General features: G+C 42.0%; 1 protein-coding gene and 1 pseudogene across 3 annotated transcripts; one reads left to right on the forward strand and one right to left on the reverse strand.

Annotated features, from left to right (window-relative positions):
• Positions 1–9,480: 9,480 nt before the first annotated feature.
• Positions 9,481–19,871, reverse strand: LOC119826100 (annotated as a pseudogene).
• Positions 19,872–30,254: 10,383 nt separating this feature from the next.
• Snx16 (sorting nexin 16) lies at positions 30,255–53,537 on the forward strand. Of its 3 annotated transcripts, none has more exons than XM_038347693.1 (9): positions 30,255–30,418; positions 31,321–31,437; positions 32,299–32,771; positions 35,649–35,735; positions 36,718–36,866; positions 45,032–45,101; positions 50,116–50,252; positions 50,738–50,857; positions 51,885–53,537. In XM_038347693.1, the coding sequence occupies exons 3-9, from the start codon at positions 32,397–32,399 to the stop codon at positions 51,979–51,981; spliced, it is 1,035 nt and encodes a 344-aa protein (XP_038203621.1). In that variant the 5' UTR covers positions 30,255–30,418; positions 31,321–31,437; positions 32,299–32,396; the 3' UTR covers positions 51,982–53,537. The 3 variants fall into 3 exon arrangements, with proteins under 3 accessions (XP_038203621.1, XP_038203622.1, XP_038203623.1); XM_038347694.1 differs by having other exon boundaries at positions 31,326–31,437; XM_038347695.1 differs by lacking the exon at positions 30,255–30,418 and adding an exon at positions 30,603–30,621 and having other exon boundaries at positions 31,326–31,437.
• The last annotated feature ends 18,552 nt before the right edge of the window (positions 53,538–72,089 follow it).

Below are 72,089 nucleotides of genomic sequence, written 5' to 3' on the forward strand. Positions count from 1 at the left end.
TTAAATAATATAGTTTGTGTGTAGTTATATCAGGACTGAGCAGCTGGGAACAAACAATCTCCTACAACAAATTGATATGCCAACATGGTTGACTAAAATCCACTTAAAACCTGAGAGAGTAGCCGGGCGGTGGTGGCGCACACCTTTAATCACAGCACTCGGGAGGCAGAGGCAGGCGGATCTCTGAGTTCGAGGCCAGCCTGGTCTACAAGAGCTAGTTCCAGGACAGGCTCTAGAAACTACAGGGAAACCCTGTCTTGAAAAAAAAAACCTGAGAGAGTTTGAGAAGAAATTATAGGCCAAAAAAGAAAAGAAACAGAGTAAAGCACACCTTAACACAGCAGCTCCTTTAAGAGAGGTTATCCTGATTCCGTAGTATCAGAAAAAAAGCTGCACAGTCTTGAAATGGTGACTTTGTGGGCTGCAAACTCTGGTTCTTTCAGGAGGCCAAGCATTTAAATGGGGTTTGTGCGCAGCATGCTGAAAGTTACTTGGTGGCAGTATTTGTCAACTGGTTATCAAAGTTAAGGTGGTGAGGATGGCTCCCACCTGGCAGTCTCAGAGGCAGTAAATGGACTTCTGCCATGTTGAACTGAGTGGAGAAAGCAGGCAGGGTTGTATTTGCTCTAGCAATGCTGCCACTTAGGTTTTTAAGATGTACTTAGCATTTTAAGAAGCCATCCTGGTCAAAAAAGAATTACAGATATACACTAGAGAAAAATTCAGATGGAAAAGACTTCTAAATTTATCACAGTGTTGGATAAATGTATGAGGCTTGAGAATGAGAACAGAATATAGACAGTTATAAAAAAGAAGTAAATGTTTTTAAAAAGGTAAAGTCTTTAAAAGGATAGAGTACAAACAGCCATAAATTAAAGGAATAAAGGAAAATAAGCCACATAAAGATGGAAAATACACAGAGAGTCTGGATTATGTATATTATTGTGTTTTCTTTGAATTTTTTGACTGTGAAGGACTAAGTACAGAGAGGCATTTCATTGTATGGGTTGCTAAGCCAAACTAACATATATACTTTAAAGGTATCTTGTCTTCAAAATATGGCTCTAAGAATATGTTGCTTTGGAAAAGAGGTTCTTCTTTTGTTTCCACAGAAGGTGAGAACCTGTAGATTCCTTCCAGACTAATGTGTTTTGATGGACCAAGACTCCCTGAAAGGTCACCATGAAAACACCCCCCCAAAATTACTTCACCCAACAAAAAGCAGGATGTTAAAGCTAAAGCCTTCCTTTTTATTTAAATAGAAAAGGGGAAGTGGTGTGGGAAGTACTTCTGTATATGTGTTGCTTTTATTGGTTAATGAATAAAGAAGCTTCTTTAGGGACTATGATAGGGTAGAGTAGAGCTAGGCAGGGAACACTGAACTGAATGCTGGGAGGAAGAAGGTGGAATCAGAAGAAGCCATAGAGCCACCAGAGGAGAAAGACTCAAGCCACCAGCCAGAAACTTTCTGGTAGGCCATGAGCCTCATGGTAAAATATAAAATAATAGAAATGGGTTAACCAAAGATAAAAGAGCTAGCTAAAAATATCCTTATGTGATTGGCCAAATAGTGATTTAAATAATATAGTTTCTGTGTGGTTATTTTGGGACTGAGCAGCAGGGAACAAACAAGTGACCTCCTACTACAAATGTATTCTTTAACATTCCTCCCATCAAGAGGCTAATTCTCAGTCCATCAATGGTGGTGCATGCATTTAATCCCAGAGTTCAAGACCAGCCTGTTATATATAGTGAGCTCTAGGCCAACCAGGGCTACAGAGAATATATAAAATAAAGTCTAATATATAAAGTCTAATATATAAAAATAAAGTCTAATTCTCTTTTCTTTGGATATTGGGCAGTCTTAGTGAGGTATGATGATGAATAGCACAGAGTGTCATCAAGGGTAGGACAGAACGTCAAGCCATCCTCCTTGTCCCTTACACATGGAGTCCATTTGTTGCTTTTATGGCAACACAAGGAAAAGTCCTGTGGTTGCTCTGCCAACAAGACTCAGCTAAGGTTCCAAGAATGCCTCATGAGCATCAAGGTATAGACATGCTCATGAAGGAGCCCATGGAGATACAAGGTCATAATCTCCAAGGCATACCAGCCATGCCTATGGAAAACAGAGCAGAGTTGAGTCTGCCAGGTAAGATATAAGACCAAAATGCTTCTTATTGCCAACTTTGTGTATGATTAGTCACATACAGATAAATAACCTGAATAAACACCACAAGCCCCATATAAAAGAACCACTTAAAGAACAGTGTAGCCTTCTACTAAGTAGAGTATTATCTACTGAGAAAGGACAGCCTTTGAATCTGGCGATCAAAGTACTAGTCCTCTATGCTGCTTTCAAACACACCTACTATTTTGTTTCTACATTCAGAATTTCTAGTGTATTGGTTTGAAAGATACCTAAATTTGAAGATGCTAGAGTCCCTAATATAAAACTACATAGTAAAATAAGCCTGGCTCAGTATTGGGGTGCTATATCCCAGGTTTAATCCCTAGTATCACACAGAAGATAATAATAGCAAACATGTTAAGTGCACATAATGTATGCAATTCTCTTGTGAACTTTAAATCGTCTCTAGATTACTTACATCTAATAAACAGTTGTTACACTAAAATGCTTAGGAAATAAATAACAAGGAAGAAAACCAGCTCAGAATGGCTTCAATGATTTTGGTTTTAGTATATTTTATCTAAGGTTGGTTGAATCTGTGGATAGAAAAGGCACATAGACCCTGAAGACTGGCTCTAACTCCCCTCACAAGCTACCTCTCTGCCTTCAGTCTCACCTCCTTTGATTTACTCTGGACATAGCCTGTTGCAATGATAGGCTCATATTGCTTTTTTTTCCTTGTTTTCCTTTTCTTGGTGGTGTTTTGGGCTTTCTTTTGGGTTTCTTCTGGGTCTCATGACAATGTGCCTGAACTCGTCACAGAGGATTTAATAATATTAACAAACACTTGACACACTGAGCTACAACTCCAATCTCCTCTCCCTGTCTTCTTATCACCCATAAGTAGTTCATGTCTAAACTCATCTACGGTCAGGTTAAGCCATTTGCCCTTGCTTTTAGAGCCTTGATGACCTAGTCCTTCTTTTACTGCATCCTCAGCCTCCATCTCCAGTAGATAATCTGTGGAGTTGGCTCTGTCAACTTTTTCTGCTGTGTCTTACATTTCCTTCTAAAATTCAAGCAATTGCCAGAACCCCTCAGAATCGAGTATCTTCTGGTATCCGAACCACAGTTCAGGAGCCTGTCTCTGATATTTGACTGGATAGAGTATGTCTGAAAAGCAGGATTTTGAAAGATAATAGTGGAGTGGTATAAAATTTTTGTGGAAGCTTCCTAAGCATCTCCATCTAATGCTCCTCTTCCCAAAGGTCTCCCACCCTAAGCATTTCACAAAAGATCTGAGTTTTGCTCTCTGTCCAGGGATTCTTGGGTACCAGGACTCCTATCAGACCTGAAGGTCAAGTTCATTTACTTTATAATGGTCTAGAGGAGATAAACAAGCAACACATTCAGACCTAGGACTTCCACATGTTATCAAAAGGAAAGCACACGGAGAACTTCCTCAGAAAGATGTTATCCACTCTATAACTGTTTCTGAGTGGGGAAAAGGGAGGGAGAAATGGAGTGAAGGAGATGAGAGAGAGAGAGAGAGAGAGAGAGAGAGAGAGAGAGAGAGAGAGAGAGAGAACCTACTGAATACTAGTTTATGCAAAAGTCCTACTCAACTAAATGAACCTTTGTTCTTAAAAGTTGAGCTGGAGAGGTGGCTCAGAGTTTAAGAGTACTGGGTGTTTTTCCAGGAGACCTGAGTTCAATTCCCAGCAACCACATAGTGGCTCACAGCCATCTATGATAAGATCTGATGTGCTCCTCTGGTGTATGTATACATAATAAATGAGAAACTCTTTTATTTTAAAAAAGAAGAAAGTCAAGTGTATATAAAAAATTATATGCATTTGTGTATTCATAATGTGTTGTAGGAAACTATATATTTATAGTGTGTGTGTGTGTGTGTGTGCATAGCATGTTGCCTCTAAAGTGCATGCTTCTACCATACTAGTTTTCATTTCATGACTGGGAAATACTACACACACACACACACACACACACACACAGGATCCCTTACCCTCATCCTTCGGGTTGACTGTAGATGCCATTTTCTTCTAGAATCTTCTGCTGCCTCTGCACTCCACAGCCTGAGCTGGCACTTCTCCTCTGTGTGAGGTAACCAGAGTTTGCCAGTTATGGTTGGTGCCTGCTTAGTCTGTCTCCTCCCATCCCTACTATGAGTAGCATGAAGGTAGCAATTAATCATATTTAGGTCTCCACTATTTCACTTATAGTATGGCAACAATTTGTAAGTAAGTACTGCTGATGGTGAAAAAAATGAGCAGGATAGCATAGGCAAAGGGACAAGCACTGAACCTGACACAATCCCCAACACCATGTAAAATAATTTCTCCCTCTTCTTTCCCCTGATCGTGCATTTTATGGCAGTATCCATACCAGTATCCAAAATGCTTTCTTATTCATTAATTTAAATGTCTATCTCTACCTAACTGCTGACTGAAGCCAACAAGTATAAAGTATTCATTTTAATGCAGCTAGAGCTGTGTGCACACATGCAAAGTATTCAAGAAGTGTAGGCTGATGAATGAATGGGGAGGCAAACGGAAACAATTTCAATAAGTATGATAAAGGCCAAAAACACACAAAGGACAAACAGAAGCATTAAAGAAGAAATGTCAGAGAAACTACAAAAAAAGTTATTAAAGAGAAAATGAGAGAGATTTTAATGTGAACATTACAAATATAATATAGATTCACTCATAAGTGGCTTTTAGTCATAAAGCAAAAAAAAAGCCTACAACCCATAACCTTAGAGAAGCTAGACAACAAGAAGTACATTAAGAGAGACATACATGGAACTACATAGGAAGTAAATTGGAAGTGTGGGGGCCACGGGAAAGGGTAGAAGGGAGAGGGGAAAGAGGGAAAGGAGCAGATGAAAATGTATAGCTCAATACAAACAATTTTAAAAATACAAAAAAATATGTGAGCATTAGGTCAGCAAGATGATTCAATGAGCAAAAACCCTTGCAATACAAGTCTGGAACTTGGGTTCTTAAAAAAATCACATAAAGGTAGAAGGAAATAATCAATTTCACAAAATTATTCAATGACCTCTACATGAACACTATCACACACACGCACACACACACACACACACACACACACAGAGTTAAAAATTTTCAAACCTTAAAAATACAAATAGAATAAAATATGAGCACCATGAATGGATTTTTTTCAAAGCAAAGAGAAGTAACAGCATGGATCCAGCAAAGAGTAATATTACATGTGTAGTAAATGATTCAACTCGATCCTGGAGTAAGGAAAGAATAAAAGAAATTAGAAATAGTGAGGCTGGAAAGGGAAGCAAGATCATATCATCAAGTTCAGGGTACAAAGGTCTTCTATCTTACCTTGTAACATAAATAATAATGAATTTTTGATAACATGAATTATAATATGGGTAGATGCTCACTCTATCAGCTCACTCTATCTTATCTATGCGCAGTGTCAACAACTGAGTGCTTCGTGCATTTAATCCCAAAACTCAGGCAGTAGAGGCAGGTGGCTGTCCATGAGTTTGAGAGCAGCCTGGGCTACAGAGCAGTTCCAGGCCAGTCAGCACTGTTACACAAAGAAACCCTGTCTTGTTCTTGTTGTTGTTTTGTTTTTCAAGACAGAGTTTCTCTGTGTTGTCCTGGAAATAGCACTTATAGACCAGGCTGACCTCGATCTCACAAGGATCCACGTACCTCTGCCTCCAAGTGCTAGGATTAAAGATGTGTGTCACCATCACCTGGAGAAACTCTGTCAAGAAGAAGAAGGAGGAGGAGGAGAAGGAGGAGGTGGAAGAGGAGGAGGAGGAGGAGGAGGAGGAGGAGGAGGAGGAGGAGGAGGAGGAGGAGGAGGAGGAGGAGGAGGAGGAGGAGGAGGAGGAGCAAGAGGGGGAGGAGGAAGAAGAAGAAAGAAGAAGAAGAAGAAGAAGAAGAAGAAGAAGAAGAAGAAGAAGAAGAAGAAGAAGAAGAAGAAGAAGAAGAAGAAGAAGAAGAAGAAGAAGAAGAAGAAGAAGAAAGAGGAGGAGGAGGAGGAGGAGGAGGAGGAGGAGGAGGAGGAAGAGTGTGAGTGACTAGGGACAATATTTATATTGAAATAGGAGAGAAGGCATCATGGAAGGTATTTTGTAAATAACTGAGAGATTGTTTCTGGCAAGAAGCAAGGAATGGAAGAAGGAATCCCAATTTTTGACTGTGAGTGACCAGTAGGTAGCAACATTATACCTGACGAGAGAGAGGGGGGGAGAAAGAAAGAAAGAAAGAAAGAAAGAAAGAAAGAAAGAAAGAAAGAAAGAAAGAAAGAAAGAAAGAAAGAAAACAGATACACACATAAGGAGAGAGAAAAGTGAGTGAAGAATTGGTGGCTTTAAAACAGGAATCGTCTCACAAGTTAAACCTTCAGCCAGCCTTTGGACATAAGCTTGGGCGTGCCTTTTCTTCTTCTCCACAGAGCACAGCATTCTCTGAGTAAGAGAAGACCATGGGTGAAGCCAGCTTCACCATTTCTCCAGCTGGACTACTTTCTGCAGGCAGGGGCTCTTCATCACTAAGGGCATGATGCTGTTGGCCCCTCTGCTAGTAGATGCAGGAGGGACACACCTGTCCTCAGCATGCTCTAGATACCACCTCACCTGACTTCCTATATACAAATGAGCACAGCCTTGATGAAAATAAAAAAGAATTTTTATTGAGGACAAATCTTCAAAGTTATCCAAGCTCTAGACACTCCATATCTCTACTATTGCCTGAAGTTCTTTACTGTCTTCTACCCCTTATCTAAAATCCAAATGGTTCCCCCATGATTGATCACCCTCATGATGTCACTTTCCCTCCTTGTAGTGATATTTTATTAATCATCTAACAAATGAAGCTTCCCTGAAGACCAGAGTGCAAAGCTAGCCACACTAGTCAGCCATAGAGGCTGGGCAGTGGTACCACACACTTTTAATCCTAGCACCAGAGAGGAATATAAGGCAGGATGAGACTGGAACTTGCTATCTTTTCAATCTGAAGATTTGATAGAGATAAGAGCTCTCTAGTGGTTGGCCGCTTTGCTTCTCTGATTTTTAAGCTTGAATCCCAATATCTGTCTCTGGGTTTTTATTAGTCATGCTACACCTCCTTGCAAAGGACATTACTTATTCTGTTTCATCATCTGTGGTCTGTGTCCCCTCTTAACAGCTTTCATATTTTAGCTTAGGCATCCTTCTACATGCCCATGAAAGTGGAAGTTTGAAAGAAAATGGACACCTAAGGGATTGGCACTGTTGGTAACTATGGCCTTATTGGAGTTGGTATCATCTTGTTAGAGGAAGTATGTCACTGTGGAGGCAGGCTTTGAGGTTTCATATATGCTCAAAACACATCTAGTGTTTCAGTTTACTTCCTGTTGCCTTTGAATCAAGACATAAGGACTCTAAGCTCCAGCACCATGCCTGCCTGTGTGCTGCCTTTCCTTGATGATAACGGACTGAACCTCTGAACTGTAAGCAAGTTGCCCCAATTAAATGTTTTCCTTTATAAAAGTTATCGTGGTCAGGTTGTTTCTTCACAGAAATAGAAACCCTATCTAAGATGCCATGCAATATGGGATAAAGTTGACTTAAAGTCTCCAAACTTGGGGATAGACCCTGAAGGACATAAGAAAGCAAACATATTCTATTCTGACACAGTCACAAGTGTATTATTGAATATATGACAAACGGTTAAACCAAGATAAACATGGGGATTCTAAGTTGGAACATTCTGATAGAATTTCATTCTGATACTAAACTATACAGGGAAATCAACACCAGCATAATCCCAGGAGCCATCATAGGATGGCTACATTTCCACACAGCCAATCAGACGAATGTCACAAGTGCAACAGAACTACTAAGGCTCATCAAACTCACCCATTCCTAAAACCTTTCCTATGTCTGTATTTTCAGGTAATTGATTTTCTTCTTATTTATGTTTAAGCAATAATTTAATATTTTCCCAATACTCTCTGTTTCAGAACCTGGGATTAGTTTATGAAATGACCTAAGAGCAGCACAGATAAGGCAATATCTCAGGCTAAGTAGGTGGCAATCTGCAGCATAAAAGTGGAATAATGTTGGTTAAACTATTGGCTACAGTGGGAAAGAACTAGCCTAAAGAATGAGCCCTCCTCTCTCTTCAGGCCTTTTCTAATAGAACCTGAGTGGGCTTGGTGATTAGGGCAGTCCTCTGAATTATCACTCCACAAATAAGGATTTTAGGGGACATTGGAGGCCAGGAAAGTGGCTCAGCAGATAAAGATACTTGCTGCCAAGCCTGGCAATCTAAGTTTCATTTTCTAGAGTCAAACAGTAGAAAGAAAAACAGTCAATTACCACAAGTTGTAGTTTGACATCCACATACTTATTAGGGAACACCAGCACACATGTGTACACACACACACAATAGGTAACTATATGAATAAATGAATGAATAAATAAATAAATAAATGTTTTAAAAAAATAAATGTTAAAAAATTATTTCAATGAGTATTACTGGATTGAACTGCTTACACACCATACCCAAAAGGCATACATGTAATAATTAGTGTTAACTGTCAACATGACCAAATCTAAAATATAGAATCACCTTTGGACATGCCTCTGGGGTTATCTTGATTGACTGACTGTGGAAGACTTGCCTGCTGTGGGTGGCACCTTTTATCTGGCTGGGACCCTGGACTGTGCATGGAAAAAGGAAACTGAGAAGAGGCATTCATCAGCTGGATGAATGTGACCAGTTGCTTCAGGTTCCTGCTGCTTTGACATCCCCACCATGAGAAATGTGTAGTTGTTGCAGGCTTGTGGCTGCTGCCTGTTGTGCAAATCCCCATTTCCCTAAGAAGCTGGGGATGAGGAGATGTGGAGGCAATAACACAGACTCTGAGAGATTCCAATGTAAAGGCTCTTTATTGTAAAAGGGTCAGGGGTTTTTATGGGGTTAGGAAAATTAAGTTGCCACAGGAAGGTTTTTGGTTGGTCCCTTTGAAAGTGGTGGTCACTGCTGGTGTGTTGTTTTTGGTTCACTGACAGGTTGTTTTGGCCAATTTTGCTTATTGTGATTCTGCATGTGCTTGCGCTATTCCCCTGCCTCATATCACCCTTTTTATTTTATTTTTATTGAGAGACCTACTAGGAGTTACAGAATTTTATAACCCCACCTCAAGGATCCTCCAGCGTTTTGGGCTGTGTCTGTCTTAGTTTGGCCTGCCAGACAGACTCTTACCTTTCTTTGACTGCTAGTACCAAGAGTTGGGTCCCCAGAAGGTCCCAAGAAGTCAGAAGCAAGGGGAGACTTTTAGGAGAACTAGGGTTTTAAATGGCCTCCTGTATTTGCATTAGCCAAGCATGGACCACCTCCCTTGGAGGTTTTGGTCCAGCAAACTCTATAGCCATTAACACCTGGAGTGTTGCCTTGTTCACCAGGTGTTGTTGGAATCTTAGCTATAGAAGACACACTTAAGCAGAAATATTAGAGGCACAAAAACCTTTTCCATAAGGCACCATACCACAAGTTTAGAAGTGTCTAGCAGAGATTTTATGTGATCACATACTTGGCCAAAGAATGTGGTGGACAATGGCTAGACTCATACCAAGATAAGTTGCATAGGTTCTGATTAAATGTTTACAGCTAAGCAAAGGTAAACCAGGTAAAAGCTTGTGCAACTTTTGAAAGGACAAATAAAATTGCTGATGGAGGAGCCTAGCCTGTTCCAGCAAAGGCAGAATACTGTCATAGTCATAATTAGGCGGTCTACTCTGTGATTGCCTGTTGCTAGAATTCCTGGCAGCTTAGTATGAGATCTGATATGGGATATGTGTCAGGGCTGTATTCTGGACTGCAATAAGTCTTGAATAGTTTGCATGGTTTTGGAGATGGAATCCTTTTTGGAACTTTAATTTTGCAAAAGATAGTATTTTGCATGCTTGTGTGGCATAGCGACTATCTGAGAAAATATTTGTGGGTTCTGATTGGGTCACTTCCAATACCTTAAGAACCACCAATAACTCCCCTAGTTGTAATGATCTCGGATTTGGTTGGTTATACATAAGTGGCCAGAATGCTCACATCCCCAGCAAGTCTGGTGGGCCAGAATTATCATCCTTGTCAAGTTTGGTATTAACCAAGGCACTGATGGGATCCGTAAGGGCAGACATGAGCCCATTCTCTATGTCAATATCACTGATGGCCAAGACCCACTTATGAATATTTTCATTTCTAAAAGGTGTGATGACATTACTGGTGATGGTGTTGAGCCCCTCCCAGGTTAGCTGTTTTATAAGGATATCCTTGGTAGGCAGATGGGATGCGCTTTTCAATAGCCTTGGTGAGACAGATCACAAATTTAGGGAATGGTTCTGCAGCCTGCTGGACAAGATTGTGGAAATAGCCTACACTGTCCTGGGGCATACAATGTTTGAAGGCCTTGAGGGCTAGGCCGGACACCTGTTGAAATAGGCATGTAGGCCAATCATGGATTGTGAGACAGGACCAGTGTATTGCCATGGCCAATAAGCATGGTTTGGGTAATATTAAGTCCAAATTGCAAATTTCTACAGGCTTGTGTCTCTGTTGCATCATCATAAGGAGAGCACCATTGGAGGAAAACTGGGGGGTTAAGAATGGCCTTTAACATTGAGTACCAAGCATAATGGGTTTGAAACTGCATGGCTCATTGTCTGTGTACCTGCTCAAAATAAGGAGAATCGGGGTAGCACTGGTCACCCTCACACACCCCTGCATGGTTCCCAGCCTGCTCCCAACCTTGCTGCCACTGGTAGAGCACATAGTTAACAAGGACAATATCACTGGAGCCTCCAGATACCACAGGGATGGGATGCACTCAGAAGTGCTCAAGCATATCGAAAATGGATTGGAACCACAGATGTTGAACCCAGTACTGACCCTCCTTATTCAGTGATAAACACAGGTGCTAGGCCTTGCCCTGGAAGTTGAAAGTGAGGACATATTCATTATGTCTTGTCTCACTGTGACATAGAAGCCAGTGCCTTCTTCCAGCACTAACTGGGCAGCCTTGAGTCGAGAGAGCATACCATGGAACCAAGGATATCTGAAAGGAGTTGATCCTGCTCAGTGCCATCTGACTCCCCCTCCAACCCACCCCCAGAACTGCTTCTGGAGTATCCAGAGGAAGGTAGGGGGTTGAGAGGGAATAAACTGTCCTTGCTGGGAGCCCCTCATCAATGGGAATATGAGGGGCAATTCCAGGGGAAGCAGTTCCTTTGAGTCAATGGAGGCAGAACTAAGGGAGAAGAATGCTGACTGCCAGTCAGAAAGTTCCCCATTAGCCCCCGTGACAGGTGGTCATTATTTTCGCTGGGTCCCAGCAGCAGATTCTGGCTAGGCAGACTCTCTGAGTGATTCTGGCAGGGCAACTCCAGGCTGTCTGTGTTATCCTTTGTGATGAAGGAGGTCCCAGGGGCCCGGGGAAGGATCATGGGATGGGGGCTGATAGCAGGGCAGAGTCCTGGGCTTAGGCACTCCTGGATGTCAAACACCCAGGCCTTCACATGAAGTGCATCAGTTGTCTCCAGAATGTACTCTGAAGGGCATTCTACCTCTACCACAAACGTGTTCTCCCTGTCAGGCATCTCTAGGGCCATGGCTGTGTGGACATCAGTGATAGCAGAACAGGGAATGCTGAGTAGAGACCGGGATGCCTTGGTTGGTACAAAGAACTCCAAGCGACTTCCTCCTCCTCCTCTTTCTCCAACACTTCTGCCTCTGAGTCTGCCCTCCTCCCACTAAGGTCAGCACAGCCAACCCTCCTCCATGATCCACTCCTGCTGGGTCAGGGGCAGCTTCTTCAGCCCCCTTAAAACTAAGCAGCTCTTCTCTGTGTACCAATCCTGCTCCATCTTTCAATGTTCCCCCTCTACAACTCAGTCTCAGCCTCTCAAAGTGGTGAGCTCATCTGTGCCCAGGGGATGTGGCATCACTAGTCAACTCCCTACCAACCAACTGTCCCGGCACCACCAGAGGAATTGGAGTTGTTGTTTCCATCTGGGACTGGAGGGCCTGATGTGGTCTCCAGAGGCTTAGCTGGGGAGGAAGTGCCAAGGGCTTCTCACCACTGCATGACACCTCCTACAGAATCTCTGACTGAGGGACCCACTGAACGAAGGATAAAGCATTTCTTGAGCTTTGGCTTTGGGGACATTGTAGAGGAGGAAGAGACTGAGGACAGAAGGGGGCCAGGTAGGTCCTCAGAAGAGAGAGATGGGCCCAGCAGCCAGGGGCCCGCCTACCCTGCAGCTGTCAAGGGACAAGTCATGTGGTGGCACAATCTCCACACCAGGGCTCAGTGGGGCCAAGACAGTTGGGGAGAGTGAGCCCAAGGCCTGGGTCACCTCAGCTTCAAAGTGCTGCAGAAATTGCTCAGCAAAATAGCAAGAAAAAGCAGCATCTGCTCCAGGGTCTACATATTTTGGGTGGGAAGCCAGGTAGAGGCGAAAATAGCTGGCAAGATCCAGGGCACCAGCCCTCGTATAGAACTCACAGAACTCTTACCAACTTTGGGGAGAGGGTGATGATTGCGCTGGCAGAAAATGGAAGGCCTATCCTCCAGATAAGGGGCACCAGCTATGATAGTCCCCAGGAGGAGCCTGTGAGGAGGGCCATCAAAGAAGAAAGCAGCCAGAAGACAAGCGTTGAGCAGCAACAATTTCATCTCGGTCTCCACGCTCTACTCCAAGATCAAGCTAGTTGAAGTAGCCGCCTTCTGAGGAGAACGTTCTAGTCCCAGAAGGAAAAGTAGATTCAGCCACATCCAAACAACCAAAGCCTTCCTGTTAATTAAGACACTGGCCACCGCTGGAATCCCTGGTCCTGTGCCCTGGAGTTCCATCTGGACTGGTGAGTGGGTGCAGACCCTGGGGCAACCTGCCCTGGAAGAGAGCACAGACCCCATCCCCCAGCTCCCTCTGCAGGCTTGTCTTTGTTTCTCACGTCCCTGCCTCTCCTAAGCCTTCCCTAGTGTTTTCAGGTGTCCTGCTCCTGTACTAAGGCCATCCACCCAAAGGGGTCAGACTCTGGCCTCCAGGCAGGTCTGAGGATTCCTGCAGGGGAGTGCGGGCTCCTTCAGATTGTACTGTCAGGTTCGCTGTGTGATATTCCATCCCGCCCTGCCCCCACCTTGGCCCTTTTGTCAGGGCGGCATCCCTGGGCTGCCTGGAATCCCTGATGTGTGCAGTGGAGTTCCATCTGGACTGGTGAGTGGGTGCAACCCTGGGGCAACCTGCCATGGAAGAGAGCACAGACGCCCTCCCCCAGCTCCCTCTGCAGGCTTGTCTTTGTTTCTCACGTCCCTGCCTCTCCTAAGCCTTCCCTAGTGTTTCAGGTGTCCTGCTCCTGTACTAAGGCCATCCACCCAAAGGGGTCAGACTCTGGCCTCCAGGCAGGTCTGAGGATTCCTGCAAGGGAGTGCGGGCTTCTTCAGATTGTGCCACAAGGAATAGGTCCTGCTCTGGCTCTGGGGAGATCCAACCAGATTCAGTCACAGCAAAGATTGGTCTAGGACACCAAGCGCCTCCCGGCTCCTTTTGAAGGAAGAGATGGGCAGGCACCAATGCAAGAACTCCTCCAACAACATGAAAGGCAACATGACATCACCAGAATCCAGACATCCCGAAACAACAAGAATAGAACACCCTACCCCAGAAGATATAGAAGAAACCACCTTAAACAGTAATTTATGAAAATAATAGAGACCTTAAGAAGGAGGTAAAAAACTGCCATAAAGAAATGGAGATGACAAACAAAAAGGTAGACGAAATAAATAAATCTCTCAAAGATACCCAAGAAAAACAAGAAAAACAATAAAAAGCAATCAAACAGGTAAGAAAAACAGTACAAGACCTGATAAATGAAATGGAGGTAATGAAGAAAACACAATCTGAGGGAAGACTGGAAATGGAAACTCTGAGTAAACGAACAGAAACTTCAGAGACAAGTATTTCCAACCGAATACAAGAGATGGAAGAAAGAATCTTGGACTCTGAAGATACTATAGAGGAAATAAATTCACTGATTAAAGAACAAAACAAATCCAACAAATTCTTAACACAAAACATCCAGGAAATCTGGGACACCATGAAAAGACCAAACCTAAGAAAAATTGGGATAGAAGAAGGAGAAGAATTACAACTCAAAGGCCCAGAAAACATATTCAACAAAATTATAGAAGAAAACTTCCCCAACCTAAAGAAGGATGTTCCTATGAAGGTACAAGAAGCCTACAGAACACCAAATAGACTGGATCAAAAGAAAGCATCCCCACGCCATATAATAATCAAAACACAAAACATACAGAATAAAGAACAGATATTAAGAGCTGCAAAGGAAAAAGGTCAAGTAACATATAAAGGGAAACCTATCAGAATTACACCTGATTTCTCAATGGAAACCATGAAAGCCAGAAGAGCTTGGATAGATGTGCTACAGACACTAAGGGAACATGGATGCAAGCCTAGACTACTATAACCAGCAAAGCTTGCATTCACCATCGATGGAGAAAACAAGATATTCCAGGACAAAAACAGATTTAAACAATACATAGCCACAAATCCAGCCTTGCAGAAAGTAATAGAAGGAAAATCACAAACCAAGGAGTCCAACAACGCCCACAATAACTCAGGCATCTAGCGACCCTTCAACAGCACAACTAGAAGAAGGGAAACACACAAACTCTACTACAAAAAAATTGACCGGAGTTAACAACCACTGGTCATTAATATCATTTAATATCAATGGACTCAATTCACCTATAAAAAGGCACAGGCTAAGAGATTGGATACGAAAACAGGATCCAACATTCTGCTGTTTACAAGAAACACACCTCAACCACAAAGACAGACACCTACTCAGAGTAAACGGTTGGGAAAAGGTTTATCAAGCAAATGGACCTAAGAAACAAGCCAGTGTGGCCATACTAATTTCTAACAAAGTTGACTTCAAACTAAAATCAATCAGAAGAGATAGAAAGGGACACTTTATACTCATAACAGGAAAAATCTTTCAGAATGAAGTCTCAATCCTGAATATCTATGCCCCTAATATAAAAGCTCCCACTTATGTAAAAGAAACACTTCTAGAACTCAAGGCAGCCATCAAACCACACACGCTAATAGTTGGAGACTTCAACACTCCTCTCTCACCAATGGACAGGTCAATCAGGCAGAAACCTAACAGAGAATTGAAAGACTTAATGGAGGTAATGAACCAAATGGACTTAACAGACATCTATGGAACAATCCACCGAAACAGGAAAGAATATACCTTCTTCTCTGCAGCTCATGGAACCTTTTTGAAAATTGACCATATACTTGGTAACAAAGCAAACTTCCACAGTTACAAAAAAATATTAGTAACCACCTGTGTCTTATCGGATCACCATGGATTAAAATTAGAAATCAACAACAATGCTACCCCCAGAAAGCCCACAAACTCATGGAAACTGAACTGTCAACTACTGAACCACACCTGGGTCAAGGAAGAAATAAAGAAAGAAATTAAAGTCTTTCGTGAATTTAAAGAAAACCAAGACACAACATACTCAGACCTATGGGACACAATGAAAGCAGTACTAAGAGGAAAGTTCATAGCACTAAGTGCCAACTTAAAGAAAATGGAGAAAGCACTCATTGGTGACTTAACAGCACACCTGAAAGCTCTGGAAAAAAAAAAAAGAAGCAGACTCACCTAGGAGAAGTAGAAGACTGGAAATAAACTGAGGGCAGAAATCAACAAAATAGAAACACAGAAAACAATCCAAAGAATCAATGAAACAAAAAGCTGGTTCTTGGAGAAAATCAACAAGATTGACAAACCCTTAGCCAAACTAATCAAACGGCAGAGGGAGAACACGCAAATTAATAAGATCAGAAATGAAAAGGGGGACATAACCACAGACACAGAAGAAATTCAGAGAATCATTAGATCTTACTACAAAAGCCTGTATGCCACAAAATTGGAAAATGTAAAAGAAATGGACACTTTTTTTAGATAAATACCATATACCAAAGTTAAACCAGGACCAGGTAAATGCTCTAAATCGTCCTGTTAGTCGTGAAGAATTAGAAACTGTTATCAAAAACCTCCCTACCAAAAAGAGCCCAGGACCAGATGGTTTCAATGAGGAATTCTACCAGAACTTCCAAGAAGACCTAATACCTATACTCCTTAAGGTATTTCATAATATAGAAACACAAGAGTCACTGCCAAATTCCTTCTATGAAGCTACAGTTACCCTGATACCTAAACCACACAAAGACTCAACCAAGAAAGAGAATTACAGGCCAATCTCACTCATGAACATTGACGCAAAAATTCTCAATAAAATGCTGGCAAACCGAATCCAAGAACACATTAGAAAAATTAACCACTACGATCAAGTAGGCTTCATCCCAGAGATGCAGGGCTGGTTCAACATACGAAAATCTATCAATGTAATCCATTATAAAAATAAACTGAAGGAAAAAAACCATATGGTCATCTCATTAGATGCTGAAAGAGCATTTGACAAAATTCAGCACCCTTTTATGATAAAGGTCTTGGAGAGATTAGGGATACAAGGGTCATTCCTAAATATAATAAAGGCTATTTACAGCAAGCCGACAGCTAACATCAAATTAAACGGAGAGAAACTCAAGGCCATCCCACTAAATTCAGGAACACGACAAGGCTGTCCAATCTCTCCTTATCTCTTCAATATAGTTCTTGAAGTTCTAGCAATAGCAATAAGACAACATAAGGGAATCAAGGGGATTCGATTTGGAAAGGAAGAAGTTATACTTTTGTTATTTGCAGATGATATGATAGTGTACATAAGCGACCCCAAAAACTCCACCAAAGAACTCCTACGGCTGATAAACTCCTTCAGTAATGTGGCAGGATACAAGATCAACTCCAAAAAATCAGTCGCCCTCCTATACATAAAGGATAAGGAAGCAGAGAGGGAAATCAGAGAAGTATCACCTTTCACAATAGCCACAAATAGCATAAGATATCTGGGAGTAACTCTAACCAAGGAAGTGAAGGATTTATTTGATAAGAACTTTAAGTCTTTAAAGAAAGAAATTGAAGAGGATACCAGAAAATGGAAGGATCTCCCCTGCTCGTGGATTGGGAGGATCAACATAGTAAAAATGGCAATTCTACCAAAAGCAATCTATAGATTCAATGCAATCCTAATCAAGGTCCCATCAAAATTCTTCACAGATCTTGAGAGGACAATAATCAACTTTATTTGGAAAAACAAGAAACCCAGGATAGCCAAAAAATCTTATACAATAAAGGAACTTCTGGAGGCATTACCATCCCTGACTTCAAACTCTATTACAGAGCTACAGTATTGAAAACAGCTTGGTATTGGCATAAAACCAGAGAAGTCGACCAATGGAATCGTATAGAAGACCCGGATCTTAAACCACAAACCTATGAACACCTGATTTTTGATAAAGGAGCCAAAAGTACACAATGGAAGAAAGAGGGCATCTTCAACAAATGGTGCTGGCATAACTGGATGTCAACCTGTAGAAGAATGAAAGTAGATCCATATCTATCACCATGCACAAAACTCAAGTCCAAATGGATTAAAGACCTCAACATTAATCTGAACACACTGAGCTTGATAGAGGAGAAAGTGGTAAGTACTCTACAACAAATAGGCACAGGAGACCGTTTCCTACGTATAACCCCAGCTGCACAGACATTAAGGGCAACATTGAATAAATGGGACCTCCTGAAGCTGAGCAGCTTCTGTAAAGCAAAGGATACTGTCACTAAGACACAAAGGCAGCCTACTGACTGGGAAAAGATCTTCACCAACCCTGCAACAGACAAAGGTCTGATCTCTAAAATATATAAGGAACTCAAGAGACCAGACTTTAAAATGCTAATTAACCCAATTAAAAAATGGGGCGCTGAACTGAACAGAGAATTCTCAACAGAAGAAGTTCAAATGGCCAAAAGACACTTAAGGTCATGTTCAACCTCCTTAGCTATCAGGGAAATGCAAATCAAAACAAATTTGAGATACCATCTTACACCTGTCAGATTGGCTAAAATCCAAAACACCAATGATAACCTTTGCTGGAGAGGTTGTGGGGTAAGGGGTACACTCATCCATTGCTGGTGGGAATGCACACTTGTGCAACCACTTTGGAAAGCAGTGTGGCAGTTTCTTAGGAAATTCGGGATCAACCTACCCCAGAACCCAGCATTTCCACTATTGGGAATCTACCCAAGAGATGCCCAATCATACTACAAAAGCATTTGCTCAACTATGTTCATAGCAGCATTATTTGTAATAGCCAGATCCTGGAAACAACCTAGATGCCCTTCAGTGGAAGAATGGATGAAGAAACTGTGGAATATATACATGTTGGAATACTACTCAGAGGTAAAACACAATGACATCTTGAATTTGGCATGCAAATGGATGGAAATAGAAAACACTATTCTAAGTGAGGTAACCCAGACCCAAAAAGATGAACATGGGATGTACTCACTCATAATCGGTTTCTAGCCATAATTAAAGGACATCGAGCCTATAATTCGGGATCCTTGAGAAGATAATAAGAAGGTGAACCCCAAAAAAAGATATAGTAATCCTCCTGGATATTGGAAGTAGACACGATCGCTGGGCAAAAATTGGGAACTTGAGGGTGGGGCGAGATGGGGCCAAGAGAAGATGGGGAGAGAAAAGCATGAAGGGGAGAATGGGGGGAGCTCGGAGGAATGGAATGCTTGGGATACAGGAAGGGTGGATATGGGAGCAGGGAAGCATATATCTTAATTTAGGGAGCCATCTGAGGGTTGTCAAGAGACTTGACCCTAGAGGGGTTCCCAGGTTTCCAGGGAGACGCCCCCAGCTAGTTCCTTGGGCAGCTGAGGAGAGGGAACCTGAAAAGGCCAGTTCCTATAGCCGTACTGATGAATTTCTTGCATATCACCATAGAACCTCCACCTGGCGATAGATGAAGAAAATAACTGAGCCCCACATTGGAGCACCAGACTGAGCTCCCAAGGTCCTGATGAGGAGCAGAAGGAGAGAGAACCTGAGAAAGAAAGTCAGGACCATGAGGGGTGCGGTCACCCATGGAGATGGTGGGACAGAACTAACGGGAGATCACCAACTCCATTTGGATTGGGACTGATGGAACATGAGACCAAACCAGACTCTCTGAATGTGGCCGATGGTGGAGGCTGACTGAGAAGCCAAGGACAAAGGCGTTGAGCTTTGACTCTTCTGCATGGACAGGCTCTGTGGGAGCCTTCTCAGCTTGGTTGATCACTTTCCTGGACCTGGGTGGAGTAGGGAGGACCTTGGTCTTAACATAGAGTAGGGAACCCCGATGGCTCCTTGGCCTGAAGAGGGAGGGAGGAGGGGTAGGGGTGGAGGGGAGGAGAGGGAAGGGGGAGGAAGAGGGGAGGAGATGGAAATTTTTAAAGATAAAAAAATAAACCAAAAAAAATAAAAAATAAAAATTAAGACACTGGCCACCACCCTAATGGCCTTTAACAGAGGGTCACATAACCAGGTTAGTTGAGGAGACTAGGAGAGGACGTCCAACAGTCCACATTCCAAAGAGCAGTCGGGACTCCTCAAAAGCAAGAGAGCCTTCAGACAGCCCTGGAGACTGGCCCTGGGGAAAAACTGTCCAGTTGCTCACCATCCTCAAGGGAGTCCACACTAGGACAAGGACGGAAGTGAAAGAGAAATTAGTGTTCGCAGACCGAAATTTATAGTGAGGGACTTCTGCGGTTTGTTAGGCTGAAGTTACACTCACAGTGTCTCCGGTGGAAAAGCACCAATCAGAGGGTCCTTTATCGGTTCTACGTCCTGGGTGATCAGCCCTTATGTGAAGGTACCTGATGAACCGATTCACGATGTTCCTAACCAGGAAGACAAACAGGGGAAAAAGAAGAAAATGTAGGAATAGGAAAGAAAGTTCCAACTCCCCAAGACCTTAGACAATGAAAATAGAGTCAACTCACCAAAAACAGCCAAAGGGCGCAAACTTAAGACCCCAACAGAGAGTTGAGATGGGGACAGCAGTGGAGGAAGCAAGCAAGAAAGAAAAACGCCCAAAAGAGGGTAAGGAGGACCCAAAAAGCGAACAAAAAGAAAAGGTCCATCCACACTGGGTGCCAGTTGTAGTTGCTGCAAACTTGTTACTACTGCCTGCTGTGCAGATCCCTGTTTCTTGGGGGCAAGAAGACACGGAGGCAACGGCATAGACGCTGAGAGATTCCAGCGTAAAGGTTCTATATTGTAAAAGTGTCGGGGTTCTGGGGAAGGGGAGGGATGTTGGGGATAAACTGCCGCAGGATTTGAAACTGGCAGTCATTGCTGGTGCATTGTGATTGGCTAGGAGTGTGTGTGTGTGTGTGTGTGTGTGTGTGTGTGTGTGTGTGTGTGTCATTAATTGCAATGCTTTTGGTCCGCTGACAGGTTGTTTTCGCCAATTTTGCTTATTCATTATGAGTTTGCAAGCGCTTGCTTGTGCTTGCGCTATTCCCCTGCCTCAGTACAGAACTGTACTCTGAACTGTGAGCTAGAATAAACATTTTCTCCTTTAAGTTGCTTTTTAAAATATTTATTTGCAATTACAGCGTGCACTCATGCACGTGCATGTGTTACATGAGTATCACAGCATGTGTTTAGAAGATCTTTCTTTCTACCATGTCCATCCTGGGGATGAAATCTAGCAAGTGCTTTAAGCCACTGCACCATTTTCCTAGTCCTAGCTGTACATTTTTATGTCTAGGTCTATGCCTATAACCATTTCTATAGCCAGAATAATACCAAAGTCTATATATATTCCCTTATATAGGCCTCTATACCAAGCTATAGTTATCTTTCTCTGCATATGTCGACAAAGAGTATGCACATTCATACATAGATAATACTTTTATTATGTTTATTGTAATGATAGAGAGTCATTAATACATTAGTGTTCAATAAATATTTGTTGAATGACTGTAAAGAAATCTTTATAATGTTTTATGTTCTGGCAAAGACTAGGTGTTATGTTCTGCATTTATTGTTATAAAGCTAATATGAACAGAAAATCCAGCATTAAACTTGCTTATCATTATGGAATGTTTTATCTCAGGCAATTTCAAGTTCAGCAGCGGAGTTGACATGAGGCTCAATGTTGTCTGTCATCCAAAGGCTTTGTCCTTCTTCCCTCTATCACCCTGGTACTTGCTTCCTTTCAAAGTGACTCTCGAAGATAATCAGCCTCTGTGTTTCCCTGTTTGTGTGCCCTCGGGGGCCATAAGTCTCTTCTCTTGGTCTTTCTCTTGGCTTGCTTCTTCACATCACTATGAGACAAGCACTGTCCAATTTAAGAAAAATGATGTCATTATAAAGATACTAATTAGCTCACATAAAATCTAGCATGCTTGGGACAGTATAGCCAAAAGCAATCCTTAAGGCAAACCTCAAAAGTCCTCAACATTAATCCCTGTAAATCAGATACCTATGAAGCAGGCATCCTCAATGGCTCAACTAATCAAAAGTGTTCATAAGGCCTGAGAAGCCAAGAGCATGTGGGATGTTCAACAATGTGCTCAGACCTCTTGTGAGTCATAGGGCCCCAAAGTCTTAGACACAAAGAGATTCAGAGAGTGGGAATCCAGTTCAGCCTACACTACAAGGCTGTTAGAAGCCACCCACGTGGCATGCAGCTCCCTGGGAAACAAAACTGAAAGGGTTGACTCACCACTCTGGAATGCTTTACTACCCAGCTGAAGAGAAAGAAGCTGCTTCGGAACAATTATCAGCTGTCCACTGCCCCGTGAATATCCCTCATCAGAGGAGTCAGGTACCACTGCTGGCAGAGTTTCAGCTTACAGCCGTATGGGCTTGAAGTCAAGAGACACTGCACATCTAATTCTGATAGGACCAAGACCGCTGGAGAGCTGTCCAGGCAAGCATGACTCAGCCAGCAGCAAACGATGACAGTAGCTCATCTAACAACAGTGGAAGCAATAACCAGAACAGGTTCCCTGGAGCATTGAATTGCACCCCCAGGGACGCTGAAAATACTCTTGAAAGGGGGAAAAAAGCCTTGCAGATTCCTTAACAACCAAGTGAAGATTTAGAAGCAGCAGGTATTAATTTTAAAAAGAGAGAGAGAAAGAAAAGAAAGAGAGAGGACAGAAAGAGAGAGAGAGAAAGAAAGAAAGAAAGAAAGAAAGAAAGAAAGAAAGAAAGAAAGAAAGCAAACATCTTGGAGGTGTGTGTGCAGACCACATTTGTGATTAGAGAAACACCTGCCACCTTTCCTGGAAAGGAAAAGACACTCAGAAAAAAAAAAACCACAGGCTTTGCTAATTAGCTTACTTCCTTTCTTCTCCCAGAAAGTATGAGACTGCTTTTCTGAAGACCTGACCTCCAGATTTTTGCAAGACTGTTCTCCTACAGACTTGAAATCTCAACAATTCAGGACATTTTTCCCCAGAAAAGTTGGCAGTACAACAGAGAACTGTTTCGCTTTCTCTGCCTCAGCCACTTATACTATATTACTGTTTACCATCTTCAAAAAATATAAGTCCAGCTAAATTCTTAAAACTTATTTCATAAATCTATTGACTACCCCTGCCCACATATTCACAAGAATATTATTTCCATGAGTACAAGGCCCTTGTATATCTTGGTAGTGGATTCCTCAAGGCTTTGAGCAATAACTGCTGCATATGGCATGCATTCAACGAATATTGTTAGAACTATTTGATGTGCTCAGATGAAAACTCAGGCCTAGTGAAAATGCCTATAATCCTAGCACACAGAAAATTAAGGAAGAAGGATATGGAATATGAGGTTAGCCTGGGCTACTTAGCAAGACTTCATCACATACATACACATCAAATATCAGGTCGCCAAGCCTTTATTTGAATTGTAGCACATCTTAAGGAATTTCTGCAAAATGACCTTTGTCCAGTCCTGCCTGGGATAGCTCTCTACCTAACTCCATCCCTACACTCTACTGCAGAAACACTTTTCACCTAGTCAGCTGCTTCCCCAATCTTCCAGTTCTCCTGGTTCATTCAGTCTTTCAACAAGGAAAATGAAAAAAGCATCATTAGAAAAAAAAAAGAAAAATGCCAGAGAATAACTCAATATAAAAACAAAAGTCTGGGTCTGGAGAGATGGCTCAGAGGTTAAGAGCACTGATTGCTCTTTTAGAGGTCCCGAGTTCAATTCCCAGCAACCACATGTTGGCTCACAATCACTTGTAATGAGATCTGGTGTCCTGTTCTGGCGTGCAGGCATAATTGCAGACAAAACACTACATTGGAATTGTAGTGGGGTGTAGAGACAAATATTTTAGGGGCCTGGCTAAGATGGTAAATTAGGTTAGAACTAGATAATGGTTCATGAGAAAACAAGAGAGGCAAAATCAGCTTTTCCTACATATTATGTAAATTATACAATTACACGGGTCCTGTAACGAAGTTGAGTTAATTTTCAACCAGTGTATGAAAGTCAGGTCCCAACCCCAACTCCTGCAGTGATTGGAAAAGCATAGTAACATGGGAATCTGAGAATGCAAGATGGAGACAAAACTAGGTGTGAAAGCCAACATATCAACAGGCTCACTTTTCAGAATGTTCCTATCAACACGTGCATGTGTGCACACGTAGAGGTCTGTAAAGTACTATCTACAGTAACAGTGGTGCCTAAGAAATATTTGTGAGAATTGGGGAAATTAATGCATTATGTTCACTACCTTTGTTGAGGCAAGTAGTTCCTAATACATACAAATCATCACACTGTATACTTTAAATTTATACAGTCTGTCATCTTTATCTCAATAAAGCAAAAAGACAGGAACAGCGGAAGTAACTAGAAGTCAATAGAGAATAAAAACAGAGAAAACACAAATAATTACTGTACATGAAGCCAATACAGCAGTTCTCTGTAGAGGTGCTCAATAACCATTCATTCGCCATATGTCTAAGTACATTATTTCTGCTCCTGTTCACATATTTGAAAAGTTACTGCCTCGATGCTCTAGAAATTGCTTCTGTCAGTATTAAGCCCTCCAAAAGCACGATCAATAAATAACTGTGTGGAGGACCACTGCTGCACCACAGTGGATGGGAAAGGGTGAAGAAGACCCTACCACAAAATGCCCTGGAAAGTATCAGACTCCCTAGGAGATAAGCAACAAGGACAGTGTTGACAGACAGGAGTCGGGCTGCCCTTCTAAGTCTTAGCTTTTCAACAGGAAGAATTTTTTAATCCCCTTTTTGGAAGACTGTTTAACAAACTAAGATGTTGAAAATTCTGAGACTGTGTGGAAATTAGAGATTTCATTATTTAGTTGTATGCCAGGAGCATTTCTCAAACCAACTTAAGACAAAGCCGTAAAAGTACAACAGTCTGATTCATTGGTCTGGTTAAGAGGTTAAATTCAGAAGTTTGCTTCCCAGTTTTCATTTATTTATTTATTTATTTATTTGCTCTTTTGGGGCTTTAATGAACATTAAAGTTGCTAACTAGACTATGGTATTTGTTTTCAGGTAGAGTTCTAACTACAAGTAACGTAAACTCAAAGTGTCAGATCTGAAGAAAACCATAGAGGTCTGCTACCCAAACCAGTAGCTTACAGTTAATTACCCTCAGTAACATACAGTACTCATTCTCCTTGACCACAATAACTAACAGTACTCATACCCCTTGACACAGTAGCTAACAGTACTCATTCTTCTTAACCAAAACTGCTCTGATGTTGTTCTTATAGCTTCCATATGTTTCTTCAAAACAAAATTCCAGTGAAAATGTGTGTGTTACAATCCCTAATCAGAAGAAAAGAAAATATATAAATTTCATTTTACCTCTTTACATTTATTTATTTGTTCAACTTAGTCCTACAGAACTTAACTGGAGGTTCTGCCAACCAATAGAGAAGAAAATCCACTATCTTGTCCTCAAGATGTTTACAGTCTGGTCCAAGAAACTGACACAGAGATAACACCATCTGTTTGAGATGAAGTAAAGCCACACAGGGCTTTTTCAAAAGAAATGTGGGCACTGGTGTAAAGTGACTGACCTAAGGCTCTGACCCTTAAATAGGGTGCAGGATATAGGAAAACCAGGGGCCAAAGAATCAGTAACTTATATAATGAGAAAAAGATGAGAGCTCAGAGTGGCAAATAGTTGGTACAGCTGGCCTTTGAGGAGCATTTCCTATGACAGGTTTCCAATAAGCAGCTTGTTGATTGATTGAATAACTGGCTGATTTTTCTGGGATAATATAAACTTCATGACGGAGCTTCTAGGTCTTGGAAAAGTATGTGAATTTCATTTTGCAAATTAGAGCTAAAAAGTACAAATATCTATAATGATGCTGTGAAACTGTGGGTGTGTAAAACAGACCAGGTATTAAAGAATATACATGGGGGAAATGCCTTATCTGCTGTTCAGGTTCTGTGGGCAGATAGAGATATCTCACACGCAATCCAGTCCCCAAGGCTGAAGAAAGGACTTATACTATAATATGGTGTCAATCTGCATTCATGGACCAAGGACAATAGGGTTACAGAAGGTGGCTTCCTGAACTCCATTTAGGGTGAGCAGGAAGGCATTGATCATATTTGAGGTAGTCTGAAGGACAATCAGAAGCTCATCTCTACGTCCAGTGTCACTGTACAATCATCTTTCGGTTCCGTCAGGCTGTCCCTAACCCTCCCTCAACATCCCACACTTGGTGCTGATCCTCTCCCTTTCACTATGAGTAGAGATGCCACCCTCCCTCCTTTAACAATAACCCCCAAAGATCCAATGCAGACATTCCTCACACATAAAACCCATGGAAACCCCCCAAGTGTCAGATCATAGTTGAAATGTAGCAGCCACTAACCACTGGAAAGTCAGAGACACCAAGGATAGAGCGCAGCTGCACTGGAGAGGAGGAAGTGTGACTCGGTGGTGTCTGAGCTCAAATGGCCAGAAGCCTTCTCAGTCAAACAGAGGCGTTTCTTCACAGATAACGCTCGTGCTAAGATTATGAATCTCATTTTGAGGAAAACTTTGTATCACTTTAATATGTTCCCAGTAGGATTTACACACAGCATGAAAAAATAACCCATGGCCAAGGTCATCTCTGTGCCATTACGGGTGTCAAATGACTGGCACTGTGGATGTATGAACTTGGAGAGGTTACAGGTTCGGGTGTCATGGCACCACGCTGCTGCTTTGCTGATCTCCCAGTGCTCCTGGTTCTTTCTCTAGACTCACAGTGTCCCGACAGTGACAAGAAAGAACAGCGGAATACAAATTCTAAATATCAAGGTCACAGGGATGCCACCCATGGAGAACAAGGACAAACCAGGAAATTTATTTTTTAAAAACCTTAATAGTGTTTATTTCATGGAATTTTTTAGGTGTAAATTACTGAGGACTTGTTTCCTACATTATAAACATCAGCTTGCTGTATAAAGGAATCAAAGGTATGCACTAGTAATGTTCCGTTATGAACTGTCTCACTTTATTTTCTAACCTTACATTCAAATTATTATCTGTATATGTTTGTGTGTGATTTGTATATTTGCATGTGTGTTCACACATGTATGGGCACATGAAGATGCTTGTACATGTGTATGCAGTTCAGGAATGTATTATCCTTCATCCTTCTTTGTTCTTTCCGTTTACTGAGGCATGATCTATCACTGAAACTGGAACTAATTCAGCTAGTCTAGGAGACCTGTTTGCTCCAGAGATTCCCCCGTGTCCACCACCCAGAAGTGGAATGAAATATGCACGCACTCTCCTGGTTGTTTATGTGGTACTGAGGATCCGAACTCTGGTCCTCACACTTGTCCAGAAAGGGCTTTATCACTGAGCCATCTCTTGAGCCAATTTAAATATTTATAGCACTTTTATCAGCATCTACTATCATTTTCTGTTTGCCTGTCTTGCTTGAATTTTGGGTTTTACACTAAAGAACTAACTTTGACCAGATTTTGGCAAAAAGCTAACATGCTGAAAAAAAAAAAACCCCATTGGGTTATTTCATAGAGTTCAAGGAAAAGTCAAGAAGGGGAAAGGAAGTGACAGATTTTAGAGAAATTAGCAGTGAGACTTGGAGAGACTTCCCACCGCAGATACTCCTTTCAAATTAGTTCCTGTGATTTCAACCTTATGGCTTTTCTCAATCCCACCTCCATTTCAGTTCTTTGGAAAGAGCTCCTATTGGACACAAGTTAGATCAAATATTCTACTGGAAAAAAAAGTTTAATAACAATGCATATTAATGGGGATTTAAACCTAGCTGCTGGAGAAATCAAAAGTACAGAAAATAGAGAAATTTCTTAGAAGGGGGAAACCTGGTTAACTAATAAATCACTTCAAAAGATGCATTTCCATTTCAAGTGCCTCTTTTCTGCTGTAGCTTTTACCTCTCCTTCCCTCCTACCCCACTGCCACTTCAGGCTGAGAAGAGTCATGCATTTTGTTTAACAATATGCTGGGTGAGCTCGAATGCCCTTGTACTATACTTATATATATGAAGAAAATTCAGAAAAATTATCTTATTCTGCAAGTTGTGAAAACAATTCAGTTCAATTGTGGACTGTATGGGAGCATCCAGGATGTAAACTAAAAGGTCTGTAAGTAGGAACTGGCCAGTATATATAGCTGATGATAACGTAGTAGTAACTCTTATCTGTGTGTGACTACACACAGAATTCTCTTCCTTAGTTACTAATGCCATTTAGCTATTTCTTGATATTCAATCTAGACATTTATCAATACCAGAAAACATGTGGGATGTGTGTGTGGGTGTGTGTGTCTGTGTTCGTATGCGCACACATGTGCATGCTCCGTTATGCCCCATTCAATAATCTGTTAAAAATATTATTATTGGACAGGTCCAACAACCTTACCAAGATGATCATCCTTCTTCACATTATGGCTCCTGTACACTCTTATTTCTTGAAAGTTTTGATTTCTTCGGCCCCTGTAGCCCTGTCCATACTGAGAAAAATATTCCAAGGCTCATTTTTCTTTGCTTTGCTTTTTCCTTCCCCTTATTCAATGGCATTAGTATCAGACAAAACTTCCAATTTCATCCTGAAAACTTCCTGTTTTTAAATAATTCTATTTCATTCATACTTAAAGAGTAGTATTTCTCCAGTAAAAACTATGATTATGTGAAAAATCATATAATCATTTTGGAATTACTACTATCAATTTGCCCCTTCTTGGTGTTAGGTTTCAGCCCTGGCACAAACAGCAGAAGTGCCTGTTGCAATGGCTACTCTTGGCTGTCAGCTTGACTACATCTGGATGACACATGCCCTTAATCCAGCCCTTGAGACTGGAAGGCACACCTTTAATCTGGGCCACACCTTCTGCTGGAAGTCTACATAAGGACAATGGAAGAAGGGAGGCTGTGTTCTTCACCTGCCTGCTCTCACCTCCATCAGCACATCCATTCCTTCTTTGAGATCCCAGAAATGAAACCTAATTGGAACTGAGCCACTACTAAATTCTGGGACTTTCCATTCATAACTAGCTGTTGTTGGACTGAAGCCTGTAAGTCATTGCAGTAACTTCCCTTCACGCACGCACGCACACACACGTGTATATATACAGGTGTATGTCCAACAACATTCTCAAGATACTCATCTTTCTTCACATCGTGTGTATGTGTGTGTGTGTGTGTGTGTGTGGAGAGAGAGAGAGAGAGAGAGAGAGAGAGAGAGAGAGAGAGACAGAGACAGAGACAGAGAGACAGAGAGAGAAACAGATACATTCTGTAAGTTTTGTGACTCTAGAGAAACCTGACTAATAGCACCCTGTTCAAGATCAAAGCAGACCCCGTCACCAGCTTCTCCCAGCATCCCTCAGTCCCTATCTGCTACAGGATACTCCTGGCTAGCATACTTGGCCCCCCAGCCTGAACTCACTAATCAAGGTACGGGGCTGTTCTTCCCTATATAATCCAGACGTTTTGATTACCTGCCCTTTTTTGAATTTTTGGCTTCCTGGTTACTGTGCCAGGTTCCCCTCTCTCCCCTCTCACTTTTCCACCCCCTCTTCCCACAGGACACAGCTAATCCTGGTCATGACCAAATGGGCCTCCCCCGGACGTCCAGGGTCTGCCTCTACCTCTGCTCAACCACATTCAACAATAAACTTCTCCTCCACCATACCTAAGAGCATTCATGTTTCCTTTTCTTTTCCTTTTTATTTCTTTTTTTATTCACTTGATATTGCTCCAAAGACCTAGAATCATGAAAATATCTTTAAGACTGCACGATCTTACTGATAAATGGTCCTGTAAACTTTGATCTATAGCCATCAAGCACTAGTTACTGAAACATTATAGGACCTTAGCAGCCCAATATTGATTATCACTTGGGATAAATTACTAAGAAATTTGGGAATCTTTGCCAGATGAAAGTTCTAAATTACATGGGACAAATACACAATAAAATATGTCCTAGGTGCCTATTTTTCAAATCAGTTTTCGTACATCAAAGAGCTGCTAATTCTGTTTTTTTCTTTTTGTTTGTTTTTTGTTTTGTTTTGTTTTGTTTTTCAAGACAGGGTTTCTCTGCAGCTTTAGAGCCTGTCCTGGAACTAGCTAGCTCTTGTAGACCAGGCTGGTCTCAAACTCACAGAGATCCGCCTGCCTCTGCCTCCCGAGTGCTGGGATTAAAGGCGTGCGCCACCACCGACCGGCTGAACTGCTAATTATGGAAAAAATACTAATAACCTTTTAGCCCCCAAACCAGTGATAACTACAAGTCCCATGATGCAAAGCTCGAGCCTGACCCTAGATTACCCACAGTGCCTCCTGGGAAATGAAGTCTTTTTGTCACCTACTTGGCAAACCAGATCCTGTAACCTCACTTCTCATAAAGTCGCTTTTAAAAGTAAAGCTTGTGACAAACCATCGATTCCCTGGGAGGAGATTGGATTTGTTCTGGCTACTGCAGAGGCAGGGACCAACAACTCCAGTGAGAGCCTGGGGGGGGGGGGAGCGGCACCGTGCTGTGACGTCACTTCCTGGAGCCGCAGCCCCGGCCATCCTCCCTCCCTCCGGTTCGCGGGAACCGGCCTGGGCGGCTGAGCACAGGCACCCAGCTGCTGCCTTCGGGTGAAGGTCACGTGCGTCATCCCCAGGAGGAGGCGACCAGCCGCAGTCGAAGAGGAGCCGCCTTCCTTAACCCGAAAGCGGGGACCGCAGAGCGCGCCCAGGTAGGACGCGGGAACACCTGCCGCCTCGACGGCTGGCGAGGGTGCGGGCCGCTGCGGGACCCCACGTCAGCCTTGACCTTCAGTCACCCTGGGGGCTGGAAGCGCCGAGCGGAGACTGAGGGGTCGCGGCCGGCGCAGACCACACCGCCCTGCCTTGTCCCCCGGGCCTGCTGTCATCCACCTCTCCCGTCCAAGTGAGACAGGTAGCTTTGGCGCATCCTCATGGGGGACAAACGTCAGGCGCCCCCAAGAACGCGCGCGACACGCCCTCCGCTCGGCTGCTCCGGCCGGTGGAATTCCCGGGTGCAAGCGTAGGCCGTGTTTGGCAGCCCGGGACCTCAGATGGTAGATGTCAACCGCTGGCGCTGAGAACTCTGAGAAGTCATGCTCAGTTATCCTTTCTTTCTTTCTTCTTCTTTTTTTTTTTTTTTTTTGGTTGGGGGGGTGCGTCAGGAAGAACTCAAGAGGTGAATCAGCAGCTAGGGGTTCTTGAATATTCGATTGTAAGGAAGGTTCACTGGCCACACGAGGTTAAAAACCTTGTTTCAGCGTCTCCCAAGGGCAGTAGAGTTGAGCAAATGAAGCTGGGCTGGTAGGTGCCCTGTTGTTGTGTATAGACCTGTCATTTCTAGCAGTCAGCACTTAAGATTTTGGAGTTTGTTACTTAGTGATGGGATGATAAATCATTACCTTTTTATAGTACAAAATGAATCTGACACAAAATACAAACATCTTTTGGGCCCTAGATTGAGAATTAGTCATCTAGAAACTAAAACAAAATCTTAAACTTTTTAATCTTGTTGATTGTACATCCTGATTAAATTTTGATCAAAATTCATTAACTTGATCAAATTTATTTTTAAATCTATGTGATGCTAAGTTTTATAAAATGTTGTCTTCAGAACAGTTGTTGCTGGCTTGGTGGTTCAGGTGCGTATCCCTGCGCTTGAGGCTGAACAAGAAGATCAGGAGTTCCAAGTCTATCTGGACTTCTTAGTGAGTTCACAGGCAGCACCTTGGTAAGTGAGCAAGACCCTACAAGCCCAGTGTGTGCTCTTCGCGCTACAGTACGGTCTTCAAGCCGGGAACTAGGCTGGAGATTTAAAAACATACAGAGACACGGGGACACGGGTCATCCTTGAAACAAGAATGCCCCCTTGACTGTGTTCAGGGGCAGCTTATATAGGACTCTGGCCACACCCCAGCTCTCCCAGCTACAGACCCATCAGAACCCATTCCCCTACCATCAGGGTCTCGTGCTCAGAGCAGCAGGCTTCAGAGCAGAGGAAAACAATTGTTTACAGGAAATTCAGGGTCTGGTGGTCTGCGGTCCCCAGCAAGACCCCATCTAAAAATTAAAAACATTTTTTGAGAAGGGTAGAGTGCCTATCATTTACAAGTCTCTACCAAAATAAGAGTACTTCTTAATACATACTACTAAGTTTATGATGGACTATGATTAGCATGCTTACGCCCTTGGTATATAAAAAGGCAATGTGAATGATTTTTTTTCCTTTCTGTTCCTATGCTGTTCTTGTAGTACTGTCAGGATGACAAAAATCTCTTATTTTTTCCTCTGTTGGGAGGGTGTGTTTGTATGCATGTTAGGATTAAGTCCATTTGAAATGAATATTGCAAAAACGGAGGAATGAAAGTAAGCAGAAAAAAGAATTCCATGTATTATGAGGGTTAAAAAAAGAGAAATTGAGTAAGTTTTTTCTCTTTACCTTGCAATCAAGAGTCCACAGAAGTAATTCAAATTAATGATATCAGAAGTATATCTTCATAAAATAATTGAGTGCCACAAATTTTAAAAAAATGGTTTTTGGAGTATATTTTAGGTAGAACACTAACCCTTCAATATTTCCTTCTCGTTTTAGATAGTGAATTTCTAAGAAGAAAATAATGAACTGCATAGTGGTTGTCCTTTAAGGGTTGGACTCAAAGGTGCACAGGTTTGTTGCCAAGGCCAAAGAAGATGGCAACCCCTTATGTCCCAGTTCCCATGCCAATAGGAAACTCAGCTTCTGGTTTTACAGCCAGCAGAAATCAAAGGAGTTCTTCTTTCGGTAGTGGCTCCACAGGCTCAAACTCTTCCAGAGGCCACTTAGAAGACCCAAATATGGGTAATTTTAAGCAGACGAATGTTCAGGATCGGATGGATAGTACATCATCAGTCTGTGGCAGTCCTCTCATCAGGACCAAATTTACAGGCGTAGATTCATCCATTGAATACTCGGCTAGACCCAGAGACACTGAAGAGCAGCATGCTGACTCGGTGAACTGGGAAGAGAGACCTTCTACACCGACCATTCTGGGTTATGAAGTTATGGAAGAGCGAGCGAAGTTTACTGTAAGTGTTGCTTCTGCACACAGTGACAAATCAGAGACTGGTTGCCTGTGTCCTTAAGCGTGTGCTCTTTAAGGCAGTCCCATTCTTCACGTTCTTGACCGTAAAGTTCTGTGGCTTTATTTTACCAGTAGACATACCTCGGTAACTAGCACATAGATAAAGAAAAAGAACATGTTTTACATACTTAGAGCACCTCATGCTTCCTGACAGCCAGTAATCACTCACCCGCTGCTTTTCTGGTAGTCTCAGTTAATTTTGCCCCTTTTTGTCCTTGACACAATGTGGCTGTTGAGCATATACTCTTTAGATCCAGTGTTGTTTCAGCATTATGCTTGTAAGAGTCACCCTGAAGCTTGCATAAGTTAGGTAGCTCATTTTTATTGTTGGGAATACTTGTTTTTTAGGTTCTTCCAGACACTACTGCTTTGATATTAGTGTTGATCAATTGGGAAACACACGTACACATTTCCATTTGCAGTACACTTAGGAGTAAAGTGCTAGTTCAGAAGCCCAGCCGTGAAAGAGACTGGTGAACCATGCTCTCTAGAGGTCACTCCACTGCAGAGTGTGGGATTTCTACTTTTTCCACACCTAACTAGTGTGCCACCTTTTTTGTGTATTCCAGTTTAGATAAGATGTGAGTTTTCTTACCTAGCTAAAGTGGAGGCACATGCCTTTAATACCAGTACTTTGGAGAAAGAGGCAGGTGAATCTGTGAGTTCAAGGCCAGCCTGGTCTACTGAGGGAGTTCCAGAATGGCCAGGGCTATACTGAGAAACCCAGTCTCAAACCACCCCCGCCCCCCCCCCCAAAAAAACAACCAACAAACATCCTCTTTAGCTCTTTGGATATTATCTTATACATCCTCTTATACATCTCCATTTTGCCGATCTCTGCATTCTATACGCAAGTCCATTTTTAAATATGTGTGTTGTGTCTGTTCTTACTTTTCCTTAGGTCGTGCAATAGATACTACCATAAAGTGCCCCAGTGTGTTGCTCTCTTTCCTTATTAATACCCTTTCCCTCATTTCTTCTTTAAGATGATATCTCACTGTGTAACCCGGGTTCTCTCTTCTGTTGCCATTGCTTCTCAGATGCTAGGATTAGGCCATTTCTACTTAGCATGACTCTGCCTAGCACTTTTTTATAATTTTTGCCTCCTCTAATGTTTTGTCCAACTTTTTTTTTATTAGATCTTCCATGTTTTATATCAGCAGACCATCCAAGCACGATTCTTATGTCCATGTTATGATGAAAGGCTAAGCCATTTGTATTTTTCTGTGAAATCCCTTAATCGGACTTTTATTTAAAAGCACTTTTTTCCCAGTGTTGCCTATGACATAGTTCATAAAGGTGAGTCCCCTTCTATGCTCCATTTTTCTGTCTTACCAGTTCCACAACCCTGATTAGTACAGCATTTAATAGGCCTCGATACCCAGTGTTTGCAGCACTCAAGCTGTTTCTTGGGATGGCCTCTGCTGTTGTCTGCCCTGTACACTGTTTTTCTTAGGTCTGCAGATCAGCTGGACAGAACCTTCATCTTCATGGCACTATCTTCACCTAGCTGATAAACCATTGGCTTTAAGTCTTTAATAGTGTTTTGTAGTTGCCGATGCAGGTCTTGTGGTCAGATTTGTCTGGTATAGCTGTTTGATACTCTTAGAGGAGATCTATATTTATTTGTTTTCTGTTTTTTGACTACTTTTTTAAAAGAATCTGTCCAGCTCTAATATTGTTGGGTATTTATTCATTTGTTTCTTTTATAGTACTTTCATACAGGGTTTCCCTATGTAGCCCTGGCTGTCTCTGAAACTCACGTATAGACCAGGCTGGTCTTGCACTCATACAGATCTGCTAGCCGCTGCCTTCCAAGTGCTGTGGTTATAGACATGGGCCACCACACCCAGCCTAGTTTATATACTTTAGTATTGCATGTTTATGCATATTGGGCTGTATGTGTTTTTCATTAACCCTGCTAAAGTCACATTAGATCAAAGAGTTTGTTTTCGGATTTTCTTGCAGTAAAGTTTTTGTGTTTTTGCTGATGGTTCATGCTGTTAACTTATGCATAGAGGAGAAGACCTCCAAGAAAAACTGTTAAAATTTTTGAAGAAACAATCTAGTATAAGATGCAATTGTGTCATACTACTGGGAAAAGATGCAAGTCAGTGTGAAAGCGTATTCATAACTTTTCACCAATTCATAACTTTTCACCAATTATGACCTGATAGCTGTTTTTTTAGTTTGACCCGCCCATCTTATGTAAGAATGTGTACTCATTGAGAGTCTGCTAGGGGGTTGGAGAGATGGCTCAGTGGTCCCGGTTTCACTTCCCAACACTCACATGATAACTAACAATTGTCTGTAACTCCAAGATCTGACACCCTCACACAGATATGCATGTAGGCAAGGCTCCAATGCACATGAAATAAAAAAAAAATGTCTGCTAGGCGTGAGTGTTTGGTCCACCTAGATTCTTGTGTTGAAGCCTAACCTCCATGATGGTGCTGCTAATAAGTAGAAGCAAGCTGGGGAGGTGGCTCTGTGCATAAAAGTGCTCGCCACCAAAGCCGATGGCCTTCGCTCATTCCCGGACCCTCACGGTAGAGGGAGAGAACGATTCCAGATGTTAGTGTCTGACCTCCACACATGTGCTGTGGCATTTTATCTTAGTCATACTTTTAAAAATTATTTTGGTGTCTCCATCACTATGTATTTAATTATCTAAATGATTTCATATTTCTTGTGTAAAAAGTACTAGATATATCAAGTAAAGTTTTCTAGAAATGTTTGACCTCTTTCTTTGTCTTCCCTCTCTGCTTCTCCCTTCTCTCAATATTGTTTTCTCTGTATCTCCCTCTTTCTCTCTTCATAGGTATATAAAATACTCGTAAAGAAAACCCCAGAAGAAAGCTGGGTGGTTTTCAGAAGATACACTGACTTCTCTAGGCTTAATGACAAAGTAAGTAGTCAGTAAATCCCAAGCTGCCTCTCAGTTGTGAGTTATGAATCTGTTCACTGTGTCTTTGTGGGTTCATAGGAACATCATAGACTTTCATTTCACTGTAATAATCTGCCATGCCATCTGCATAGTTAGCTGCTTATTTATGAAAAAAATGTCCTAATATAGATAGTAAATGTTTAATGTTTCCTATATGACTATATAACCTCAAAAATTTGAGAAAAATCTACATAACATCACTTATAATTAAAGGGAAATGAACAAAAATTTGTAATGTTAGTATTAGTTCTGTTACTTTTACACTGTTAAAAGTCTCCCTAGTAGTGGCTTGCAATAAGATGAGGGTGCTTTTTAGGCCCAGACAAGCTCACAGCCAGTCTTGGGCCAGGCTGGACTCTTTATCTGGCGTCTCTGGGGAAGAATCAGCTTCCAAGCTCATTCAGGCTTTGGTCAGAGTTTAGTTACTTGATGTTGTAGGGACAAGTCACTTGTTTGATTGCTGCTGTCTTAGGGCATGGATCCATCCGTATTTGTGAGTCCTCCGTCTTCAGAGCTGCAGCCCAGCGTTGTTTGAGTCAGTCAGTGACTGCTCCATAGCTGGAGAGAAGATATGCAGATAGATAGTTATATAGTATTTAACAGTATGTATGGAATCAGAAATGCAATTACAGCCGCAGTGAATCCGACTCCTTATCCACAGGGATGACTAATGAGAGAAAGTAGAGAATCCATGTGCAGGCCCTGGAGCAGCTGGAATGCCTGCAGCACACCTGGGAGGCACCAAGAAGCAAATGCAGAAAAATCCTTAGTTGGTTTAATTATCTTAAGCTTGTTTGGTGAATAATTTCATTTAGTTAATGGTTTAGAACACTACTTAATTTATGTCATTGAGTTTAATGTTTCTCTCCCTCTCTCCCTCTATCTCCCTCTCCCTCTCCCTCTCCCTCTCCCTCTCCCTCTCCCTCTCCCTCTCTCTCTCCAGTTGAAAGAGATGTTTCCAGGCTTTCGATTAGCACTTCCTCCAAAACGCTGGTTTAAAGATAATTACAATGCGGACTTTTTAGAAGACAGACAATTAGGATTGCAAGCATTTCTTCAAAACTTAGTAGCTCACAAGGACATTGCTAACTGGTATGTAACAAACTGAAATAAGAGATTATAAAATCATTTCAAAAGCCAATTTAAACTGAAGAATTAATTTAGGACTGACTTCATATAAGCACATAATAGAGGGTGGGGATTTAATTATTTTTCTCAGATCTCTACATGGAATTTTCTTGCTTTCTTTCAATGGAGGAATTTATTTGTCGTATCATTTGTATTAAAGTTTCAAACATGAAGGGAAACTCTATTTTAGTATCCTGCATATTAGAAAAATCCTGCATTTAAACAAAAAATGTATATAGTATTCAACTTTTTGTTAATATAACAATAATTTTAGGGCTAATATTTTTATGGTAATATAAAAATAGTAATAATATTTATAGTAATATAAAAAATATCCAAAGTAGTATAAAATTAAGAGGTTAGATTAATACATGTAGTAAAGTAACATTTTTGGAAACATTGAACAGCGGATCAAGATTATTATTTTTTTTTACTCTTAATATAAGAAAATCCATTAATGAAGTATCTTGTTTGACGTATTTACATTAGTAGAAAAATTAGGACTGTTTTACAAATGCTACAGAGAACATTTACAGTGAACAGTAGCAGATGGTACATGTCTGTGGCTGTTTTCGTTGTTCAGATCATGATGGAAAATAACCAAGAAGCCCTGTGTCTCTTCTTCCCTTTGTTCTACTCCGTCTTTGCATGTCACCTTCAACCTTGCATGCTCTGCCTGAGCACCTGCTCGTCAGGGTGTGTGGCCTCGGCCTGAGAATGGTCTCCAGACACATTGTTGTCTTCCCAGACCTGCCAGTCATCTTTCACACAGCCCTCACGACTTCAGTCTCTCCTCATGTGTAGGACCCACTCACACGTGTCTACTTTTCCTGTGTCGCTGCCATCTCCATCCTCCTGCAAGCAGGTCTAATCTTCCCTGCCTGCCTTTCCCTCATTCACTCTTCCTTCTGTAGTTCACTATACCTCTCATGCTTTGGTGATGCAGTTTGATGAGGTCATTCTGGTCCCAGCCTACTTGACTATCTTTCCATCACGGATTCGTTATTTCTCCATTCTCTGTACATCTGCCGTGTCCATCTCCTTGTCTAACATTTTCATGCTCCTTGGTCTTGAAGTATGTTTCCTGGAAAGACAGTGTTTCAGACTTCTCTCTGGTAACTCCTATACATCCCAAAACTTTCAACGCAGGTTCACTTCATTAGGTAACTGGCTTTCTTGACTAGCCCCTTGCCTCTCCACCACAAAAACCAAGGTCTCTCCTTCCTCATAGTATTTGTAGGAGGGATCACTGGTTTTAAAGTTCTCTCCTAGTGCTTTTAGACACCTGTGGTATGTAATGAACTTCTGTATTTCTAGGTAGGATGATACTAGCTTTGTACCAAGCTTAAGAATGAGAAGATAGCACTTTAGCCATTACCAGTGTAATTTTCATGGCATGCCCATTAAGAAAGGCTGGTTGTTTCTTGACTTTTACCATATTTTGGTTTGCATAATATTTTTTGATTATTTGGTTTTGTTTCTTTCACCAGATTGTAAGGTTTAGTTATGTGGTTATTTCATTATTGTGCAATGTGCCATGCTTAGCACAGTGCAGACTTGTTCAGCTCTCAGAATTTCTTGAATAAGTGAATGCCAAACCTGTTGTTAACTCTATTAGAAAAGAGAAGTTTGTGCACATGAGACAAAATACTTGTGTGTATATGCACAGAAATATATATATTTACATTTCTCAAAATACAAAAGAAGAAAAGTTATCATTAATGCCAGAACAAGAAAAGCAGTAACAATAACTATTAAGTACTAAAATCATAGAAAAGGTCCTTGAAATTTATCTTACACTATACCATAAAGAAACACTGTAATATAAGAAATCTATACATGCTTGCTCTTTTCTCTTGCCCCATATTCAGTAAACCTTTGTACTGAAAATGTGCTAAATTACACTCTGTGGACCATGTTAAGTAACTTTGTTTACAATTTGCTTTTTAAGTAGCAAAATGTAACTTATTCAGATGCATAGATTTCAAAATTACCAGGACTAGATTTCAGTCATTAAAAGTTAGGCATTGCAGCCAAATGTGGTACAGAAGCCTGGAGTACCAGCCCTTGGGAGGTAAAGGCCAGATGACTGTGAGTTTGAGGACAGCCTGGGATGCGTGCAAAGGTCATATCAAAAAATAAAATAGATGAAATAAAGTAGATCAAATCTACTTATCAGGAAAAAGAAAAAGATGTAGGTCAGTAAAGAACATATGCCTTGTATACACAGGACTTTGAACCTTAGAGCTGCAAGTGAAAAGAATAGATGTAAACTAGATGGGATAGAGCAGGCCTCTAAACCCAGCAGTTGAGGCAGGCAGATCTCTGTGAGTTAGTGAGTTCCAGGCCAGCCAGGCAGGGCTATGTAGAGCAAGCCTGTCTCAGAGAGAGAGAGGGAGAGGGAGAGAGAGAAGAGCATTAGTTCCTCTTGCACAGAGCACCTGCGGTCAGTTTCCAGCCATCTATTAAGATGGCACAAGTCCCTCTTCTGACCTCCATGGGCAGCAGGCACATAGTTAACTTACATGCAGACAAATCACTTAAATGCACAAAATAAATCTCAAAACATTTTTTGAAAGATTACTGAGACAGCACATCTCTGATCATTGGTAGTTGCTTTTCTTAATTTACAAATGTGCATTTCAGGAAAATTAAAGTGTCATAGCCAAGTAAGATGGTGAAAGTATTCGTTTTCTTGGCATCTTAGAGGATTAAAATTTACGAAGTTTCTAGTGTACTTCAGCATTTATTCATCTAGGCCTATTGCTATTTTTGTTTTACATCATCAGGATTCACGGAATCCAGTTAAGAACTTATATTGATTGAAAATGGAATACTTTTGTTTTATGATAAAGTACACATTAATTTTTCTGGGTATTATGTAACATGTAGCTTACAGTGAAAGACATTTCTTTAATTGTTATGCATAAGAAGGTGAAGAGAAGGATTATTTATCTGTCATAAGGGTTAACCCCATAACTCCTTGGTCTCATGTCTGTAGAGAAATCGGGCTTCTGTTTGAGTAAAAGAAGGAAGTTTGTAAATTACAGCTCTGTCTGATGGAGATTTTTAAAGTAGAGGCACTGGAAGGGAGGGGGGAACAGTACTGGAAGGGAAGAGCAGCACTGGAAGTAGGATCTGTATGTTTGGAAGATAAGGTTGAGTTTGGGGGTCGGAAAAAAAAATGTATGAATCAGAAAGGAAGAGCCAAAGATCTATTTTGCAATTCAAGGTCAGCTTCTTAAAACTGACATGGTAGCTGCCTGCTCTGTTTGCATCCTCTCTCCACCTTCCAGGACCAGTTCCTCTATAAACTTAATGCCTGCTTCTCAGCCTGTCCGAGGCTGAATTCCTTGCAGCAATTCTGTCATCTTGGGCAGTGTTTCTGTTGTGTTCCATGTGCAGGATTCCAGGTCAAGTCATGTAGCAGAGGGAAGAAGAATTCGCTGTTCAGAGTCTTCATTGTACTTAAAAGTGTAGGAGAGAAGAAACTTTCCCTTTTGCTCTGCTGAAAATAGAACAGAAATTTCCTCCCAAGGGATAAAAGAACAGATAAAATTTATACATTTACAATGAAATATATGGCGGTGTAACCTATACTCAAGCACACAGGGAATGAGGCAGGAACATCTCAGTTTCCATACCATCCTGGCCTACACTGTCTGTCTGTCTGTCTGGGACGCTGGAGCATTGGCTCAGGGGTTATCGGGGCTGACTGTTGTTCCTTTGGAAGAGTCCCACATTCCAGTGCCCACAGGGCAGCTAACAACCATGTGTAACTCTGGCTCCCAGAGGATCTCACAGCTCCTCTCTTCTCCGAGAGCATGGTGTGCATGTAGTGCAGACAGACATACAGGCAAGCTCCCATACACAGCAAAATATCAAAAGGTTAAGCATAAGGGTACCTTTATTATTATATATAAATAATTGTCTGAGTGTTCGTTCAGTCTCCACTGTCCCTTCGGGTGATCATGTGCACTGAACTTTCCGGTAGCCAGAGCGCCTTACCACGCAGCTGTCACTGCACAGCTGGCAGCGCTCAGTGCTTTAGAATTGCTCCAGCTGCGACAGGCAAAAGCGGAGGAAGCGGGAAAGGAAATTAAAACTCCTAGTTTAAAGTGCTGAGAATATTGTTTCCAGGTCTAGTTACAAAAGACTATTTCCATGATAGTGGGATGTATTAGAATTTTTACCCATTCAAGAAATTTTTATTTAGAGCGTGTGTGTGAAAGTGCGGCTTCACTAAGATGAAGTAGATGTTGGTCCCGTATTAAATCCAAGTGAGAACATGTGCCCCCAGAAGTAAGAGTGGAAAGAAGTGATATCTTCTAGCTGAGGAAACGTCAGAACTTAGGACTGGATGACATTTGGGCTAGTCTCTAAAGAATTAATGATATTTGTACCATGTTGGAGAGAGTGAAGAAGGATTCGCCAGATGAAAGAGAACTTTCTAATCAAACTGCAACAGTAAAGCCTAGGAGCATATGTTGGGAACACCATGGTATTGGTTTGTCTCCGAGTTTAAACACGGCTGTTCCTGCCGTCTCCCACACTGACATCAGCTCACCATTATGCACCGTAACAGTGTTTCACTCTTCTCCGAGTATGCCACATCCTCTTTCCAGTGTCTTCTCCTTTTAAACTCTTAAATCTACCAGTTAAACCATAAGAAGTCCTGTGGAAAGGAGCTTTCAGACCCTAACAACAGACCTGTTGGAGGAGGAAGAGGTGGGTAATGAGAAGCTTCTATGATAGTGCTAGACCAGCTAAACCATGAAGCCCAGGAGACAGGTGAGGGTGGCGTGCTGAGCCAGGGCGACAGCATGCATGAGTGGAGGTAGGTCTGCGTGAGACACAGCTCCAGATCAGGATGTCGGCTGCTGCAGTGTGGAGGAAGATTCACACTAGCGAAGGTCACAAAGGACCACTGATGAGTAGAGGCTCTAGTGGGCTAAAACTATCCCGGGAAAAGTGGTCAGAATCTAAGCCCCCTCACTACCCTTTCCCACTGCTTGAGAAGCCCCACAACCTCCCACTGTTCTCCACTGTGATTGTCTCTCCAGCCTTGATTCCTCAGTCTTCACCTTTAAGGCTATATTCAATAGCTTGGTGTGTATCTTTTCATCTGAAATCCCTCATTGTTGTATGATACTTTGATTGCGTTCTAACAGTGAAGTTTGTTTTGAATGAGAGAGTGGAGACACTAGCTGACCAAATTTAACCACAGGGGTTTTGGAGGACTGAGGAAGTAGTAAGGCAGGGCTTAGAGAGGGTCTCAGCCCTTTTGGAGGAGGAAACGGAAGAGAAAGGAGGTCACCTGTGGCTTTTCCGCAGCTTCTCTGATCATTCAGGTTCTTACCCCGTTATCTGACTCCCAAATTTTTATTGATAAAGAATAATTAGTGAAACGTGTCACCTCTTAAAACTTTTATGTAAAGCCGGGCGGTGGTGGCGCACGCCTTTAATCCCAGCACTCGGGAGGCAGAGGCAGGCGGATCTCTGTGAGTTCGAGACCAGCCTGGTCTACAAGAGCTAGCTCCAGGACAGGCTCTAAAGCTGCAGAGAAACCCTGTCTCAAAAAACCAACAACAAAAAAAAAAAAACTTTTATGTAATGGCTTCTATGTCAAATTTGGCATTTCTATTTTAGTATACTTTTTTTTTTTTATTTTAAGAGGCAAGGTCCTGCTTTATAAGCCAGACTGGCCTGTAGCTTATAATCCTCCTGCCACAGCCTCCCAAACAGAGGCTTGTGCCACTGCACTAGGCTCTTTTATTGATTCTTATTTGACCTTTTAATGAGTTTAGGCCTTAGTTTTATGATTTTTTTTTCTTTTAGAATGCAAAGTGAATTGTAAAAAAAAGCCTATGTAGCTACTAAAGTACTAATCTTTCAAAAACTGGCAAAGTCTAAGGAAATAAATTATCTATGAAAGGAAATAAGCAACAAGAAATAGTAAATATCAGATGAAAGTTTAATAATGTGGTAGTTTATTAGGAACATAGTTTAAAGGTACAATTGGACTCTTAGAGAACACTTGTTTAAGAGAATAAAAGAAAGATTCAAGTTAGAGCAGAGATTTTCTTGGATGTAAAGATGGGGCTGAACTGCATGCAGCAAACTTCTTTTTTTTTTAAGATTTTATTTATTTATTATGTATACAACTTCCTGCCTCCATGTGTGCCTGCAGGCCAGAAGAGGGCATCGGATCTCATTACAGATGGTTGTGAGCCACCATGTGGTTGCTGGGAATTGAACTCATGTCCTCTGGAAGAACAGTCATTGCTCTTAACCACTGAGCCATCTCTCCAGCTCCTACAGCAAACTTCTTTCTCTTGAGTTTTAAACTGATTTCCCCACACATGCTAACAGATGGTCTGCCATGGGACAGGGGTCAAGTCTTCCCTTGCTTTTCAGTTCCTGTTTTCAGATTTTCTTTTCTCTCTTTCATCCAGAGTATCCTAGATGAGCAGTTTGTTCCTGTGGCTCACTTGTATCTGACTGTAGGTGTTTCATAGAAAGACTGGCTGGGTGGGAGGAGCTGTAACTCCTACACCATAGGCCAGCAGTCCTGCTCTACTCTGTGCTCTTAAACCAGGGGCAATATTCTAAGCGCCAGAACTTGATAGTCATACATGCAGATTGAGTGTGTTCAGAGAGAAGTGTCCTACAAAGAAGTATTTGGCTTAACCAAAACATAAGACAAAATAATTTTCAGGTAGAAAGGGACACAGATTTAAGGTCCATCTCTACCCCTTGTACTTGGTGACACTGTAAAGGTCATTTTTCTGCCTAGACTTTGACACCCTTCCTGAGATAGGGAGATGTCCTGCCCAGCAGAGCTGCTGTGCATTTGAAGCGGTGTGGTGCAGTCAGTGTCAGCGCATTGATGCTGCTCCTTGGAGAGGAAGCATTCAGGAGACGGAGTACGATTTGGTGTCCAGTTACCCTGAATGGTCCAAGAATGAGTGAAGACTCAGAAGTAGAAGCCTGGGGCAGACAAATAAAGGAAATAACTGGTTCCCCACAGGGTGGTTTGTGTAAACACACACACGCACGTAGAACAACACTTGTGGTTGCCTGAAGCTTGAAAGGGACAGAAACATAGCAGGTGGTTCTACATCACTGTCCATCTTCCGTGCTCATGGACATTTGTCTTTTCTCAGCCTCCCTGGACATGTGTCCTTTTTCCTGTATTATAAAGCTTAAAAACAGTCTAGAGTTTGCTTGCCATCGGCTCCTTCTCTCTGTTTTTGGACTTCATGTTGTTAACACTGCTTTTTTATATTCCTATTTTCTTTTTGAAGAGCTCTCACTTAATATCCAACTTACCTCTTCATGATTATAGTGACACAGCTTTGTCATTGGAAACCTCTCGGGACTAAAGTGACCCCAAGTCCCATTCTCTTCAGTGCAGGGCAGCATCTCCTTTATGTAGGGTGGCAGTTAGTAATGTTCCTTTCCTTTACCAAAAAAAAAAAAAAAAAAAAAACTGTAAGCTGCATGTATAGGCCCAGCATTACTGTGAGGAAGAGGAGGGCATGTTATTGTGAGGGAGTTGATGATCCACCTTCTTAAACCACTGCTGATAGAAAGTAATATACTTCATTATATAAAACATTTAGAAATTAAGGATTCTTTCTCTTAATATCTGGGGGAATATGTATATAAATAATAAACATAGCAAGGGCAATCTTTACAGTGTTTCAGAGTAAAGGCTTTTCAGACTTTGGAAGCACTCTGAAGGAGAGGATAAGTAAGAATTACTTTCCTTCATAGCAAGGTGACAGCCGCTCAGTGCTGTACTGATGCTTCTGAAAGTCAGAGTGAGGGTGGCTGCCCAGGCTGCTGCCCTCTGCGTTATACTGAACTGTGTGCATTGTGTAACAGGAAACTTGTGATTCTCATTTCCATTTGTAGGTCCTATGACTAGTATAATGCCTTTGTATCTTTCTTAGTTGATATTTGCATGTGGCTACTTACGTGAAGACACATACATGAATCGCTTTTTTATATATTGTCTACAAATTGCCTGCCTCACACACTGTACAGCTTCAATGTAACTTTTTCTTTCTGCTGTCTTTTGTAAACTTATTTGTATGCCAGCTAATTTTTTTACCTTTGAAAAGCCTTGCAGTGAGAGAATTTCTTTGTCTGGATGATCCACCAGGTCCATTTGATAGCCTAGAAGAAAGCAGGGTAAGTGCTGTATTATATGTCATGTGAAAGAGGAATAAATAATACAGTACAATTACTACATTGTTTCTTGAATGGATTAGCAAACAGCAAAATATTATCATTTCAAACTGCAGTGGTTTTTATACAGACAGCTTTTAATGTTTAGTCAAAGGTGACTTTGATGGAGACGCGTGGTCCTAGTTTAGTGAAAAGACAAACTGCGTACGGGGCGGTAGAGATAAAATCTAAAACCCTCTGCTATATTTTACTACAAAATGATTCATAAAATGCTACAGGAATTTGCTTGAATTGGCTTGTGATTTTATGATGGTCATTCCTTTTTTAAGGCCCCAAGTGAGGAACTTGCTGTTAGACTCCCCTTGAGCTGCTCTTCAGCAGTAGATAGGGTTGTCTTGTTAACAGTTCAGCTCATGTTTGATGGTACTCATTGCAGCAATTGACACATTAAAGTGGCCCATTTCTTGAAGCAATAGGCTAGATTCACAAAGCAGATTTGGCTATAATAGATTAGCTATAATTTTATGCAAGTTTACCCCCCAAATGTTTAATGGCATTTAAATGAAACAGATTTAATTGGTAGGCTTGGAGTTTTGTTCAGCTAAACTGTAGCACTTGTTTGTGTTAGAGTAAACGCTGTAGTTGTTTAAACAGCTTTATTAAAGGAAAACTTCAAAAGCTTTGCTCATTTGTTGTTTTGTCATTTTGTTGTTAAATACCCAGCTTAGTAGTTTTTAGTATTCATACAGCTGCGGCACCATCGCCATAATCCAGTTTTAGAGGATTCACATCACCTCAAACATTTTAGTCTGCACCTCAGCCCAAAACAATCCGTAATCTGCTTCCATTCCCTATGAATTTGCCGCTTCTGTTTGTTTCATGCAATAATGTGGGCATGTCTGTATCTGTAATCCACATGCAGTATACATAATTGTTTGTATATATGATGTGTATGATAGAGTTTACATATTTTAATCTTTTCTACCTTCTCTCACTTAGCATGTTTACAGGGTATTCCATTTTATAGCTTCTATCATGAGTTTTTATGCTGCTATCATTTTATAATGTGTACACCAACTTACATTTCCCCTATCACCAGCTGAATGATACTTAGTGTATGCAGTTTTATACCAAGTCACACTATGGACAACTTCTTCTACACACTGGTGCATGCATGCTTTCCTTTCTCTGCAGTGGTTTGCTGGGAAAGGAATTGTTTTCTTGTTGCATCCTAACATCTAACTTTAAAGAAACTTTTCTAAACAAATGGACTATTTCACCTGAGTAGTTTCCACTGTAGTTGGGAGAGCTTGTTTCTCCATTCCCTCACAAACATTTAACAGTAGACACTCCCTTTTCCCCCATCCCCTTGGATGGGTCATTTCATCACCTTCTCTGTCATCTAAATGAAAAGTTAGCCTTTGGTTTTATTGTCGTTCCCATTATGTGATGGATGCTTTGCTCTGTCTCTGCCTCTAATAACATAGGAGGCCTGTGTTCCTCTCTCCCCTTCACCGAGCTTCCCAGGCCTGGAGGCTGCTGCTTTACCTCAGCTGTGGAGGTTTCCTAAGAAGTTGTTTTCAATCCCATACTCCCTTCTCCCTATGTCTCCCTGTAATTTTCATTTTGTTGCATAACTCTGAAGTGTTGTTGATTTTTCTCAATTAATTTTACTCAAGTCATTTTTTTCTTTGTTTTCAAGATTGGATTATTTCTATTGATTTGTTTTTGAACTCAGGGATCCACAGTTCTATCTTGTCAGGTCGGCCATTGAGTATTTTTTACTGATTTTTTTTTTAATTTTAGTCCTTGTATTTTTTTAATTCCAAAATTTTAATTTGCTTCTTTTGTCATTCTTTCTTATTAAGATTCACTATTTAGTGAGAATAAATACACCTTTAATTTTTTTCTGGCTTTAGTGCATCTAGTGCACAAGCTGCTTCAAAACTCATCTATTTTGTATACCATTATTTGAGGTCATTTAGAGATAGTTTCTATTAACTGTTGTTTTTCCTGAGAGTGCTTGGGTTTTTTTGGTTTTTGTCTGTCTGTTTCCTATTGTTTTATTAAATACTAGATACTTCAGGAGATGCACTTAGCAGCCTTGATCTGGTTTCTGTTCTCTAGACTGTTATTGGTCTCCTCATTTAATAACTGTGATATTAGTCTCTGCAGCATATATAGTCAATAGATTTGGGCTTGTTTTGTTATTTTGACCTAGAATGTGTTTGAAAAGTTAAAGTTCCAGCTGTACTTACGTGAGGTTTTTGTTATATGGGGTTTGGGAGGATTTTGTTTTGTTTTATTTTGTTTTGTTGTTGTTGCCAAATACAAATGAAAGCAAACCATAAAAAAAAGTTAAAGTTCCATTTTAGGTAGACACAAAACATTTGGCATTACTACTTTTTCTGTTCATGAAGAGAGTTCATGATTTCTGTTCCTTTCAGATAGAGTGTTCTGCCTTCCTCCAACACAGTTCTTAAACATTTTTAATTTTTACATTTTTCCTTTTTACAAAAATATCTTTTAAATATTTTAATTCAAAATATGCACTGCCTGAGTTGAAAAAGAATGGAGTTGGTTTGAGTTGAGATTTTTGAAACTATAAAACTATCGCATAGGAACTGGCTCATTGTTTGGCAAGGAGAGCTGATGAATTCATTGCTAATTTGGTTGGAAAACCTAGTGGAATAAATCACCAAAACTATATTAAGCCTGTGCATTCAATAAGGCAATGTAGACTCTAGCTCCTAGAATTTTTCTGTAATGAATGTAGGGTCTTAAGACTACATTTGAAATGAGTATTTGCAGGCACAGAAGATGGCATGCCTCACATCCATCATTGTTTGATGTTACAAGTCATCCAAGGCAGTTTGGGTCTGGCTGTTTTCTAAGAGCACAAAGCATTTTGAGGTCTCATTAATAGGAGAATAGTTCCATCAGCATACCTTTCCAGTGGTTATTCTGCAAGCATAGTCTCTAGAGACACCTTTCCTAAGATCGCGCTCCCTTGTGGAGATGGAGGGTGGAGTTTTCTGTCAGTGTGTTACTCTTCACCTTCTTTGCATTTGTCTGTCAGTTGACACATGGGCCGTGTGTCTTCCCAGTGCTCCTGTCCTCATTCACCTCAAGGACTAGCCTTTTGATCCTAGGCTGGTTTTCTTGGTGTCCAGCTGGCTGTTCTATGTTAATGCCTAGATAGGGCTCTGATACACTTGGCCCATTACCATACTTCATCATATTTCCTGTGCTTTTTATTTAACTACCCTCCAGTATGCAAATGTAATCTTTAAATTATGTTCTGATAGTAAAACTTGCTTTTCTGTATGGGTGAGCACTCATCCCAGTACCGCTTATAAAGTAAAGTGTTCACCTCCGTCACTAGTCAAGTCTTCCTGTCTCATGAGTCATTCATCTGGCCAGTCAGTCTAGCTTCAGTTAGCTATCTCCTCCTGCCAGTTCTATACAGGCGATTATAGTAGCTTTAGAAGCTTAGAGTCCGAAGAGCAAAGGTTCTCGCCCATGTTTGTTTGTTTTCAAAGTTGGCTATTTATTCTTCCATGTGAATTTGATAATCAGTTCATGAATTCCTTGAAAATCCTATTGCATTTTACTTGGGAATATTCTTCAATAGAGGTTTTAATACTTTTCTCCTTTAACTTCTAAGACATCATTAAATTTCAATAATTCTGTTAGTAGTTGCTGTTTTATAATCTAAATTTTTGTTATTGAATTGTTGGATTTTGTATGTTTATTTCACATCCCTACTGTATTTTTGTAGATCCTTTTGAATTGTCTGCATATCTCATTGTATCCTTACAATACTGACAGCCAGTTTTTCCCTACTGGTCTTTAATGTTGGCATTTTTCTGTATTATTGTGCTTGCTAATATATCCTAAGAGATAAATTGAAACCATCATAGCAGGCATACTTTACACTTCTTCCTAACCTTAAAGAAACTGGCATCATGAAATGTTTTCTGTAAGCTGTTGGTAGCTGTGTTTTGTTCACTTGTTACTGCCTCTTCGTAGGTTAGGAAGTTATTCCTAGTTTACTAGGTTGTAGGGTGTATGTATCTGTGTCCTGTTGATGGTTTTATTACATATGTAAGGATAACTTTGTGAGCAGTCTTTAATCAACACAAATTACATTCATAGATTTTCAAATGATAATTATTTGCGAGAGAAAATTTCATGGCAGGGTGGAGGGGAGCATTCAAGGCAGGGTTTCTCTGTATAGCTTCATAACCTATTCTGGAACTCGCTCTGTAGCTCAGGCAGGTCTTGAACTCACAAAGATCCATTTGCCTCTGCGTCCTGAGTGCTGGGAATAAAGACGTGCACCACCACCACCCGACTGAAAATTTCATTTTTAATTGCTGAATTTAGATGATAATGACTTTGTATCCAATTCCTGAGTGTACTGTTATTCTTTCTATCTATTGTTGAATCAGGTGTAAGGATTATTTCAGTTTCCTAAGGTCAGGAATCATTCCTTTCTCTGTTCTTCAGAGCTACTTGAATACTTTTGTTATTGGAGTCTTCTTAGAACTTGTCTGAAAGACTAATTTGACTAATAATTCCTTTAGTTTATCAGATACAATAACCATTTCTATTGTTTTTAATAAATGACTATAGTTTATTCAGATTATACTTGGGAAAAGCAGTTTTGTATTTTTTATAGAAATCAAGAGCTTTTATGATTTTAAAAATAAAGGCATGTAATACTATTCTTCATTTTCTTACATGATATTCTATTACTTTATCTGTAATTATACATCCACTTTCAGTGCTTCCTACTGTGATTATTCTCAAGGAAGAGAATTTACAAGTACCCCTGTGCATGGGAATTACAAAATAGCAGTAATCTAAAAAGATAAGCGTGAAGAACAAATTGCTTGAGTTTTTACATGTATTTCTTTGATACCTGTGTTCCTGACTCTTTCTTTAGTAATGTTTTAGAAAAGGGTACTGCTTCAGTACATAATTTTTCTTTGCCTGCATGTTCTTTGTAAAGGCATTCTGTGAGACTTTAGAAGAGACTAACTACCATTTACAGAGAGAACTACTGGAAAAGCAGAAGGAGGTGGAATCCCTGAAGAAACTGCTCGGGGAGAAGCAACTTCACATAGACTCGTTAGAGAGCAGAATGAGGTGGGTCATGGCACATTCCCTCCAGTCCCGCAAGGCTGATTCCTCACATTCTAGGCCCAGTGGCCTTCAGATTTGAATGTGACCTAAGAAATTTCTGATTCTCAATGTCTTGGGCTCTTGGCCTACTTTCTTGTAAACCGATTGGATGTAGGAGGCTGAACATTTCAGGATGAGAAACCTCAGGAGATAGAACTCTGACTCTTGAGAAAGTGAAGTGCTTTCATGTTATCAATGTAACATGACGTACTAACTTCTAACTGCAAAAGCTGGGGTTTGCCTTCCCACTGGTATATACTAATGCATGTGGGAAAGACTCTCAATTATTACAGCTGCTGAGTTCACTCTTGAGTCCTCATTTAGCAATTTACTAGCCGCTTACTGTACAGACATGGTGGCTGGAGACTAAGAATGCTGCATGTTTTCATAACAGCGAAGGCACAGCTGTCTTTCAGAAGAAATAACTTTGTGCTGAAATGTACTTCTAGAACGTTGTGCTTAGAACCTGAAGCATCACTGTATGTGTCAGGAGCAGACGGCGGACAGATCCTGCGGGTGGAGTCCTCCATACTTCAAGTCAATCGCGATGTCTTGGATGAAGACTCTAGGTATGTAACTGTCTCAGGGTTTCTGTGGCTGTGGTGAAACACCAAGACCAAAAGCTACTTGCGGAGGAAAGAGTTTATTTGGCTTGCTTGTTCATCATTGAAGGGAGTCAAGACTCAAACACGGCAGGAACCTGGAGGCAGGAGCTGATGCAGAGGCCATGGAGAGGAGCTGCTTCTTGGCTTGCTTCCTTCCTCTGGTTTGCTCAGCCTGCTTTCTTACAGAACCCAGGACTGCCCAGAGGTGGACACTACCCTCAGTGGACTGGGCACTTCGCCATGATCATTAACTAAGAAAATGCCCCACAGGCTTTCCTATAGCCCAATCTTATGGAGACATTTTCTTAATTGAGGTTTCTCCTCTCAGATGCCTTTAGTTTGTGTTGACATAAAACTATCCAGCACAGTAATGTTTAGTTTACTGCAGCCTGCACATTTCAATCCAAAGAGTATTCTTCATGAACTTTGTGTTACTAGATCATGAATCTGCTCATGGAGAAAAAAAGAAAAGAAAGAAAAATATTAAAGTACCCTAGTTTTTTCCTGAGAAGTGAGTTGGCTGGCTCTCCAGTCTTTCCTAATTGGCAAATTGCAGGCCACTGTGAGACTTTTCTTGGGAAATCAGGTAGAGGCCAGTGAGGTGGCTTATTGAGTAAAAGTGTTTGCTGCCAAGCCCAACGACTGGCATCCAGTTCCTTAGTCCCACCTCAGTGGAAAGAGAAAACCAACTCCCTTAAGTTTTCCTCTGACTTCACACATACAGGGGCATACACGCACGCACACACTCTCTAAATGAATGAATGTAACTTTTAAGTGGATAGCATCTAAGGAATGACACCTAAAGTTCACCTGTAATCAAGATAAACTTGCATATACATGTACACGTACACATAGACACAAATAATTTCTGGTTAAGTATGTAACGACTTCACATTAAATGTGTAAGTAGCCTTTCTGTGAGAAGATAGCAATAAAGTGAACACGTGTCTGCCCTTGTCCACTTCACTGACATGATTCTCTTCTTTTACAGAGCTAATAATAAGCCACACTTCAACCCTCGAGAAGCCAGAAGTGCGATCACAGACATAGAGGTCGCACAGTTGGCGTACAGTGTTGAAGAGGACTAACCCTGGTGACAGGGCTCTCCATCTCAGCAGATGCTCTGAAGACGACTGGAACAGAGAGAGCAGGAGTGCACGTGTAGAAAGTTTACATAAAGTTTCCTTTTTTAAGTTATTGGAATAAGAACTATATTCATGGCTGCTTTTAACTGTCTTTTCCAACATTGTATTTACTACACTGAAAAAACTATTTAGAATTGTTATCAGGGCCCATATTCTTAAAAACTTTACATAAATTATTACAGTGTCTTGCCTGTATATTGCTCCAAGCTCTAGTGTGTGTGTGTGTGTGTGTGTGTGTGTGTGTGTTATGTGTACTTGTATTAAATCACCAGTTATATTAGGTGAAAACTAACTGCATGTTAGAATCTGGGTAATGTTTCTATCTCGGACATGATATAGGTTTAAATCAGTGGACACCATAGGGAAGATAAAGATAAATCAGTTTGAAATGTTGCTTTGTCCATCATCTCTAAATAAAAATTGCTTACTTGAAATGTTAATACCATTTTTAAAAAAAGATGACTTTCTAAAGCCAAAGATAATGTGTCTTGAAGATCTGTAATTAGATAGGCAAAATGATAAAATAGCCTCGATTTAAACGATGATTAATTAATGTCAAGATACTTACTGTAAGTGTCCTGATTTATTAATATCTTGTACTTGCATATTTTCTGCATAACCCAACTCAGTTCTCTACTCATTGGTCCAGTGGAGTTTGCCTCATTCGGAACACTACCTCTTTGTGCTAATCAAGACATATTCTTTTCAAAATATATTACAGTTTTGTGGCAAGTGAGTTACAGAAAAAGAAAATAAAATACATAACCATATATACTGCAAACTCCCCAAGTAGCTTGACTCCTGGTGTTCCATTTGTATTTCTCTGTGTGTGAAGATGTTATGCTATATGGTGGCTGATTTCATTTATAATGTATTTAGCCAACTGATGCACTTTATGCTAATTAAACTCTTTTGTGCCAAGTTCAACTCGTGAGTTTCTTTAGTAAGTGGAGTTAGCTGGAAGAATGTTGTATGCCTTTACTGTTATTACAGAAGTCTTCTAAGGTCTGTGAGCCAGCCTTGTGAAATGTTATGTCAGCTCTGTGTACAGTTGTAGAAATGCCTTCTTTCATCTTGATAATGTTTGTTTTCTGCTTCCACTGTTTGAATATTATTATTAATGTGTATTATAATCACAGTAACATCTCAAAATTCCAATTGGCATTGGACTACATATGTTTTCTAAAATCTGAAAGACCCTCCTGGAGCAAAGAATAACATTCTCATATCTCCTTTATAATCTAAAGTGGTATCAGTATCTCAAGATAAATATTGAGGTGCAGTTGTTTAAGTTCTGCTCACATACATACAGTGACTCTTGTTAACCTTTGATCTTACAAGGAAAATATTTTTTACCAAAATAATAAAATTAAGTCTTTGTCAGAATACACAGTTATGCTCTGAATCAGAACATTTTTGTTAAAGAGGATTAAAAATGTGCTTACTTATCCTTGGAGATAGAAAAGAGAATAATAAATGAGTCTGCTTATTCATGTGAAGTTATTGTAGGCGTGGCAAAAAGCTTGAAAAGAACAATCACTTAAATTACTCGATACCAGTTGACCACAATGGCCTTTGTGAATGCATTATGTTAAAGTACAGATGTCTGCCTTAAATCCAACTTCTCAGATTATATTTTAAGTGCTCAATGACAAAGTCTGTTTATTAGGTAAACTAATATTTAGAAGCTGAAATTTTTTTACTTTTATAATACATTTTACTCCCAAGTATCCATAAACAAATTTTCCATTACAAGAGTAGCTGTGTTGTCAGATGTTGGCTACTTTTCCTCCCCTTTGCTTTCTCTGTGCTCCCTGTCCCCTGCAGCTTTCACAAGTCAAACTCCATGTAAGAGCCGTTTCACATGAATGGAGTGAGCTTAGGATTCTTTCAAGCTTATACTTGATATTCTTGGTGTTCTGTAAAGTCTTTGTGAATGGGTGTCATGCCCTTTAAAGTAAGCAATATTTACTTAAAAATTGGAATGTAGCTGGAACAACAGGTACTGGTGAATAATCTTTCAACTTCAGCTCGAGAATCCTGCCATTCACTGATTGCAAAAAGCTAAATTGCTCTGCCTTAGAAACATACCTTGAGGTTAGATTAGTGACTTTGGATAGCACATTTTAAATGCTAGCAATTAGTAGCCTATCAAAGGACCATTGGCCAAAGGACAGTGCGTTGACCACAGTCTCAAATGAGACATACATTACCTACCACTTGGATTTGTCATTTGCAAAGATCTGTGTCATCTCTCCACAAAGTAAAAAGCAAACTTCCAGGTTATGCATGAGAAGTGAAATGGAATGCTTTGTAATAGATCCTAGTGAGGATAAATTAGTCTTAATACAATGTTTGTAGCTGAAGGTAGCCATACCTCACATAGTGCTACACAGCCCTTTGAAAACGTGCAGCCAAAGCCCCTCCATGGACTCCTTAGTTAGTCTCCCCTCCAAATTTCTTGTTTCTTTAGACAGCAGCCACTGTCCATGAGCAAAGTCAAAGGAGAACAGAGTTTTTACAAAGATAAGAATTGGGAAAACTAAGCCCTGTGTTTCCCAGCTCCCAGGAGGTAGACCAAGCCCATGCCCTCATAGTGGCTAAAGAGGCAAGTAGGAAGCAATGGTTATCTTTGGGACTGTGTACCTGTAAGAAGGTAATCAACCACTTAGAGGCCCTTGGTCCTGCCTGAAGGCAATGTGCTAGACTATTGACTCTCCATGGGAAGCCTTACCCTCTGAGGAGTGGTGGGGGGAGGGGGAACAGGAGGAGGGGAAGGCTCTTTGTTAAACCACTACAAATTGAGCGTTTTATTATACTGAGAAAATCTGCCTGAAATTTGGAATACAAATTATAAATGGAGGGGGAGCTGTTCAAAAAAGGCTTTTCTGTATATAATGTCGAAAGTGACTGTCCTCCAAGCCAAGCAACTGTCGTTTTGGGGAGTACAGTTGTGTTTCCCCCGCTCCTTTGCAGAAGATACCAACGGGGCTGGTCAACAGTTCACCCCTGCACAGAGAGGTGGAGTCAGGCATGAGATTCTCACTTGAGTACCCAGATGCTCGCCACCATCTGGCAACTGCACATGGCCAGTGGGAGGGGCCTATAGTGTACAGAGACCCAGGGAGGTCTTGAACTGGCCTCTACCTGTATGGCTACTGGAGAAGCACTCATCCCTGCTGGGTAAGTCTTTTCATTTGCTGCTGGTTAGGCTTGAGAAGCGCCCACATCACTCTAAATAACCCCTGCTACCTAGGCTCTGTAAGGAAGTTCTGTAAATTCAGTGGTTCCCCAGAATGAACCTGGGTGGAATCCTGCCTCTATTGTGAGGACCTCCAGAGGATTTTTAGCAACAAATGGTACTGTATATTTTGTTAACAGAATTAGATGGATAAAATTTGTTGTTTTGAAAGTGAAAGGACATTTATTAAAGAATATGAGACTCCTTGTGGTTTGAATGAGAATGGCCCCCATAGGCTCATACATTTGCTTAGTCATTAGGTAGTGGCACTATTTGAGCTGGATTAGGTGTGACCTTGTTGGAAGAAGTGTGTCACTGTGGGTAGGCTTTGAGTTCAAAGGCCCATGCCAAGCCCAGTCTCTCTCTCTCTCTCTCTCTCTCTCTCTCTCTCTCTCTCTCTCTCTCTCTCTCTCTCTCTCTCTCTCTCTCTCTCTCTCTCCCTCCAGACCAAGATGAAACTTTCAACTACTCCATGCCTGTCTGCAGCCCTGCCATGAACTAAACCTCTGAAAGGGTAAGGAAGTCACAAGTTACATTTGCCTTGGTGTCTCTTTACAACAGTACCTAAGACATAGTACCAGGAACTGGGGTATTACTGTGACAGGCCTGACCATGATTTTGTTGAGGAATATGGATGATTTGGAGACTTTGGACTAGAAAAGCAGCTGGACACGTAAGTGGGCCATCCTAGTAGGAGCACAGAGAACAGTGCTAAGGGTGATTTCGACTGTGAAGTCCCAGCTGAAGGGGTTCCAGAGGGGAAGAATACTAGTAAGTAACCTAGAGACTGATCATTCTTGTCAGAGAGATTTCAAGACAACCTAGTACTGACTTAGTTCTGTAATTACTCTTATGCAAATCTATAATGAAAAGGAGCAACGTAGACAAAGAGAAATACAAAATGTATGGTCTGAGGAGAAAAGCAGCACCAGGAAGTGTAATTGAGCTAAGTCCGGTGCTCAAGGAGATAAACACATGAAATAAAAGTCTGACAATAAATGGAATAAAGAGGGTGGTGACCCCACCCAGCTAAGCTCCAGCTTGTGAAAAGGAATTAAAGAAAGGCTTAAGCAGTGGGGAAACCATCACCAACAGAAAGCTGATGGAAATGCAATTGAAAGAAGGGGTCATGTTCCAGTTTCAGCAAGCAACACAGCTTGGCAGCTTAGCTTTGGCCATGTGAGTCTGGCTTTACACTAAAGAACACAAGAAGTGGGGGTGGAATCTCCCTCCCCAGGTAATGCCACTGAAGCTAAGTATATGTCAGGTGCATGTCTGCATGAAGCGTCCAGAGAGGCCTTGGCATGAATCTTGAGGTAAAGCCTAGATTGTGTTGCAGATACTAAGATGCAGGAGAAGCCAGAGTTGTAGAATACTTGCCAAAGAAAGCTGCAGACTGCATTTGGAACCAGCCCAAGAGAAAGAAGTGTGTTCCAGTCAACAAAGCTGAAAGGAGTTGGGGATCAGAGTTTGCCCTGCTGGCTTTAGGTCTTACATAGGTCCAGAATTTCCTCACTATGCTGCTTTTCCTCCATTTTAGAGTGGAGTATTTAGTATGTGCTGTGCCAGTTTATGTTGGAAGTAATTGTAATGTCTATTCTATACCATTGTATTCTGGAAGTAATTGTAATGTCTATTCTATACTATTGTATATTGGAAGTATGTGATCTGCTTTCTTATAGAAGAGCCTTTGAACTTTGGGTTTTTAAACAGTGTTGAGACTGTTATAGATTATGGAAGCTTTTGAAGTTGGACTGAATGCACTTTTGCATTGTGATAAAGCTACAAGCCTAGGAAGGCCAGGGACTGAAATGTTGCACTTTGGCTAAGAACGACCCCCATAGGCTCATCTATTTGAATGCTTCTTTGCCAGGGAATGGAACCATTTGATAAGAATAGAAGGATTAGAGGCCATGGCCTTGTTGGAGGAAGTGTGTCACTGGGGTGGGCTTTGAGGTTTCGAAAGCTCCTGCCAGGCCCACTCTTTCTCTTCTCTCTGCTTATGGATCACATGTACTCTCAGCTATTTCCAACAATATGCTTGCCACTATGCTCTCTGCCATGATGATAATGGACTGACCCTGTGAACTGTACACAAGTCCCCAATTAGATGCTCTCTTTTTTATAAGTTGCCTTGTTCATGGTGTCTCTTCACAGCAATAGAAATGCTGAGTCATAGGCATGGTCTCAGCTGCTTTCTTCTCAACCCTAGTGGGCACAGAAACACCGGGGCCCACAAATGTCATTGAAATGCTTTATAGCCGGAGTATGCTCTGGCGGCACAGCCCAGGAAGCCTCGTTTTAAAATGGCGTGGCTTTTTTCCCTCCTGCAGCTGCTGAGTCAGGAAAATTTCTCTGCACAGCGAAAGTCTGTGTTAAAGTCTCTCTCTCTCCTTTTTAAGCCCTCTCAGGTTTTTAAGTAGATTTAGTCCATCACATTGAGTGCCAGTCTGTTGTGAGAGAGGGCCTGCTTTTGGTCCCCACTAGCTTACACACAAAATAACCACACAGAAATTGTATTAATTAAATTACTACCTGGCCCAGTATACCTAGCCTCTTCTTGGCCAACTCTCATATCCTGATCTAACCCATTTCTACCAATGTGTATAACACCACAAGGTCATGGCTTACCGGGAAAGATTCTAACGAGTGTCCATCTCGAGCAGGAGAACCATGGTGTCTGCCTGTCTCTGCTTTCTTCCTCTCAGAATCCTACACCAGTAAGACACTCCTTTTTCTGCACAAAGTATGTATGAAATAGAAAATATATATATAACAAACTCAGGCTGCTATAGTAAAAGTCATAAACTGATGTATGTTCAAGTGCGCACTTGCTTTGCTCAAGCACTGACCATGCATCCTGATGCTGTTTTTATTTTTTGACTAGTTCATTTTATGATTATATTCATCTCTCATTACCCTCCTTTATCCTCCCATTAATGGCCCCCTTCTTCCCAACTTGTCAGCCAGTCTCCAGTCTAACATCTACTTTCCTGCCCTTTTTTTCTCTTTCTTTTCAAGTTGCTTGTGGTCACAGTCTTTATCAACCAAGATAGAAACCCAACTGTTGCCAACTGTTCTCATGCTGCCTGCCAGCTCCCCAGCCTGTCAGACCCCAGTGCCTTCCCCACCTTTATACATCCCTGAACAATAAATAATAAAGGACCTAATCCCCTTGCTGAGGTCTCCTTCTCAAGTCTAATCTCATTATCCACCTAAAGCATCCTCACAGTACACCCAAATTCCAAGTTTACTGTCTGCTCTTTAATTGTCTATTTCACCTCTCTTCCTCCACAGTTGCTCCAGGAAACATTTTCTGTTTCCCTCTATTCTTTCCCCTATACCTTAGAAAATATATACTTAGAAAAGGATCTATCACACAGTGCATCTTCAGTTGTTATGGTATGACTGACATCATAAAACCTGAAACTGGGTTATTGGAGAAATTAAAAGTCAAAAGCAAGAGATGTTTGAAAAAAAAATTTCAGTCCAAGGTCTGATACTCTTTGGTGTCACACTGTGCTCCTGACTGAGAGGGTGGTGGCAGCTCAGACCCACAATCCTGGCTCAGTGGAGCATGCTAGATATTGTGAGGAGGGAATCCAGGTGAAGCGCTCTAGTACACAGTAGATACAGTTGTCCTAAACAAAGGGGAAGCGCCTGACTTCATGGAACTGAGGTCAGATTAACAGGTACTTGCCTTCTCCTCTGTGTCTCTCACACATGCAGCCCTGCCTAGAAGGCGGTAGAGGCCCATATGGTAGCAGACAGAAATGAAATTCAGAAAGACAAGACTCCACACATGCCACGGTGACAAGTGTCCTGGAATGCAAAACTCCACACATGCCATGGGGACAAGTGTCCTGGAAATACACCTGCAGGACCCAGGTGTCTTATCTAGTTCATTTGCTTTTCTTTCCTCAAGTTATTGGTTATCACAGAAGATCGTGTGTTCCTTCCAAAGAAATATAATATCACCGTACCACATACTTTCATCTTTGCTTATTTTAATAAAAAACTTAGTGTGTAAAACAAATTATAAGAAAAAGATTTTCAAACACAGTACATTTGAGCTCATAAGTAGTCCGAAGTGCAAGACAGCCATGGCCATGGGGTGGGGTGGTTGTCTGGGGTTCTGTGGAGGTGTTTCCACTGCAGTGTGTGGACATGAACCCTGCATGGCTGGTGGGACTAACTAGAAAATATCCAACTGTCAGAGATGTTTATAGCAGTCTTTTCACAAGAAAACTGTAAACAGATGCCTGATATGTATGGTTTGTCTCAAGACGAACAGTGCACTGTTCTCAAACACCACAACACCGCGTTTCCATACGGACGGCTGTCAGGTCACTGCTGACACACAGTGCACTGTTCTCAAACACCGCAACACCATCTTTCCATACGGTCGGCTGTCAGGTCACTGCCGACACACAAGCCTCCCACACTTGACATTTTTGGAGAAGTGACACTGCCAAAGAGGAGGAGTGGTGTTCATGGAATAGCAAGAAGCAGGCTCAAGCAGCAGGACCTCGCCGGCAGGATTGAAAACCATCTGCTGTGCATCTGTGCACAGCAAGAATAGTGGATGATGGCTGTACTTTTTCCATGAGTTATGAAGGAATCTTTTGCTTCTTTTCACTTGCTTATCTTATCTCATTTTTCATAAAATATATATTTTAAAAATTATGTATATGGATTGTTTTGCCTACATGTATGACTGTGCATATGTGCATGTCTGGTACCTGTAGAAGTCAGAGTCCCTGGAACTGGAATTAATGACAGTTGTAAGCCACCTTACAACTTGGAACTGAACCTGGGTCCTCTGAAATACCAGAAAGTGCTCTTCGTCACCGAGCCATTCTCCAGCCCCTGTGAAGCTGTAACTTTAAAAAACTATTTTAAACAAATAATACACCAATTAATTTAAGGTAGTAATAAGTAATAGATATAAATATTGCCCTATCATCTGTTTCATTTTTAGAAAATTCAGCTTCTCTCCTGCAAAAATATCTTGCCACCCAGCTTACAGTATTGACCAGTCTAAATGAATTATGAGCAAACTCCCCTCAACCCCAGATATAATATGGAAGCTTCTTCTGCACAGATAGAATGCAGTGTCCATTCTCAGTGGTCACTCAGAAATGTCTCTATGAGCATAAAATACAGTAGAGCTTTACTAAACCAGTTCTGGTGGTCAGACCCTAGCGTTAGTCATTAGCCGTATTATTCTGACCATTTACCCTGCATTTTAATTCCAGGGATTAAATAAGAACTACCCAGTTTACAAGTAGTTTCTGTTCTAACTGTTTTCCAAACTATGCATTTAATAAGTGAAAAATGAAATTTATGCCCTGGCAATGCTGAAACATGCATGGGCAGCCCATATATGGCGGTTCTTTTGAACTTGTCCGTATTGGGTTTTATGGTCTAAGTTGATGAGAACGACTGACCAAGTCTCTTCATTCAATAAATGGTAGTTATCAAATTAAAATGATTTTTAAATCTATAAAATACTAGATGTTTGTGCTTTGTTTGAAATGGAATAAAAACAACACTGAGCTAGTAATTTACCAGGACAGTGCGGTCATATTTTATGTGAAAACTTGAAGGAATGGTTCAGCTGGAGCTGAAAGGTGAGTGAACGCTTGGCAAGACTGACGGGTCTCAAAATGACTCAGCCCACACTCATCGACACAGGGCTGCAGGCTGGTAAAGCTGGACAGCGGACTGCCTGAACTAAATGCAGCAAAAAACATGGCAAAAGATTGATTCCCGATGACACAAATCACTGAGGACAGCGCTGTCCGGATCTGCAGTGAATCCGCATGGGAAGTCCTCTCAGGGCTGGCGGTTCTTGCAGGGCATATTGGGTGATGGTATACCAAAGTCACAGGAACAAAGAAATCCCTGGCTCCAACTTTCCTGCTGAATGTGCTTTAGACCCAGCAAGGCCACCGCAGCCCTGAAGGGCCTGTCTCCTGCACACGTGAACACCGTGCAGCTATTTAGTCTATCAATCACTAACTCTGGTATTTGTTTGTTTATTGTTTTTGAGGAAATACTGTTTAGGATCTTGGAGGGTCATTTTATAACATGTGAACAGCTTTAGAGCCGGAGAAAGGCCTTTGTTGGTGCACTGAAAACCATAAACTAAGACCCTGAGAGCTGTTTGTAGTCTGTAGGTTGGATGGCCGCAACTCACCTGAGGGTTGACCTTACCTACACAGACACATAAACTATGTAGCCTGTGCTATCTTGGAACTCTATATGTAGACCTAGAAGGTATGATCAGCCTCCTGCCTCTGCTTCCTGAGTGCTAGGATTACAGGCGTGTGCATCACACCCAGCCTAAAACAGAGAAGGGTTTCTGGGCATAGCTGGCAAAGGAAGAAATGTGAACTTGTGTTTATTTGAATTAACTAAAGAATGTGCAGTACGGTAAGAGAAGAAAATGTCACAACATGTGGACTCAGTCATCTCAGATGGCAGAAAGATGACCAGGGAACAAGGCAGCTAGTGCGAAGCCAGGAGGACAGTCTAGTAGATTCGTGCTTTGACCTCCACCCACTCTGCTCCGAGAGGATAGCAGCTCTTTTGCCAGGGCCCTGGAGGGTGGTTTTGTAATATGTGAACAACTTTGGGGACAAAGCAAGACCTTTGCTATCTCTACTAAAAGTCATAAACTAACTAAGACACTGAGAACTCTTTCATTTCTCAACTGGATGACAGCTACTCTCCTGAGGCCTGTTGTTATCTACGCAAACAAATAGAAGGTTTGCCAATGCTTGGCTTTCCTTTTCCCAGCGCTTTGTGTCTGCCAAATGTTTCAGAGTTTGAAACAGGTCTTGGAGCCCTAGAGCCTCCCATGCTTAATCTACCTCCTAATTTCTTCTAGTTAAGAACTATTTCAAATTTGTATAGACCTATGCTTACATTGAGATTCTGCTTCTTATCAAAGAGGCACGTTCATTCACTTTTCTGAGTATCGGTGATCATGTGGATAGAGTGTACAATGTTCCCAGCAGTATGCTTAAAATCTTTACAATAGTCACAGGACCCAGCGTCATTGACCCTAGGAAGCAGGGACATCCTGTACATGCTGAGCAGTGTGCTGGTTTCTGTGCCAGGTAACTATGGTATTATCCTCATTAGACATTTCTGTTTCCCCAGAGCCTGCTACACTGTGCTCCAAGAAGATAACAGCTCGCTGAGAGTCAGGAGCTAAGCAAAGATGCCACCTGCAGTTTGGAGCCAGTCACGGTCTACCTTCATGGGCCTGCTCAGAGATGCCGGAGCCCCAGACATTGCCATGAAATATTTTTAAAGCACCGAACTAGGCAATAAATGGGGGCTTAACCTTTTCAGTCTCATCTCCTAGTACTTGTCAAATTCACAGGCCATTGTGGCCCATTCCTTTTTCTCAAATGTTCGGAGCACATCCCTACCTCAAAGCCTTCAGGCAATATTTTCTTCACATTTCCTCTCTACAGGGAAGTGATGCCTAGACACAGTCCACCTTCATTATATAATGCTTATGAATTGTTTTTATAAGCACAAAAAATTAAAATAAAACTTTCCATATAAATGTATCAGTTTTACAGAGATATTAATTATGGTCACAAAGAAATCAAAAAGTAAAAGTTGACCTATTCAGGATCAAATATCAGATTCCTCTAAGTTTTTCTTGGAAGCCTTTTTTTCCTTTTGGCTTGTGTGTCAGCTGTGTCAAGGGAATAGTGGTGATTTCGTTTGCTGTCAAGACAAAGACATCACACACAGAGGCATTTCTTAATTTCCAAGGTGCAAAATGGTCCCATGATAAAAGAGTGCTCACTGGAAGCTGATTTCTCATATAGCACAGGTTTTAATTTAACGTAGTTAAAAGTGGGCGTTGTTTGAACCTCTTCTCCACACCTTTCTCCACCAGCTGTCTTCTAAACTTTAGAAAGGTAACGTGAATTATGAATAAGAACTCCCTCCCGTTCACCCCTCTATCCTGAGATCCCTACCTTCTTCCATGGGGTTCTGGAACAGAGGATAACAGAAACACTATGTTCGGGCACATCTCCAGTTCCTGTAGACGAACGTAAGTTTGCCTGTGCCACACTACGTCTGTGGTGGTCAGAAGACAACCTCACCTGTCTGTCCTCGCCTTCCACCTTGTTTGAGACAGACTCTCTTTGTTGTACAAGCTGCATTTGCCAGGCCAACCAGTCAACCAGCTTCTGGGAATTCTGCTGTTTCTGCCTCCTGTCTCACCATAGGAGTGCTGGGCTTGCAGGCACACACTCCCACAGCCTGCTCCGTGTGGGTTCTAGGTATTTTAACACAGGTTCTCATACCTGTACAGCAAGCACAGCGCTTTATGCAGGGAGTCATCTTTCCAGCTCCATAGCCCAGTGCAGTTTAATCTCTAATCCACAAAGATTTCTGGCTCTCTGCATGGCAGGACGTGTCTGTGACATGTGCTACAATGGGCAAAGTCCTTCATGACACTAATATTTCTCCTGTCTGCTCTGCACATCAGTGATCACCACCAGCCTTGCGCTAATCCTTCTTTGTTCCATCTGTTATGTGCTGCTCCTCCTGGAGTTCCCAGGAAGTTAGCACTACCACATCATGTTCCTCTTGCAGCTGCTTGCCACCCAGAGTTGCTTTCCTTCATCTACGTCTATCCACGAGAGTGGACTCGAAGGACCCTCGCTACCTGTCCTAGTAACAGGTCAGGACAAACTCTGCAGGGGCTCAATACATACTTCTTGTGTTTGAACAATCCTGAAGAGAGCACTTAGAAATAGACTATTTGGGGGCTGAGAGATGGTTAAGAGCACTGGCTGCTCTTCCAGAGGACCTGGGTTCAATTGCAAGCACCCACACCATAACTCACAACTGTTTGCAACTCCAGGTCCAGTGGGATCTGCCATCCTCACACAGACTTATACATACAAGCAGAACACCAATGCACATAAAATAAAAATAAAAAATAAAAACACAAATAGACTACTTGGAGCCAAATGTGAGGTACGTGCCTAAAAAGTAGGTTCAGGAGTCTGGGGGAGAAGGGTCACAAGTTCACGGCCAGTCTAGATTATATTTTATACTGAGTGTCTGACTCAAAAATAAATAAATAGTATTCATAACTCTTAGGCCCCTTCCAATCAATATCTTATAATCCACACATAAGTAATAGAGCCTAGAAGCTTAATAAGCTGACGTACTTCAGAAAGCAGTTGGACCAGCTGACCTCAGCACATAGATCCTTTCCGGAAGCTGCCATATTCATGGATGCCAGGAAATCAGGAAGCTCTCCCACGTTCCTAGCAGGGTAGCAGTTTGCAGAACAACTTCACCTAGCTGACTAGCCCGAAACCTGTATTCCAAGAGAACCTTCCAAGCGTTCACTCCCAGCTGCTCATTTCACAATGAAACCTCAAACCTGGAAGGTGGTGTGAGACACAGTGGGCACCACAGCCTTGTGGGAAAATGGCTGCTTCACTGCCTGCCCAGCGACTCCTTCCTCTCTATCAGTCTATCCTGCAAAGAGACTGTGTCTGTGCTGCTTTCATGGAAGCCGGACCACCGTACCTCACAGCGCTCCTCTCTGGACCCCAAACCCAGACCCAAACACAAATTTCTAAGCACAAACCAAATGCAAAGAAATTCTTTTTTGTTGTTGTTTTAACGTAATGTTTTTACTGATTATTTGGAAATTTCACATAATGCGCCCTGACCCCATTCACTTTCCAGTCCTCCCAGGTCCACCTTCCACCATTATGGCCTCCCTCAAATCAAGAGAAGAAAAAAGATACCAATTCCAGTTAGTGCTGCCCATATACTCCCTGGAGCATGGTCAAACTCCCAGTGGCCAGCCCCTTAAAGAAAACTGGGTCCTCCTCCCTGCTCCCCTCAGACGCATTCCAAGAGGTCTTTTACTGAGTGAAGTCAAGAGACCAGGTGCTGAATCTGAATAGGCAGAAACAGCAGCAAACAGCTTTGCAAGTGTTGATTTATGAGGGAAAAGAGGGAGCTGTGTTAGAAGGCGCTAGGATGAGGTGGTGAGTTCTGATTGCGTATTTTAATAAGTTTAGTCAAAATAATAAATTTTGATTGCTGGACCTGGTGTTTTGATAGATGCACCTTGGTGATCAGTCTCAGGAAAGAGTCATTGACCAATTAAGGTAATAGGCCTTGGGGGCTGGCCTTAGAAATATAATCTAATGGTTTAGCAAGAGACAAAAGGGTAAAAGACAAAATCTATTGGTGCCGTGTTTGGCATGCTTGGGCCTCCGTTTGCTATGCTTGGGCCTGTGTTTGCCTGCTAGAGTCTTTCAACTGTGATCTGTGAAACACACGTTCATCGGAGCCAGGGGATAGAGTTCTCCATCTTGTTCCTGATCCCTGCGTTCACGTCTATTTCACAGGCTAAACCAAGAGTGTTCTGAATCACATTTTAATACCACCAACCAAGACAACAACCTCCACCTGAGGTGACTGCAGACCCTGAGCCCCCTACCAACACTATCCCCTGGCTCCACAGACCCTGAGCCCCTGGAGCAAGTGCTACCTCCTCATGTTAGCCCATGGTTGTTGGACTCAGCTAGAGAAAGACTAGGGACCCAAGGATCTGGAAGCAAAGCAGGAAGTCCATCCTGACGGGAGCTCAAGCAAGACAGGTCAAATCAAACCAAATTAGAAGAAGCTCAGGTTTAATGGATGCCAGCGCTCCCAGGTGGCCCTCTAGGAAAACACGGAAAGGGGGGAAGGAAAACCAGGAAGATGACATGTTTGTTCTCTGGGGAAGAGTTTAAATAGCCTGTGGGAGTAGTCTTGACCCTTCCTGGGGAGGCTTTCTGTTGGGCTTTCTTAGAGGTGGGGTTTGGAATGAGGCAGCTCCTAGGGGAGGGGACTTTGGAATAGAACTTTCCACCCAACATTCCAAATTGGATGCCAAGAGCTGAGCTGAAGCCCCAACAAAACAGTCCGGACTGTTTGGATAAAGGGGTGCAGGGAGCTGAGGTGGTGCTTCCAACCAAACAGAAATCAAAGCCCCTTATTAAGCTTCTCTCCTGCAGTGGCTAGTTTACGCCAGCTTGACAGGCCAGAGTCATCTGCGCGGTGAACCGGCCTCCACACCGCCTGTACGGCATTTTCTTAACTGACGGCGGTGGGCCCAGCCCATTGTGGGTGGGGACATTCCTGGGATGGCAGTCCTAGGTTCTTCAGGAAGCAGACTGAGCAAGCCAGCAAGCCGCACTCGCAGGGCTTCCGCATCAGCTCCTGCCTCCAAGTTCCTGCCCCGACTGTCTTCTGTGATGAACGGTGATGCAGAAGCGTAAGCAAGTAAACCCTTTCCTCCCCGTGCTGCTCATGGCCATGGTGTCTCATCCCATCAGTAGTAACTGTAACAAAGACATCTCCCCCATCTCTACTTTCTTCTTCAGAATCTGTTCGTTCCTTTGCAGGTTCCAGGAAGGATGCTGGCCCTTGCCTCCTTAGCTTCAGCAGCGAAGAGTGAGGCGGACGCTCACCTTCTTTCTCTGCGTTCCAGAGGAGGAGTGGAAAGCCCTGCAGACAGGAGGGAACTCACCGGGTGCAGCTTCAGGGAGCCAGAGCCTCGTGAATCCTGACACATGGAGACAACCAAGATGAATTTCTTTACCTGTCAAGTTTATTTCAGGGTCACCCAGACCCCTTGCATTCAGAACAGAAGCATAGCAGCCTACGGTCATGGTAACTTAGTGCAATGCGCTTTGCTCTGGGCAGGGTTTACTAGTCTTCCTGGCCACAGAATCCACAGTGAGAATGGAAAAGGCACTCGGAGTGCATGGCTGCTGTAGAAATCACTGAACACTGAGTTTAAACTCTCGCCCCTGTCCCTTCCCTGATGCAGTTTCTCCCACACGGCCAGTGTGGCTTAGTTACACTAACCTGCTTCTGCAGCTTCCCTCGACCTGGAAAGAAAAGAGCTGAAAAGAAAAGAGCCTGGAGAGAAAAGAGCTCGGCTTTTTACCACTGCATAGCTACCACCTAATAGGATGCCTGGCACACACTAGTTCATTAGTAATCCATGCTTAGCGACGCTCGGAGATATTTCAATATAGATTGTTGCATGCTTTAATTAATGACAAGGAGCCCCCCACACACTCATGCCAATTCAAAATACTGAACAGAATTATACATGAACCGACTCCCAAAGCAAGAGCTGTGTCAACTTAACTCCCAGATGGCTCCATCCCTTCAGAGTGGCTTTGCAGATGGGCTGAAGGAATGACTACCCTTGATTGTCTGGTATCCCTGTGAAGCAGAGCGCCATCTCCTGGCTATGATCAGAAGTGCAACGAGGTGGCTTTGAAGATTGAGGGAGAGGCAGGAATACCAGTTACTATTGTCCCAGAAGATGACAGCCCTACTCGGCACCTTCTTTGTCGCCTTCTGAGACCCTTGAGTGTTTGACTTCCGGCCTGTAAGATTTAAGATGGCTCATTGCAAGCCCCTGTATCCTGTGACGATTTGTTAAATTTATTAGCAACAGGAAACACACAGAGCCCCAATTCCCGGCCCCTCACAAGCCAGAGTGGATCATTCTGAACCTCTGCTTCCTCGTTAAAGGACGCTCGCTTAGGTGGATTCCCACGAGGATGAAAGGCGAGACTGCGGGACACAGTGCAGTGCCTGTAAGGAAGGCAAGGGTTCCCCCAGCTGAGGGTCACAAGGTCCTGTCCCTTCTGCAAAGAGGAGCCCGAGCCCAGGTATCTGAGACTGTTGGTTAGACTAACATCTATTCTGATCAAGGTTACTGAGCCTTCCATAAATTTCTTACCTAAGCATAGGTATCATATCCCAGTTACTACAGTCCCAGTGTCTACTGTGGAAGGTGGGCACGCACTCCTAAGTGTCATTGCCTCCTGTAGCCTGGCCCCAGCTGTCCTGATGAGAGAAGAAAGAACGCAAACAAACGCCTTCTCAAACACCGTATGCGCTCAGAGATTTCGTTAAACCATATGGTCTGGCCTATTACCTCGTTTTGAAGCAATTATTTTCATTTACAAAGCCCAATTAATAGAATACAAACTGCTGTCAATTTTCTTCAACTGGCGTTAGTGGGCCTTTCTCGCATTTAGGACGGGATTGGAGCGCCGCCTCGTGGCGACTATGAGTAACAGCACAAGATGACATTCTGCAAAGAAAACAACACCCAAGGGAGAATCAGGCTGACTGAGGATTGAAAATCCCAAGGTCTCAGATGACTGGCCAGCTCGTATTTCATGGACTTGTCTGACCTAAGGGAGGAGATACATCCCAAGATTTATCTAAGATGGCTCAGCGACTGCCCCAGTTAAGATGGAACCAGCCAAATCTGTGTGTCCGTTCACTCCATTTACCTCTCAGTCTCAACAGTGGATTCCATTTACTGAGACTTCTTTGGCAAATTCTTCTCCTTACCATCGGAAGAGAACACAAATCCATCCTGTGTGTGTCTGTGACCAAAATACCTGCAGGGAAATTTTAAAGGAAAAAAATACTTATTTTGGCTTCTGGTCTGAACGTCCTTGGTTCTGACGATGCAGAGCTAGCAATGAATCAGAATAGCAAGAAAGCAAGAGCCTGTACTAAAGGAGGCAGTTCACCTTGTGATGCTCCTTCAAAGGGCTAACCTCCGCCATCTGATTTCTACAAGTATTCCCTACCTAACGTTTCCAGAACCTTCCTGGGAATCAAGAGTACACCGTATGAACCCATGGGGGATATATCAAATCTAAACCATATCTTTTTTTTTTGCCCTGGATGTTTTTATAGATAATATTTAATATACACAATGTTGAGATGTTATCTCTGTCTTTAACTTTAATAAATTTTCAATTTACTCATTTCTATTATTTTACCTGTTGTATTAGATACTTTCCTTGTTGAAGTGTCAAGTACCTGACAAAAGTGACTTAGGAAAGGAAGTCCTGATGATGGCTCAGCTTTAGGGTACAGTCCACCATGCTTTGTACCTGCAGGCACGATACAGGAAGGGACGGATGCTGTGGTCCACCAGGGATAAATGCTGTGGTCTACCACGGAGAGAAGTGAGCCTGGGACAGTTGGATGCTGCCGCTCTGGAGACAGGAAGAGTACGCTGCCCAGGTGGCTTCCGTAGTCCCAGCCTCCACAAAACAGCACTACCCACAATTACGGTGGGTTTCCCGCCGCAGGTTACTTAACCTAGAAACTCCCACACAGACTCAGTCTAAAGGTTTGTTTCACTGCAGCTCCTGACTCCAGGAATCCACATAAAACCCTACTGCTCAGGAAGGAGGGTGGGAGTATGGGAAAGCAATGGAGGACCTTCCTAAAGAGCACTGTGAAGGAGACAACAAGCAGGATTAGATAGGAACACTACAAACTAACCCACAGCTCTGAATGCAGCGACGGGGAAGGGAAGAATTGTCCCTCCTGGCTCCAGAAGTGAATACAGCAGAAACACAAGTTTGAAAGCAGAGCCACGTTTCATGAAGCAGATGCTGGGAACCACCAGGCGCCTGGTCTACATCGCTTGTTTTAAGAGTTATGTTTGGGAGCAAAGAGGGAGCAGACCCTGCAACTGTAATTAAAGCGGTTCTGCAGGAGGCACCGCCAAGAGACCTGGAAAACCACAGAACCATGTGAACACCCCACAGGAGTCTGCAGACAGCTCAGGCTCTGGAAACACCAGCGCACCCTGCCAGAAAGGTAAATACGAGGATGGAGTTGGCCACACTGAGAACCTAGACACTGACACTCACGTAGGGGAAGCTGGCCATCCAGCGTAGAAAGAAAGTGGATGGAAATTACCCTGAGCTGCGCTCCAGTTGAGGACTAAACAATTGCTAAGGGAGGGCTGACCTACCCCCACTGACTTCTGGGTAGAAATTCAATCCAACAGAAACAGGATTACTAAACAAGTAACCCCTCAGAGACACTGCCCACAGAAGGAATCAGGTTTGGACTGGAGACACCAACAACAGCTCTTCCATTAGCATTGACTCTGGGACCCCTCTCAAGGGAGCGCCCATCCAGCGCCATCCAGCGCCACCCAGCGCCATCCAACGCCCGCCCGACGCGGAAAGACTCCTTTGTTTTTATTTTTCATTCTTTGCCCTCTCATAACCACATTTTTTTAAAGCTTTGATTGTTCTGCTTCTGTGCCTATGCTGTAGTATCCGCTCCACTATTTCTTACCTAAAACCCATAGAGTTTCCGTCTCATACCCACCTGGTACTTTCTCCCACATTAATCCCACAAATTCGAAGAGCAAGACCCCCCAACCCAAATCATGGCCAAATTAACTAAAGCAAGCTTTATTCGTGTGAACAGACTATATTTCCCTAAGGTGGGATTCATGAAATCAGCGTTGTTGTGGGGAAGTTAAGAGTTTTATAGTTCAGGAGAAGGGGCTTTCAAAATGGGGGATTTGGCAGGCAAATAAATAATCAGCGGTAGCAGAAGCAGAACACAAGCTTGTTTCAGAGCAACCTTCTGAAACAAAGGCATGGTTGTGGTGTTTCTAGCATAGTGAACCAAGAAAAGGGAAGGCAAGAATCAGGACTAAAGAAACCCAGAAAGTAAGCATTAAGAGCAAGGAGGAGGTTTTCAAGCACATATATGTCATCTGTGCTTAACACATACACATTACATGTACACACATCTGCAGGGAATTTGGCCCAAGACCTTATCTGAAAATCATGGGCAGACCAAACCCTGTACATATATGTATGCACGTGCTTAAATACATACACACATATAGCTTATATTAGACACAATAAGGACTAAATTAAATTATTCTGACAATATAACAGTAAAATTACATGTTCCACTATTCTTACCCTTTGAGTACATTACTAAGTAAAATAAGGATTACTTGATCACAGTCACTGTAATATTGTGACAGTCTGATAGCCAAGACCACTGATGTATGTGTCAGGTAGCAAATACCATGTGGACACACAGTACAAAACCCAAGTCCCATCCAAGGCCAGATGCACAAGGAGTGTAGGAATTCATCAGCACTCAGAGAATAGCACACACTTACAATTCCACTTTCTGATTTTTTTTTCCTTTGACATGGTCAGGTTGTAGCTATCCACAGGTAATAGAAACCATGGAAACCAAAACTCAGAGGGTGAGGTGGTGAGATGGTACTTCTATAGTCAAAATAATGACTACACACGTCAACATCCCACGGGACGCCCAAATGAAGGGACCACTATGGCAAGGGACCACTTACTCTTGAGTGTCATAGATGTGTCTCCAGCCCTCCGTGGCATGTCAGTACAGAAGCAGCTCCATCATCACAGGATACCTGTGCATGTGGAGGTGACCATGTACATGTGGAGGTGACCATGTGCATGTGGAGGTGAGCGTGTGCATGTGGAGGTGATCGTGTGCTTTCTGAGTAACACTCGACAGCTTTGTCCTGGCTTCACACTCTCCATGTTTCCTAGATCGAGTGTTCTATAGATAGCGTGACAGAACTTCTAGTAAGCCAAGAAACAAACGATATAAAGTGAGTCTGAAGTTGGGGAAGGATTGCAGCCATTTTAAGAAGCATTTTCTCCAACAGAATCGTTAATGTCTGTCTTAAATTAAGGAAGAGGCGAGGAGACGAACATTGACTCACATCATCACTTTATTTCCTGGGGCTGGAATGTAATGGCTCCTTATTAGTCTTAGCATCTTTGCTGCTCTTTGTTTGCTTTTCTCTTGCGAGGCTCGCTGGCTTTACCATACAATCTAATTTCTTTACTAAGACAGATGCCACTGTGAGGCCTAAACTCTTCGCTACTTC

The sequence above is a fragment of the Arvicola amphibius genome, chromosome 11 (assembly GCF_903992535.2).
Source record: "Arvicola amphibius chromosome 11, mArvAmp1.2, whole genome shotgun sequence".
Taxonomy (NCBI): Eukaryota; Metazoa; Chordata; class Mammalia; order Rodentia; family Cricetidae; genus Arvicola; species Arvicola amphibius.

What these genes read in the sequence shown, in the direction of transcription:
- Snx16 (XM_038347693.1), top strand. Translation starts at nt 32,397, where the DNA reads ATGGCAACCCCTTATGTCCCAGTTCCCATGCCAATAGGAAACTCAGCT. An exon ending in CACAAGGACATTGCTAACTG is followed by an intron (nt 36,867 to 45,031) that starts GTATGTAACAAA and finishes ACCTTTGAAAAG; the next exon opens with CCTTGCAGTGAGAGAATTTC. An exon ending in ATAGCCTAGAAGAAAGCAGG is followed by an intron (nt 45,102 to 50,115) that starts GTAAGTGCTGTA and finishes TTCTTTGTAAAG; the next exon opens with GCATTCTGTGAGACTTTAGA.